We start from the raw sequence: 58,666 nt of genomic DNA, 5'->3' as shown, positions 1-58,666 counted from the left end.
GGGAAGAGGCGTGGGGGGGGGGCGCCTGAGCTGATCCCTGGAAGAGGTGGGGGGGGGCCAGAGCCGTCGGGGAAGAGGTGGGGGGGCCGCCTGACCTGATCCCGGGAAGAGGTGGGGGGGGGGACCGCCCGGAGCCGTCGGGAAGAGGTGGGGGGGGAAGAGGCGTCGGGGCCCCCGGAGCCATCGGGAAGAGGTGTGTGTGGGGGCCGCCTGAAATGATCCCGGGAAGGGGGGGGGCGCCAGGCGCCATCAGGAAAGAGGCGTCGGGGCCCCCGGAGCCGTCGGGAGGAGGGGTGTGGGGGGGAAGAGGTGTGGGGGGAGACCACCCAGAGCCGTCGGGAAGAGGTGTTGAGGGGGGGACCCCCCCGGAGCCGGGAAGAGGTGTGTGTGTGGGCCGCCTGAAATGATCCCGGGAAGGGGGGGGGCGCCAGGCGCCATCAGGAAAGAGGCGTCGGGGCCCCCGGAGCCGTCGGGAAGAGGTGGGGGGGGCGCCCAGAGCCGTGGGGAAGAGGCGGGGGGGGGAGAGGAATGGGGGGAGACCACCCAGAGCCATCGGGAAGGGGGGGGAGGTGTTGAGGGGGGAAGAGGTGGGGGGGCCCCCGGAGCCGTCGGGAAGAGGTGGGGGGGGACCGCCCGGAGCCCTCGGGAAGAGGTGGGGGGGGACCGCCCGGAGCCCTCGGGAAGAGGTGGGGGGGGCGCCCGGAGCCGTGGGGAAGAGGGGGGGGGAGAGGAATGGGGGGAGACCACCCAGAGCCATCGGGAAGGGGGGGGAGGTGTTGAGGGGGGAAGAGGTGGGGGGGGAGACCACCCGGAGCCCTCGGGAAGAGGTGGGGGGGCGCCCGGAGCCGTCGGGAAGAGGTGGGGGGGGACCGCCCGGAGCCGTGGGGAAGAGGCGGGGGGGGGGGAGGAATGGGGGGAGACCACCCAGAGCCATCGGGAAGGGGGGGGAGGTGTTGAGGGGGGAAGAGGTGGGGGGCTGCCTGAAATGATCCGGGGGGGGGGCGCCGCCGGTGTCGGCCCGCCGCTCTGCTGTTCGCTGCGCTCCCCCAGGAGGGAGGCTGAACCCGGCGGCTCCTCCACGCCTGGCCCGGTGCTGCGGAGGGTGAAGGCCACGAGGCCGGGCAGCCTTGCGCTGCGTCCTTGGGCGCTGCCGGCCGGCGGAGCCTGGGTAGCTGGCGCTGGGCTCTGCTTGCTTGTCACACGGCAGCCTCCCTCGCACGAGCCTCTTTGCTTTTTCCTTCTCTTTCTGTCATAGTTTTTTTTTTTTTCCCCCCGAAGATTTATTTATTTATTGGAAAGGCAGAGTTACACAGAGAGAGGAGAGGCAGAGAGAGAGGTCTCCCATCCGCTGGTTCACTCCCCAGTTGGCCACAATGGCCAGAGCTGCGCCGAACCGAAGCCAGGAGCCAGGAGTTTCCTCCAGGTCTCCCACGTGGGTCCGGGGTCCCAAGCACTGTGGCCATCCTCCACTGCTCTCCCAGGCCGCAGCAGAGAGCTGGATCGGAAGAGGAGCAGCCGGGACTCGAACCTGTGGCCATATGGGATGGCGGCACTGCAGGCCAGGGCTTTACCCGCCGCGCCGCAGCTCCGGCCTCCGTCACAGGTTTACCTTGACACATCTCTGATCCATGCGGTGGGCAGAGTCCTTGAACAGCGTGTGTGGTCCAGGCAGTCCCACAGGAAACGCTGGGGGCTCTGGGTTCCAGCTCGCAGCCTGCAGTGTTTGACGTTTGCCATTTCGGTGTTGTGAATTCTTTGGAAATTGGGAGAAACATTTTCAGTAAGCCCTCATGTCCCCACGCTTTTGCCAAACACAGCACCCGCTTTGAGAGCTCCGGAGCGCGGCTTGCACTCCGCCTTCCTCAGGGACCTGGGATCCTCAGTGCCCTTCCCGGCGGGTCCACCCCTTCCGTGGGGGACTGTGCGAATGCGAGGAGAGGGCGGGACTCCGTGCCCGGCACGCGGAGGTGGACGGGGCGCGCAGACGCCCACGCTTGCTCCGCTCGGGCGTGCAGAGGCTCTGCCGCGGTGCCCCACGCCGGCGCCTCCCTGGCGCTGTGTGTTCGCTGCCGCAGTTGTGCCCCTAATTTCTCCTGCCAACTCGAACCCAAAACCACACATCCCTGACCCCAAGCTGTGGCTGCCACGGAGGCTCGGAGCATTGTCTCCACGCGAGTAACGCAGATTGTTAACCCGCGTCCACAGGACGGGCAGACGTTGCCCGAGACCCAGATCAGTTTACCGAAGTGAGTGCCGTGCAGGGCGGCGAGTGAGTGTTGCTCATGAATCATGTGGAGACGACTCACATAGGCGTTGTGTAGCAGAAACAATGGAAATAATAGTGTTTCCTGAAATAATTCTTTAAAAGTTTCATTTTAGGCCAGCGCGGCTCGCTAGGCTAATCCTCTGCCTGCGGCGCCGGCACACCGGGTTCTAGTCCCGGTCGGGGCGCTGGATTCTGTCCCGGTTGCCCCTCTTCCAGGCCAGCTCTCTGCTATGGCCAGGGAGTGCAGTGGAGGATGGCCCAGGTCCTTGGGCCCTGCACCCCATGGGAGACCAGGAGAAGTACCTGGCTCCTGGCTTCGGATCAGCGCAGCGCCGGCCATAGCAGCCATTTGGGGAGTGAACCAACGGAGGGAAGACCTCTCTCTCACTGTCTAACTCTGCCTGTTTAAAATAAAATAAAAAGTTTATTTATTTTTTTGACAGGCAGAGTGGACAGTGAGAGAGAGAAAGGTCTTCCTTTGCCGTTGGTTCACCCTCCAATGGCCGCTGCGGCCGGCGCACTGCGCTGATCCGATGGCAGGAGCCAGGTGCTTCTCCTGGTCTCCCATGGGGTGCAGGGCCCAAGGACCTGGGCCATCCTCCACTGCACTCCCGGGCCACAGCAGAGAGCTGGCCTGGAAGAGGGGCAACCGAGACAGAATCCGGCGCCCCAACTGGGACTAGAACCCGGTGTGCCGGCGCCGCAAGGCGGAGGGTTAGCCTAGTGAGCCGCGGCGCCGGCCAAAAGTTTTATTTTAACGTATTCAATGCTTCCTCCAGGAATTCCAAGGTGCTTGTAAAGTAGCAGGCATTCTGGAAGCCGGGGGCTGGCAGTTTTAAATAAATAATTCCCACTCTGTTCCTTTTTTTCGCCCCGTGAAGTGGCTGGCACCGTGGGGCAGTGATGTAGCTGCTCAGAGGTGAACGGTGTCCGTCTTCCCGTCTCGCCCTGCCTGGGAGGCTCTTAGATGGCGCAGGAGACGCTGACGGCACAGCATAAACATCAGAGAAATTTGCCACACTCAATATGGAGGGCAGGTTGTACAGGGAGCTGGCCCTGGGCCCTGGCCTGCCCTGACGGTCCCTCCTCTCCTCTTTCCGATTGGTGGAGACAGTCCCCTGTCTTTGTTGTCTGGGCTTCTATTGGCCACTTATCCAATCACTCCTGACGTCATCTCTGCTCTTTAGAACAAGTAAACAAACAAGTCTTGCTCCAGAGGAGGGCGGGGAGTGCCGGGAGCTATTCTCAGGCCTGGGCCAGGAGGGTTTCAGAGTGGACTCTCCCTAGATGGGCAGTGTCCTCCCGGGGCCTCGGAAGCTGTGGTGGCTCCCGGCTTCCCCTGCCCAGTGCCGCCCTGCGTCTGCACGGCCTCAGGAATCAGCCAGCCAGGGCGGGGGAGAGACTGAAAGCCACTCACAAGGCACGAGGTCACTTCTGGAGCCGGTGGGGCGGCCGGGCTTTGCTTGTTTGTGCAGATGCTGCCCATACGGGGTGCGCCTGGTGCGGCCGGGGGACCTCTCTCAGCTTTACGATGTTCCCTCCCCGGTAAAGGGTCTCCGTTTCTTCTGAGTGGTGGGAAGATGTCATTTGTTTCACATCTGCATTCTGAGAACTAGTGTGGCTACAGTTAACGTGATTTTTCTTTACGATTTAATTATTTTGACAGGCAGAGTGACACCCGGCGGGTCACTCCCCAGATGGCTGCATGGCGAGGGCTGATCCAGGCTGAAGCCGGGAGCCTGGACTCCCTCTGGGTTCCCTTGTGGATGCAGGGGCCCAAGCCCTTGGGCTAAGTCAGACGTGCGCTCGGCTGTGGGATGCCAGTGTCACGGCTGCAGCTTACCCCGCTGCGCCCAACACCGTGACTTCTGCGGCCGCCAGCTGAAAAGCCTGCCCTGTGTTCTGGTGGTTTCCTTAGCTGTGAGCTTCCCGGGACGCAGGGTGCTGAAGCCAAGGCTGTCTTGGGTCCGGTTTTCCTCGTCCTAGAGCACACACACCCTCCGCACTGCGCTTTGTGGGGGCACAGCGCTCCCTAAGGGACTGGAAGGTGTCTGCGTGTGAATCCAGCTCCCACGGCCCCACGGCACAGTCCCGTTCCGCACGAGGGGCACAGGCTCTCGCAGCCGGTCTGTTCTTTCCGTCACGTGTTGGGTGAGCACAGCCCGTCACGCCTCCCGTGTTCCAGGGGTTCCACCTCTGTCCCAGCTTGTGCTTGCCCTTCGCCCGCCCACTCCGGGCCCAGGACTGCTCCAGTGCCCTGCGGCCTCTGAGGCCCGGGTGCCCAGCACGCCAGGCCCCTCCTGTCCACGCCGTGCCTGGTGGAAAGTGCTCCCGTGCCTCGCCTGCTCAGTGTCCCGGGACAGCAGCTGTCCTGCCAGTGCAGAACATTGTTCCCTCAAGGTCCTGGCTAACTCCAGTCCTTGCTTTAATTTATAAGACAAATATGTATGCATATATGTAAAGTGGGGGCTGGCGTGGTAGGTTAAGTCTCCACCTGCGGCGCCGGCATATGGATGCCCATTAGTGTCCCGGCTGCTCCTCCTCTGACCCAGCTCGCTGCTGTGGCCTGGGAAAGCAGCAGGAGATGGCCCAAGTCCTTGGGCCCCTGCACCTGCCTGAGAGACCTCGAAGAGGCTCCTGGCTCCTGGCTTCAGATCAGCTCAGCTCTGGCCTTTGCGGTTGTTTGGGGGAGTGAACCAGCAAGTGGAAGATATCCCTCTCCCTCTCTCTGTAACTCTATCAAACAAATAAAATCTTAAGACATGCATATAGTTTATAGGACATATAGATCCTTTAATTGCATAATCAAGTTTGCACACAGGCTAGCACAGCTATTCTAAACATGGAAGTTTAGCCAGATTGTGTTGTGCCTTTCGTAAACTCCAAGCTCCTTTGGCCGGGAGCACAGCGTATTTTGTTAGATTTTGTATACCCGGCTCCTAGCAGAGTGTAGAAGGGGCAGACTTCTTTCTGTGATAAACTGAAGTGCAGGTGTGGCAAGGAATCCACGGATGCCCACAGAACGCAGCCCACGGCCGACTAAGTAAGTGCCAAGGTCCTTCAAAAAGCTTCTGGGAAAATGGAGTGAAAAAAATCCATGTAGCAGGGGCAAGAACTTCCGACCTCACGCATTGCTTCTTCAGAAAACCCGTTTTCCATGAGCTCTTTCTGGAGCCCCCGGTCTTTGGGGAGTTTGCCCTGTTTTCTGGAGCCCTGGTCTTTGTGGAGTTTGCCCTGTTTTCTGGAGCCCCCGGTCTTTGGGGAGTTTGCCCTTGTTTTCTGGAGCCCTGGTCTTTGGGGAGTTTGCCCTTGTTTTCTGGAGCCCTGGTCTTTGGGGAGTTTGCCCTTGTTTTCTGGAGCCCCTGGTCTTTGGGGAGTTTGCCCTTGTGTCTGCTGGGTGAGACACTGGAGCTTGCAGGCTCGCGCTGAAAATCCGCGCGTGTTCTCAGCGTGTGGGCTCGTCCTGTTTCCCACTTAGCCAACTTGTGGTCGGTAAACATTCCCGGGTCGTGTGGGTGTGAGCACCGCACGTGACAGCGACGTGCACCTGAGGCTGCTACCGGGGAAGGCAACGCCGTGGCAGGTGCCACTGCTGGGGCTATAGCCCAGGGGGTTTGCCACTACCGGGTACAGCCCAGGGGCCCCGTGCACGGAGGGTGCTACAGCTCCAGGGCCGTGCCACTGCCGGGTACAGCCCGGGGGTTTGCCAATGTCGGGGTACAGCCCAGGGGCCCCGTGCACGGAGGGTGCTACAGCTCCAGGGCCGTGCCACTGCCGGGTACAGCCCGGGGGTTTGCCAATGTCGGGGTACAGCCCAGGGGCCCCGTGCACGGAGGGTGCTACAGCTCCAGGGCCGTGCCACTGCGGGGTACAGCCCGGGGGTTTGCCACTGCGGGGTACAGCCTGGGGGTTTGCCACTGTCGGGGTACAGCCCGGGGTCCCCGTGCACGGCGAGTCCTACAGCTCCTGGGCCTTACCACGCCCTGGGCCACGCTCCTCCGGGGGACAGCGGGGGGCCGCTGCCTGGAAGGGGCCCTCGGGACGAGGAGCGGGGCGTGGGTCGTCGGCCGGCCGCGGGCTGGGAGGCCGGCGTACCTGCGGCGGAAGGCGGGGTGTGGCCCTCGGGCCGGGCGCACAGTGCTCGTTTGGTGACTTTCAGGTTTCCCAGAGCCACAGGCTCCGGAGGGTGTGCGGAGCAGGGAAGCCTCCGGTTCCCCGTGCTCCTGGGAGCGCCGGCGGCGGGCGGGAGGCCGGGGCGGGATGAGCGCCCGCCTCGCAGGAGCAGTCGGCGGTGCCCCTGGCGTGCGTGGAGCGCTGCGAGTGTGCACGGTCTTACGCCCAAGCAGCCGCACGCGGTCGTACGGCGGACGCATGGACACCGAAACCCTGGCCGCGCGGCGGGGGCCGAGGCGAGGCTTGCGAGCCACTCCAAAGACTCGCGCGCCAGCCGGTTGCCTAGGAGCCTCGTTAGCGCAGTAGGTAGCGCGTCAGTCTCATAATCTGAAGGTCGTGAGTTCGATCCTCACACGGGGCATCCGCATTGTTTTGTTCCCAGCATGCGCTGCTGTCTTGATGGTGGTTTCTAGTCCTTTCCTCGGGAGAGCGCAGACCCCACCCACCCCGGGTAGCCGCGCGGGGTGTCTCGCAGGGTCGCCGTTTTCCTGGTCTGCCCAGTCTGATTTATGGGGGGGGCGTGGCCGGCGCCCCGCTCCACCCCGTACCCCAGCCCGACGGGGCGTGGCCAGGCTCTGCGGCGCAGCTCAGCCCGGCGGGGGCGTGGCCGGCGCCCCGCTCCGCCCAGAAGGGGGCGTTCCCAGGCTCCGGGGGCGGGGTCGGCTCGGAGCGGGGCGGTGTCTGCGTGCCTCGCTCGCTGGGGCCTCCGCGCGTGCGCACAGGCGCGCGGCGTCCGGCCGGCACCGTCAGTCGGCGGCATGGCGGTGTGCGCTCGGCTCTGCGGCGTGGGCCCGTCGCGCGGCTGCCGGCGCCGCCAGCAGCGCCGGGGCCCGGCCGAGACGGCGGCGGCCGACAGCGAGCCGGACACGGACCCCGAGGAGGAGCGCATCGAGGCGTGCGCGGCGCCGCTGGCCGGGGTCGGGGGCGGCCCGTGCGCCGGCCCCTCGCCGCCGCCGCCCGCGCGCTGCTCGCTGCTGGAGCTGCCGCCCGAGCTGCTGGTGGAGATCTTCGCCTCGCTGCCCGGCACCGACCTGCCCAGCCTGGCCCAGGTCTGCACCAAGTTCCGCCGCATCCTGCACACCGACACCATCTGGAGGCGGCGCTGCCGGGAGGGTGAGTGCGCGGGCGCCCCGGGCCGGGGCTCTGTCGGGGCCGGCCGAGCCGGGCTGCGTGCTCGGGCCTCCGGCCGGCCCCGGGCGCGCGGGGCGGACGTCCCGCAGCGGCTCCCGCCGTCGCGCGCGCGCCCGCCCTGCGGCCCCGGAGGCAGCGCTGCCCCACTCCCGCGCGAGCCACGCGTGCGTCTCCACCCGGCGCTGTCGGCGTGCGAGGCTGCGGGGCTCGGAAGTTGGCGCGTCCCCGCGCGGCTCTGCAGGCTCCCCGGCCTCGCGTCCGCTGTTGGCGTGTGCCCCGCGCCGGGCCGGCCGGCCTGGCCTCGGGGGGCGGGGGGCGTGGGGAGTGCGGGCGGCCGGGTGCGGGCCCCGGGCCCTGGCAAGGCCTCACCCGCGCAGGCGTGGCTCCCGCGTGGGTCGCACTCCTTGAGAATTCCCTGGTGGTCTTTTTCTGTGGTTTTCCTGTTGGGGCGTTGTGTTGCAGATTTGTAGGAACTCTGAATGTCCGTGACACTGGTGTGGCAGGAAAAGTGGCTTTTTTTTTTTTTTTAAGCGTTCTAGGGTGGGGGCGGAGAGGTCCCACCGTGCTCCTCTCGGGAGCCCCGCCTTGCTCGCTCCCGGCACTTTGTCCCCGCTGACACCCACGCGCCGCTCGGCCCCCAGGCCTGGGCAGTGACGTCCCCGACCCTGTCTGGAGACTTGTGGCGTCCGGGACTCCACGCTGGGGACAGTGCACGGCAGAATTTGTGTGGACTCCGCGTCCTCAGCCAGGGGAGCTGAGCTGCGACTGCGGCTGGGGGAATTCTTAGAATTGCTAACGGAAGTAGAGGAGTGGGGACACGCGGGGCCCTGGTGGACACCGTCGCCAGGCAGCCAGGGAGCGGAACAGCACCGGTGAGGAGCAGGTGCAGCCCAGCATCCAAGCCCTGTGGGGCCTTCGGTCGAATTCGCTTAGTTCCTTCCTGCCAGCAGCCATCTCCGCCCGTGCCCAGGTCCCGTGTCACTGCCTCCCTTCCCTCTCCGGGAATCACCGCTGTCCTGGGTGCTGTGAGCGGTTCCAGGCCATGTGCGCGTGCGCCTGCCCGTCACCTGTGATGGTGTGTGCGCCTGTCCATCACCTGTGATGGTGCGTGCGCCTGTCTGTCACCTGTGATGGTGCACACACCTGCCCATCACCTGTGATGGTGTGTGCGCCTGTCGCCCGTGATGGTGCGCACACCTGTCCATCACCTGTGATGGTGCGTGCGCCTGTCCATCACCTGTGATGGTGCACACACCTGCCCATCACCTGTGATGGTGTGTGCGCCTGTCGCCTGTGATGGTGTGTGCGCCTGTCTGTCGCCCGTGATGGTGCGTGTGCCTGTCTGTCGCCCGTGATGGTGCGCACACCTGTCCATCGCCTGTGATGGTGCGTGTGCCTGTCCATCGCCTGTGATGGTGCAAACGTCTGTCCGTCGCCTGTGGTGGTGTGTATGCCTGTCGCCTGTGGTGGTGCGCACGCCTGTCTGTCGCCTGTGATGGTGCGCACGCCTGTCTGTCGCCCGTGATGGTGCGCACGCCTGTCCGTCGCCTGTGGTGGTGCGGATGCTGTCTGTCACTTGTGATGATGGTCCTTTAATTTGTGGAATGAGATCACACTGTAGGCGTCATTCTGCCTGTTTGTTTTTTTTTTTTTTAGCCTCTGTCAACTTGTGTTTGCCCATTTTATTACATTTAGTTTGGTCTTTTAAATTAGCTTATCTTATTTTTTTCATTGTATACAGTATGACATTCAACAACTTGATAATCTTTGGATGCGTATTTGTTTGGAAACTCCGCTGTGGGGCCAGCACGGTGGCGCCTGCCTGCGATGCGGGCGTCCCACGTGTGTGCCGGGACTCCTGCCTTCCCCACTTCCAGTTCAGCTCCCTGTCGAAGCGCCGGGGGAAGCCGGGGAGACGGCCCAAGCGCTTGGGCCCCTGCACCCACGTGGGAGACCCGGATGGCCCCTGCTCCCTGGGCCGTTTGGGGGTGGAACCAGCAGCCGAAGATCCCCCCCCCCCCCCCGTCTACCCCCTCTTTCTGTCTTCCTGCTTTCAGGTGAATACGTGTATCTTACAAAATCGTAGCAGGAGAGGAAAGTCGCACTGTGTCTGGAAGTGGTGTTGCTGGGGCGACGGCTGTGAGGGCTGGCTGGCTCCCGGGGGAGAGTTGCCTGTTTGCACACCTGGCCGCAGGACGTGCGTGGGCGACAGGGCGGACCCTAGGCGGGCAGGTGCGTGGTCACCAAGTAGCCGCCACGGCGACCCAGCACGCTCACTTTCCCAGTTGGTCCTGGGTCCGCTAAGTTCTGGCGGATGACCCTCTCTGACAGTTGGCCCAGTGTGGGTGCAGCACTGGTGTCGTCCTTTTTAACCTGCTAACTGGCGAGCACGCGCATTTGACACGTGCTTGTTGGTCTTTAGGTTCCTCTCACTGCTTATCTGTAACCTTTGTGCTCTCTTTCTGTTTTTCCCTTGTGTGTTTTATTTATACAGTCGGCCGGTATTTCAACATATTGTAAATACTTTCTCAGGGTCTGTATTCAATTTTAATTTATAGTGAATTTTGCAACACTTTCAACTGTAATGAAAGTTACTGAATGAAACATTTGTGCTTAGGTAATCATTTGTCATCCCCAGGGCACGAACAGGTCCACAGCTGGGTCCCCAGTGAGCCTGTGTGCGTTCGTCCTGGCAGCTTTTTTTTTTTTTTTTTTAAGATCTGTTTATTGGGGCCAGCGCTGTGGCACAGCGGGTAAAGTCGCCACCTGCAGTGCAGGCATCCGCTATGGGCACTGAGGCACTGATTCGAGAGCCAGCTGCTCTGCAAGTGGGAGAGGGCCCACGTGCTTGGGGACCAGGAGAAGTTCCTGGCTCCTGGCTTCAGATCGATGCAGCTCCGGCCACTGTGGCCATCTGGGGAGTGAACCAGCAGGTGGAGGACCCCTTCCCCTCCCCCCACGTCACGTCTCCTCCTTGTGTAGCTTCCAAAAAATATTTATTTTGAAAGGCAGAGTTATGGAGAGGTGGGGGAGAGGGGGCCTTCCATCCACTGCTTCACTCCCCAAATGGCCAGTGACTGGGGCTGGGCTATTCCAAAGCCAGGAGCCGGGAGCTTCTTCCAGGTCTCCCACGCGGGTGCAGGGGCCCAAGGACGTGGGCCATCTCCCACTGCTTTCCCAAGCCACAGCAGGGAGCTGGATTGGAAGAGGAGCAGCCGGGACTTGAACCAGCACCTGTATGGGATGCCGGCACTGCAGGTGGCGGCTTTACCTGCTACGCCACAGCGCCAGCCCCCCGGCAGCCTTCACCCCACTTCCTCAGGTCAGGGGAGGGACGGCTGGCAACCAAGCATGGCGCTGACAGGCGGCTCAAACCTGCAGCGGCTGTGGTAGGAGACGTGTCGCAGTGCTGTGCACAGGCAGGTCTGCGCTTGCTTCTTTTCTGAACTTGACATTTGTTTATGGAGGATGCTAGTAAGGCCGAAGTGAAGCTGACTTAGGTGAAAACCAGCACTGGTCCCCCCAGCCTTGGCCGGCAGGAGGCTGGGCTTGGGCTGGCCGGTCCAGTGTCCTGGTAGCAGTGGGGGGGGTGGCTCCGTTGTTAGTGTGTTGGGACAAGTCAGAATGATTGGTGGGGCCGGCACTGTGACGGAGCAGGTAAAGCCACAGCCTGTAGCGCCAGCATCCCATGTGGGCGCCGGTTTGTACCTCCACTTCTGATCCAGCTCCCTGCTAGTGGCCTGGGAAAGCAGCAGCAGATGACCCACGTGCTTGGGCCCCTGCAGCCACATGGGAGACCCACCTGAAGCTCCAGGCTCCTGGCTTTGGTCTGGCCCAGCCCTGGTGCTGTGGCCATCTGGGGAGTGAACCAGCGAGTGGAAGGTCTCTCCTTCTCCCTCTCTTTGCCTCTGCCTCTCCTCTGTAACTCTTTCAAATAAATAAATCTTAAAAAAAAAAAAAAGAGTGATGTGTGTGTTTACTCCTCAGTGTTTAATGTTTGCTCTCTGTCTCTAATCACTGGATTTTCCAGAAGAGAAAAGCCAGCCACAGACACGGGAGTAGGGTGCTGGCGTGTGCCCAGCAGGCTAGGCCTGGAGTGCTGCATCCCGTGTGTCCGTGTGAACGTGCTGGCTCCAGCCCCGCTACTCCGCTTCCTGTCCAGCTCCCTGCTAATGCGCCCAGGAGGCAGCAGGTGATGGCCAGGTGCTGGAGTCCCCCCCGCCCCCGGGGGAGACCTACATGGGTTCCTGGCTCCCGGCTTCAGCCTGCCGAGCCCTGCCTGTGGCAGCCGTTTGGGGGGTGGAGCGGTGGGTGGAGGGTCTCTCTCTCTTTCTGTGGGAGTGGGGCACAGCGCTGATGCTTGGTTCTGATGCTTCTGGTGATGCTGGGGCCTGGTTGGCGTCAGGGGTGCACACTGTCCAAGTTCATGTGTGGCGGGGTGGGGCGCACTCTAGACCCCGACAGGACGCTGTTTTCCTGTCTGGGGAGAGGCCCTCGGCTTTGCTGGCCCCTGCAGCGTGGAGCGCGCATGGCTCGGCTCACCGTGGGGTGCGGTGTTCTCGGGGCAGGCGAGAGCAAGCCCCTGACTGGCAGGTCTGTGCTTCTGCCGCCGGGGAGCAGGCAGACGCCGCGTCGTCGGGCGCGTGGGGTGAGGGAGGGCACTGTTTTGATGCGTCACTCCCTTGGCCGCCGGCCTCCCGCATTGCTGGTGTGGGGCTGTAAGTCCTGCGTCTCTGTGCCGGGCCGGGGGGGGGGTGTTTTGCCTCTGAGCCGTGAGGCGTCTTGTCGCCTGGTCACCGCCTCCCTGCTGAGTCGGGAGCTCCGGGAGGGGTGCCCGCCAGTTCTGACTGTTTGTTTGTGAGATGCTGCGTGCGTCTGCCCCAGGCCCGTGCTAATTATAACTTGCAGGGTGCAGATAGGCGGACGGCAGGAGGCAGACCGTGGCCAGGGTGACTCAGCTTTCTACCTGCCCGCGACAGCGCGTGAACTCCTGTGTACCCTCAGCGGCCCTGACCTCGCTGGGGTGGCATCTGTACAATGTGTGCGTCAGGACTTGAAGTGCTCTTCCTGGAACGCCTGGTCCTTACAATGAACGTGGGGAATTGGAAACCCCGTGTTTAATGTGGGCCTTACGTGTCCGAGCAGTTGCTGTCTCTGGTCTCCGATGTGCCAGGGGAGAAAGGACACTTGTGGAGCCTGTGGGTGGGTGACAGGCTGCCCGGAGCAGGACGGCGCAGCGCCTGCCGGCACCCGGCTGCCCACAGACTGGGGGCTGCGGGGAAGCCCCTGTCGTCCGTGCTGGGCTCCTGCAGGTGGCTCTTGGGCACGGCCGCGCTGAGCGCCTGGTCCTCCTGGAGAAGCAGCAGGAGACTGAAGGAAAATCCTTTGGAGACTTTGTTTTTTAACTTTAAAAAAGCCAGCCCGAAAGCAGTCCTGCTCCCAGAGGGTGACGAGTGAGGGTCTCCTTTACCGTATGCAGGGGGCCGGCCCCTGGTGTTGTGCCGGGGCAGGCCGATGGCTGGTTGGAAGCCTGGCCGGTCCCAGTGTGAGTGTGTGAGCAGTGGTTACGTCCAGTGTCTGAGGACCTGGGTTTGGCACACGGACCCTGGACGGGCCCTGGGCCTCCTCGTAGAGGGGTGTGGCGCCCTCCAGGTGGTGAAGATAGCATTAGCGAGGGCCCCACCCCGGGCCTGCCTGCCAGCAGCTGAGTAGGTGTCTGAGGGCGCAGAGGCCTGGGTGAGGCGGTGCTGCAGTCAGCACAGGTGGGGGCGCCCCAGGGGTCACGTTCCTGCTGCAGGGGAAGCTCCGGCGGCCCGGCTCTCTGCGGGCACCGCGCTGCCCGAGGGCAGCTCACACCAGCCGTTCCTGGCTGCACAGGGTTTCCCAGCTCTTCTCCAAGGCGGAGAAGCCGCAGGCATTTCCTGCAGCCGCTGAGAGGCGCTGCTCAGGGCCCGAGGGGGCCAGGGCTGGGGCTGACCCTGTTCCAGCGTGCGCTCAGTGGGATAAGCACATCCCATCCACACTGCGCGCAGCTCTCCCCGCCAGCCGTCTGCAGGGTGTCCTCATCTCCCCTCTCATCCTGCCCGGCACTCCCCTCTCCTTTTTATTTTATTTTATTTTACTAAGATTTATTTATTTGAAAGGCAGAGTTACAGAGAGAGAGGCAGAGGCAGAGAGAGAGAGGCGCAGAGGTCTTCTGTCTGCTGGTTCACTCCCTAAATGACTGCAGTGGCTGGAGCTGGGCCAGTCAAGCCAGGAGCCAGGAGCTCCATGTGGGTCTCCCACGTGGGTGCAGGGCCCAAGGACTTGGGCCGTCCTCCACTGCTCTCCCAGGCACATTAGCAGGGAGCTGGATCAAAAGTAGAGCAGCTGGGACGCGAACCAGTGCCCATATGAGATGCCGGCACTGCGGGCGGCGGCTTCACCTGCTGCACCAGAGCGCCGGCCCCTCCCTGCTTTTCAAGGCTGCACAGTATCGCACTGTGGACGTCCGCATCTGCTTCTGCGTTTGTCTGCACTTCTGGCCGCTGTGAGCGGGGGAAGCCTCAGCAGTGCTTGCGAGCTGTGTTCAGTTATCCTGGGTGTGCACTCAGAACTGTGGGGTCACATGGGGTCACGTGGGAGTTGTTTGTTTTAAAGATTTATTTATTTATTTGAAAAGCAGAGCTGCAGAGAGTGAGAGGCAGAGACAGAGAGAGAGAGATCTTCGTGTGCTGGTTTACCCCCCAAATGGTTGCAGTGGAAGCCGGAGCTTCTTGGGGGTCTCCCACAGGGGTGCAGGGGCCCAGGCGCGTGGGCCGCCCTCTGCTGCTCTCCCAGGCCACAGCAGGGAGCTGGGTCAGAAGTGGAGCAGCCGGGACGTTATGGCACCCACATGGGGTGCAGGCACTGCAGGTGGCGGCTTAGCCCGCTGTGCCCCAGGAATTGGAGTTCGTTTTTTGAGGCGCCCCCTGCTGTTCTCAGCTCGCCCCTTTTGTCCCCTTGCCAGTGTTTGTTGCTCAGTTGCACCTGTGGAGTAGACACTTTCGGAAAGAATTTTGTGAGGGGTGCAAGGTGAAGAGGAATGGGGCAGGCTTTGGGGGGCAGCGAGGTCCCCGCTTGGCATGCCCACATCCCCTGTTGAAGTCTGGTTCCACTTCCAGTTCCTCCACTTCAGATCCGGCTTCCTGCGAGAGTGCACCCTTAGAGGGTGACGATCCAGGGAGCTGCGTCCCTGTCCCCCCCGGGCGCCTGGCTTCGGCCAGACCCAGACCTGCTTGTTGTGGGCATTCGGGGAGTGGCCAGGGACTGAGTGTCCCTCTCTGGCTGTGTCTCTGCCTTTCACATAAAAAGGAAAGTTAAAAAAAATTAGCAAGGAAACTTGAATAGGCAGCTTGCAGTGTTAATCTGTGACGTAAAAAGCCGCAGAGGGACCGGTGTGGATTGGGGGCTAAGCCATTGCTGGTGATGCCGGCGTCCCATGTCCGAGTGCCAGTCCAGCTCCGTTAGTGTGCACCGGGAAGCAGCGGCAGCGGCAGCGGCGGGTGGGGTCGCGCTGCCTTTGAGATGAACCCGTAAATCTTAGGGGAAAAGGAGCAGAGATGCGTGCTGGCTCTAGATCATCTGGGTGAGGAAGGACGCGTGGAAGGGAGGAGGTGGCTCGGTTTTCCTGGAAGGGGGGAGGCCAGTTTTCCCTGATGACTATGGGAAGGTTCACACGGCAGCAGGAGGATGTGGAATTGTTCTTAGCCACTGCTTAAAAAAAGGATTTGTGGTGTAACCAATTAAGCTGCTGCCCGCAGCGCTGGCGTCCCACGGGGCGCTGGTCTGAGTCCCTCTGCTCCCTCTCATGCTCCTGGGAAAGCAGTGGGGGCTGGCTCAAGGGCTTGGGCCCTGCACCCACGTGGGTGGCCTGGAAGAAGCTCCTGGCTCCTGGCGTCTGCCTGGCCCAGTCCCAGCCGTTGTGGCCATTTGGGGAGTGACTCTGCATGAAAGACCTCTCTCTGTGTCTCTCCCTCTCTCTCTCTCTCTGTAAATCTGACTTTTCAAATAAGTAATAAATAAATCTTAAAAAATTTTCCATCATGTGGAAAATACTGAACATTTTTTGGTGGAACAGTTGGGTCAGAATGGCTCTGGTGTGTTTTATTATGACTTGGGAAAACTAGGAAAAACTCGCTAAGGATTTCTTTATTTGTTAGCACGATAGGATGATTTTGCTTTTCTTTTAATCTTTTAGAAAAATGTTACTTACTTTCATCTACTTGAAAGGCAGAGAGAGAGAGAGAGAGAGAGAGAGAGAGAGGCGTCTTCCACCTGCTGGTTTACTCTGTACAGGCCTGCAGTAGCCAGGGCTGGGTCGGGTGGAGACCATCTGGGTCCCACGTGGGTGGCAGGAACCCGGTGCTTGGGCTGCCATCTGTGCCGGGATGGCGAGCAGGAAGCTGGGTGTGCAGGCGAGTCGTCAGGACTGAGCCAGGCGCTCCGGTTGGCATGTGCCGTCCCGGGGGCAGCTTAGCCCCGAGCACCGCAGCCCCCCCTCTAGGTCTTAATGGCATTTTGTGGGTGGTGCATCAGGCTGTGTAGCCGATCACCTGTGTCACACCGGCAGCGCCAGCTGACGGTGCCGCATGTGGAGACTGAGGGGCCTCGGGCTGAGGAGTCATTCAGAATCCCCACAGTTAACAAAAGGAGTAACCGTCTCTCAGGCGAGAGTTTGCCTGGAAGGAAAAATGTCACTTTTTTTTTTTTTTTTTTTGATAGGCAGAGTGGACAGTGAGAGAGAGAGACAGAGAGAAAGGTCTTCCTTTTCCGTTGGCTCAACCCCCAGTGACCGCTGTGGCCGGCGCACTGCACTGATCCGAAGGCAGGAGCCAGGTGCTTCTCCTGGTCTCCCATGGGGTGCAGGGCCCAAGCACTTGGGCCATCCTCCACTGCACTCCCTGGCCACAGCAGAGAGCTGGCCTGGAAGAGGGGCAACGGGAACAGAATCCGGCGCCCCGACTGGGACTAGAACCCGGTGTACCGGCGCCACAGGCGGAGGATTAGCCTAGTGAGCTGCGGCACCGGCACAGTTTTTTTGTTTTAATGATTTTTTTTTTTTTTTTTTTTTTTTTTTTTTTTTTTTTACACTTGAAGGGGAGAGTTAGAGAGGGAGAGATCTTCCATCCACTGGTTCATTCCCCAAATGATCGCAACGGCCAGGGCTGGGCTCAGGCCAAAGCCAGGAGCCAGGAGCAGCTTCCAGGTCTCCTACGTGGGTGTAGGGCCCAAGCACTGTGCCGTCCTCTGCTGCTTTCTCTGGCACATTAGCAGGGAGCTGGATCGGAAGTGGAGCAGCCCATGCGGGAGGCTGGCGCTGCAGGTGGCGGCTTTACCCGCTTCGCCGCGGTGCCAGCCCCAAACTGTTGCAGTTCTCAACTTGGCCAAGTGGAGAGAAGCTGCCCGAGGCTTCAGGCCAGGCTGGCTTTGACTTCAGGCGTGGTAGATAAGAAGGGCGGAGCAAGCGGGTGTTGCTAGGGCTGAGGTCTTATCTAGCCCTAGGCACCAGCCTGGGAGCGGCTCGCCTGCGTATAGGAAGGGCTGTGGGCTGCCAGGAGGCGGCACTGCCGGCGCCCACGCCACACGCAAGGCCAGCGAAGCACCTGGGCCTTTGCCGTAATGTTGACGTGGTCATTTGCACAGAGAAGCGGGGACAGCCTTGGAGAGCCACTGAACAGGGGAGGGCCGTGGGAGGGCGGTCCCTGTGCAGCCCCTCGGCTCAGCCGGAGCAGGGCAGCGCAGGGGGCGTCCAGCGTTGCCCTGTGTCCCGCGCGGTTCCCAGGTGCCCTGCAGGGAGGAAGGCCTGAGACCCTTCAGTGGGGCCACCTCCACTTGCAGCCAGTGTTTTGGTACAGTGCTGTCAGACTGTCGCCTGGGAGATGGTGATCTGTGCCCAGAGCGTGGCACAGAAGGTTTGGAACTCACTTGTGTGGAAGGCAGCGCTGGCACGGACCTCGGTGGCCGTGGCCTCTCGTGGCCTCGCATCAGCTCAGAGCTGCTCTAGCCGCCACAGTCAGCCCTGCCCCTGGGCCTGGTGGCCAGGCTCCGCCCAGTCTCCCCCTCTTCCCCTCCCAGCGCAAGCCCCGCCCTGGCCTGGCTCCCTGCTTTGAGCCCCTGCAGGGGCAGCTGCATTCTCCCCAGAACAGCACTGCCTGCTTTCTCGCCTTGTCTCTAGACTTACTCTTTTTAAAGCAGCGATTGTTCGTTAAAAAGATGACAATAAAAGTGAAAAGCAGTGTGCCAGTCCTTGGTGACCGAAGGCTCCGGCTTGGGGCGGTTTCCAGGTGGCCGTTCGGAGATCGGTGCGTCCCTTACAGTGCTGGGAAGTGAGCTCTCCGGGCTGGGTCACCGTGTGCGTCTCGTGGCACGTACACGGCTTGGCCTGTGGCTGTTGCCACACTTGTGGGTTGTGTGTTTAGTCTGCAGAGGTGAAGTCGACTTGATACTGGTGGTCAGGTTTCGTCTCTGAGCCAGCTGTAGCGTGTCACATCTGATTGTTGGCACTCTGTCACCGAGGGCTGCGCCCTGGAGTGGCGAATCCCTCGGCCTAACGGCTGAGCAGTTAGCGTCCCCAGCCTCTGGGTCAGCACTAGGTCCTCGCCACCGGGGAGTTGCCGCTTTGCCCCGAGGACCTCCAGGACTGGGTGGGATCAGCGGAGTCTCAGTGGGCGCAGAAGCCCCCACCCCGTGCCTGCCGGGGTGTCCGGAGCGGCCCGAGCTGCAGCCGGACGCCTCGTTGTGACGAGCTCCTGGCTTGGACCCCGTGGCCTCCGCGGCCCGAGCTCTGGGCTTGGTCTGGCCCACGGTGTGCTCTGTTCTGCAGCCTGTTCTCCTCGGCTGACTGTGGTCATCGCCTGGAAGAGCGGGCGGTGTGTACCGGGCCGTGCAGGGGTTGGGCCTGGGAGCGGGTGGCGCGGCTCCAGCGGGGTGGCCCTGCCGCCCTCCTCCTGCCCTTCGTACTGCGCGTCTCCTGCTCCTGCGTTGTGGGGGTGGAGTCTACAGGCGGACGGCACCGGCGCTCCAGGGGCCTGTCACGCACACCGAGAGTTTCGCTGTAGTTGCAAGTGTGCTCCCCTCGGCGCTGTGATCGGCCCGCAGCCACGACATTCCCCTCCGAGACCCGGCTGCGTTTCCATTCCTGCCGTTCTGACCCCTGGAGAGCTCTCCCCCAGCTGACCTCTGGAGGAAGCTCCCGGAGCGCTGCGCTGTGGTGTGACAGGTGCCACCAGGGGTTCCTCCAGTCCTTCCGGGGCTTCCCAGCTCACCGGGAGGGAGGCCCCAGGGAGCCATGAAGGGGCTGCGGCGCTCACTCTACCTGTGCCGTGTGCAGGGGCCCGGATGCCGGCTCACGGCGGGCCCGGATGCCGGCTCACGGCAGGCCTGGGACTTTGCCTGCTCTGTTCCGTGTCCTTAACCCTGGGCCCATTTGTAGAGAGGACAAGTCCCCACCCCGTGGGTCTAGGGATAAAATTGGAAATGAAGTTAGTAAGTAAGGCTTTCAAGCAGATTCCAAGTTCAGCTTTTCCACACGGACACGATGCACAGTTAATTTCTAAAATTTAACTTCCCATTTCTAGTTAGTCGATTTAACCTATCCCCAGTGTTTTCCTTTCCTTCCTGTGTTTGGTAAAGTTGAACTCTGGAAACTGATTATTATGGAGTGCCAGTTCTGCCCTGTTTGAACGTGCATTCAGGGGCCGGCGCTGTGGCGTAGCGGGTAAAGCTGCTGCCTGCGGTGCCAGCATCCCACATGGGCGCCGGTTCACGTCCCGGCTGCTCCACTGTTTCAGCTCCCTGCTCATGGCCTGGGAAAGCGGTGGAGGCTGCCCCAGGTCCTTGGGCCCCTGCACACACATGAGAGACCTGGAAGAAGCTCCTGGCTCCTGGCTTCTGCCTGGCCCAGCCCTGGCCATTGCAGCCATTTGGGGAGTGGACCAGTGATTGGGAGATCTTGGTCTCTGTCTTTCCCTCTCTGTCTGTCTGTCTCTCTGGGACTCTGCCTTTCCAATAAATACAGCAGTATTTTTTAAAAAGCGCATTCAGCTCTCGTCACTTGTGGTTTCTGGTGCTGTCAGTAGGCACCCCGGTGGGAGGGCCCTGTCCAGTGGCCACGGCTCCCTCGGGGAGCCCAGCACAGAGGCTTGGCCTGGAGCTGGGGAGGGAGCACCCCGACCCACCTGGGGCGGCTCTGCCGCTGCCTTGCTGCTGGTGTCCGGCTCAAGGGTTCGCTGCTGGAAGTTTCCGGGCCGGCGTGTGGCACAGCAGGTGCAGCCGCTGGCGGCGACACCAGCCTCCCAGGGACGCGCCTGTTCCCGTCCAGCTCCCTGCGGTCGCACCTGGAAAAGCAGCAGGGGACAGCTCAGGTACTCGGGCCCCCCCACTCATGTGGGAGACCCAGATGGAGCTCCAGGCTCCGGGCTTCAGTCTGGCCCAGCCCTGGCTAGCGCGGCCGTTTGGGGAGTGAACCAGCAGAGGGGAGATCTCGCTCTCAGTCTCTCGTTCTCCCTCTGTTTAACTCTGCCTTTCAGACGGAAAAGTAAACCTTACCAACGTTTCATGTTTAAAAATTGAAAACCATTGTCTAGGATGCCGGAACTCTGTTTAGGGAGCACCACTGAGTCTTCCGAGGTCCGCCCCTGGTGCTTAGTGAGGTGTGGGGCCCGGCGGGAGGGAAGTGAGAGCCGGGCTCGGGATGTTTGGAGAATCCGGGGCAGATGCCTCCAGAGTGGGGATTGTGCTTTGTGTGTTTGTGTTTCTCTTAGGAGTGCAAAGAGTGGCTGCGCATTGTTAGGTTTTACAAGTTGATGTCTGAGTTTTGGGGGTCCTTTGTGATTAAGAGAGAGGGGTCTGCAGTGTGCCGTGAGCTGAGCGAGCCGCAGGGGATGGCTGGTTGTGCTGTCTAGGTCTGTGCCGTCCACCATGGCAGCCCCAGCCATGGGGCTTGCAGTGTGGCCAGGCCAAACTGGGACGCGCACACATACCAGCTCTGGTAGGCAGCTCTGGCCCAGAGCACACAGGACTCGCCGGGGCAGCCACTGTGCTTGCAGTCTGGCTCTTCTAAGAACCAGACTATGGCTTCTGGCCGGCGCTGCTCGGGTGTGGAGCCGCTGGACAGCCGCCCGGAGCTTGCCAGGCTGAGAACGCCCCTTGCTCAGATGCCCTGCAGCGGGGCCCGCGGTCCGAGAGCCCTGGTCCGAGCTCCGGCAGAAAACACGCTCTGCTGCTGAGGCCGTTGGCTCCGCTGGGGCCTCTGGTTCAGCCGGGAGGCCGGGGAGCGCCGTGAGAAGCAGGGCCCCAGTGGCGGTATCCCCTCACCCAGAGTGCTTCTCCCGCGTGCCGGGCAGCTGCTGGCCTGCACGGGCTGCGTCGGCCCAGGGCTTTCCTTCCAGAGCTGAGACCTGTCCCGGCGCTCCTGGGGCTTGCGTGGCGGTGTGCAGGGGTGCTGGCTGTGGAGCCGAGGTCACTGGCGGGGGGAGCAGGTGGGCGTGTCAGCGGGTCCACGTGTCGGCTCGGTAGCAGGAGGCATGCTGGGGTCTCACGAGGCCTTTCTGGCCGTCTGGAACCCTGACACCGGCGCTGCTCTCATGTCCGTGGGAACAGGCGCCGTCTCCACCAGGCCGGTGAGTCTCTGCCGGGGCCTCTGACTGTGGTTTGTGTCTGGGGCTGCTGGAGCTCACTGGGTGGACAGACGAGGGTCACGCTGCCGAGGCGGGGTGATGGCCTTGTTGCTGGACGAGGGCCGTGGCCGTGCGCAAGTCCAGCGGTCTCCACGATGGGAGGCCACTGCGTGGCAGGGCCGGGCCTTGCTCCGCCCGCCACAGCCTACGTGTTGCTGCTGCTGGGTGCCTTCTTCCTTTAAAACCTTGGCGCCTGTTTCTCGTTGCAGAGTACGGCGTCTGTGAGAACTTGCGGAAGCTGGAGATCACCGGTGTGTCTTGTCGGGACGTCTATGCAAAGCGTGAGTTCCTCTCTCTGTTTCCATGCCCGGGCAGGGACCGTCAGCGGTGAGTCAGGCACATAGCGTGGGCAGCGGAGGGGTTAGGTACAGCACTGGCAGCAGCCGCGTCTTCTTCCTGGCCTGGGTGTGTCTTTAACCTCACCCTCCGCCCTTGGTGGCTAAGGCGCTTTTCACAGGCCCCGGGGCCCTCCAGGCCTTGGGAGTGTGTGGGAAGAAGCCCGACGGTGCTTCCAGACTGTGTCTCGGTCCGGGGCGTGCAGCCTGCAGGGGTGTGTGGACGGCCGTGGGGATCGGTGCCTTCCTGGCCCCTGCCTCACACCTCCCGCGCTCGTCTGTGAGCAGGCAGGGCCCCTCGGCCTCCCTCTTTCCTATTTTCTGATTTCCTCGCTTCCCCAAGTCACCAGGACTTTCAGCAAGCGCTCAGTCTCCGGGCCCCACACCGGCTTCCCAGTCGGTCTCGCCCCAGTGCCAGGAATGTCCCGCATCTGTCTCCTGGGGTGAAGCCGTCGGAGGCTTTGGGGGACCACGGGCCCCCAGGCTTCTGCCATGGCGTCGTGGCCCAGGTCTTGTCACTCGCTGGGCTGTCCCGTGTGCCATCCAGAGCAAGACAGAGGCAGGCTTCTGCCATGGCGTCGTGGCCCAGGTCTTGTCACTCGCTGGGCTGTCCCGTGTGCCATCCCAGAGCAAGACGGAGAGATTCCTCTTTGAGAGTTGTGGATGCCAGCGTCACAGCCTGGCAGGGATGTTGTCCCAGTGCCAGCCCAGGTGCCGTGTGTTTTGCACACACCTGTGGGAGCGCCTGTCTGGGCACGGGTGGGCAGGTCGGCTGCAGTGGGCGTGACAGGGAGGCCCTCAGGGGCACTGCCAATTCGATGCCTTGGTGATGTTCGCAGAATGTGAGAATAGTTAATACTCTGTCCAGTCTGCACCGGCCAAGACGAATTTCTCTTTTCAATTTCTTTTTTTTAAAAAAATTTACTTATTCATTTATTTGAAAGGGAGAGAAAAAGAGGGAGAGAGACTTCTTCCATCTGTTGGTTCATTCCCCAGTGGCCACAACAGCTGGTCTGGGTCAGGCCAAAGCCAGGGCCCAAGCACTTGGCCCAGCGCCCGCCGCGTGGGCAGGAACCTGGATCGGAAGTGGGTGGGCAGGGAGGGAACCGACGCAGCGTGGGATGCTCGCGTTGCAGGTGTGCCGCCACGCCGGCTCCTCGATTGTCATTGTCACTGTCATTCTTTCTTGTGGGGGATTTATTCATTTATCTCCAACGCTGAGTCAGGGAGGTCTTCCATCCCCTGGTTCTCTCCCCAGAGAGCCACAGTGGCCAGGCAAGGGCTGGGCTGGAGCCAGGACTTTGACTGGGTCTCCTGCAGGGTTGTGCACTTGGGCCATCACCCAGTGCTCTCCCAGGCACGTTAGCAGGGAGCTGCATCAGAAGTGGAGCAGCCGGGACACCCACGGTGCCCCTGTGGGACGCCAGCACCACAGGCGGTGGCTTCACCGCCGGCCCTGACGCCAGCTCCGTGTCCGTGTTCATGTTCTTGTGAGTGTGCTCCTGGGGCGCGGGAACAGGTGGCCAACCCGACTCGCGGTGACCAGGTCTGACTTGAGTCCACGGAGACAAGGGAGTGCCAGGCTTGTGCTGAGCGAGGGTCTCCCAGGGCCCCGTCCCCCGCCTCCCGAGTCCCACGGAGCCGGGCCTGGGGCCTGCTGCGAGTGTGCAGCCTGAGACGAGGTGGGCCCGGCCGGGACCCCGAGCTTGCTGCCGGCGTGTGTTTCTGGTGCGAGTCCCCCGATGAGAAGGAAGCGGTGCCGCGAACGTTCTCCCCACTGGGTTTGTCAGCTCGGGCCCGAGCTCCCCTCCCGGCGTGCCGCGTAGGTGAGGGAGAGGGTGCTGGGTGGTAGGAACACCCCCGACACGGTCGTGAAAAGTGCAACCATCCTGTGCTCTCCCCGCTGTGTCTGTTCAGGTATAAACCCGCGCGTGAAGTCGGGACGTTTTATGAAACTGCTCCCCGATTACGAGCACATGGAGTACAGAGACGTGTACACCTGCCGTACGTACTCCCCCGTGGCTTTCGCTTGCGCAGCGGGGGCTCGGCTGAGCGGCTGCTTGGGAGGGCCACCAGCTCACACCCTGCGCTGTCCCCCTCCTGGCTGCGGCGCTGCTCCTCGGTGTGGCTGTGACGGGGACCCCGGCTGAGCTGCGGCCCCAGGGGCTGGGTGCCGGGTCTGGGTGCCGATGGCAGGTCACATGTACTGCTGGCCAAGGAAGTTGCTGCAGAAATCTGCACTGTGGCCGGGGGGTGGGGAGTGGACACCTGTGGGGGGGACAGAGTAGGTGCCCTGGGGGGGGCAGAGTAGACACCCTGGAGGGGGGACAGAGTAGACACCCTGGAGGGGGGACAGAGTGGATGCCTGGGGGGGGTCAGAGAGGATGCCTGGGGGGGACACAGAGTGGATGGGGGGACAGAGTAGACACCTGGGGAGGGGGGACAGAGTAGGTGCCCCGGGGGGGTGGGGAGTAGACACCTGGGGGGGACAGAGTAGATGCAAGGGGGGGGAGAGTAGACACCCTGGAGGGGGGACAGAGTGGATGCCTGGGGGGGGGTCAGAGAGGATGCCCAGGAGGGGATTAGAGTAGATGCCCAGGAGGACACAGAGTGGATGAGGGGGGAGAGTAGACACCCTGGAGGGGGGACAGAGTGGATGCCCAGGAGGGGATTAGAGTAGATGCCCAGGAGGACACAGAGTGGATGGGGGGACAGAGTAGACACCTGGGGGGGACAGAGTAGATGCAAGGGGGGACAGAGTAGGTGCCCCGGGGGGGGTGGGGAGTAGACACCTGGGGGGGGACAGAGTGGATGGGGGGGACAGAGAGTGGATGGGGGAACAGAGTAGACACCGGGGGGGGGGACACAGAGTAGATGCAAGGGGGGACAGAGTAGACACCTGGGGAGGGGGGACAGAGTGGATGCCCAGGAGGGGATTAGAGTAGATGCCCAGGAGGACACAGAGTGGATGAGGGGGACAGAGTAGACACCGGGGGGGGGACACAGAGTAGATGCAAGGGGGGACAGAGTAGACACCTGGGGAGGGGGGACAGAGTAGACGCCCTCCAGCGTTCTGTTGGAGCCAGGTGGGAGTTGGTGACATCTGAGCCTCCTCCCCCATCCCACTTTGATGGCGGTGTGAGGTAAAGGTCGTGTGTGCAGATTCTAGAACCAAGTTCCTCCTAGCTGAGCTCTGCAAGTCCAAGCTGTAGCCTCAGGTGGTGCGGGATCCACTCTGTTAGCTCACAGGGCTGACTCCATTCCGTCGGCGTGCCCACACTTTGGTGCCGCCTGTTTGGGGCAGACTCTGCCAGTTTCCAACCAAACCCACTGAGGGCACAGAGAATACAAATAGTTTCTGAAGTTTTTCACAGTGTCCTGTCAGACTGGTCAGATGGCTGGTTCCATGGGGCCCTGGGAGGGGACGTGTCAGACCCTGGTCAGATGGCTGGTTCCATGGGGCCCTGGGAGGGGACGTGTCAGACCCTGGTCAGATGGCTGGTTCCACGGGGCCCTGGGAGGAGACGTGTCAGACCCTGGTCAGATGGCTGCTTCCACGGGGCCCTGGGAGGGAGGGGACGTGTCAGACCCTGGTCAGATGGCTGGTTCCATGGGGCCCTGAGGGGTCGTGTCAGACCCTGGTCAGATGGCTGGTTCCATGGGGCCCTGAGGGGTCGTGTCAGACCCTGGTCAGATGGCTGGTTCCACGGGGCCCTGGGAGGGGACGTGTCAGACCCTGGTCAGATGGCTGGTTCCATGGGGCCCTGAGGGGTCGTGTCAGACCCTGGTCAGATGGCTGGTTCCATGGGGCCCTGAGGGGTCGTGTCAGACCCTGGTCAGATGGCTGGTTCCACGGGGCCCTGGGAGGGAGGGGACGTGTCAGACCCTGGTCAGATGGCTGGTTCCACGGGGCCCTGGGAGGAGACGTGTCAGACCCTGGTCAGATGGCTGGTTCCATGGGGCCCTGAGGGGTCGTGTCAGACCCTGGTCAGATGGCTGGTTCCACGGGGCCCTGGGAGGAGACGTGTCAGACCCTGGTCAGATGGCTGGTTCCATGGGGCCCTGAGGGGTCGTGTCAGACCCTGGTCAGATGGCTGGTTCCACGGGGCCCTGGGAGGGAGGGGTCCTGTCAGACCCTGGTCAGATGGCTGCTTCCACGGGGCCCTGGGAGGAGACGTGTCAGACCCTGGTCAGATGGCTGGTTCCATGGGGCCCTGGGAGGAGACGTGTCAGACTGGTCAGATGGCTGGTTCCACGGGGCCCTGGGAGGGGACGTGTCAGACCCTGGTCAGATGGCTGGTTCCACGGGGCCCTGGGAGGGGACGTGTCAGACCCTGGTCAGATGGCTGGTTCCACGGGGCCCTGGGAGGGGACACTCCCAACGTGGGTACAGAGGTGCCTGGGTCTGTTGGCATGCTTTGGGGGCGGGGCTGTGCACCTGCTGGTGAGCCTGCCTTGTTTGAGAAACAGGTGCGCAGGTGAGCTGTTGAGTGGCAGGCCCCGTCCCGACCCTGTGTGAGCCGGGAGTGAGGCAGCGCTGGGGTGGGCTGAGGCTGTGAGGAAGGCTGGTGACTCTTAGGCAGGACGTGCTTTGCCAGCTTCCTAGAAGGTTGTGCCCGGGACTGCCAGGCCACGGCTGCCTGCGCAGGTGCTGAGCAGAGCATCCTGCTGCTGCCCGGTGGGAGGGAACCCTCGACTTGCGAGAACTGAGAGCAGTCGATCGTCCACTGCTGACTGGAGCTGCCTGGCGGACAGCACTCAGAGCCTCCTCCCCCCACTCTCGGGCTCTGGACAGCGGTCTCCATGGAGCTGGGATGGAGCTGCAGCCAGCCCCGGGGTCTTGGCAGCTGAGCCCGGCGGCCCGGCGTGTGTCGGGGACTGTTCCGCTTGTCCGTGGCGCGTGTAGGAGCGCTCTGCAGCTGACGTGGAAGGGATTTGGAAGCAGAGTTGGAGAGAGAAGGAGAGAGATCTTCCATCCGCTGGTTCATTCCCCAGATGGCTTTAATGGCTGGGGCTGGGCCGGGCTGAAGCCGGGAGTCCTTAGCTGGCTTGTGGGTCCCCCACGTGGGTGCAGGGGCCCAAGGACGTGGGCCACCTTCTGCTCTCCCAGCCACAGCAGGGAGCTGGGTCGGAAGTGGAGCAGCAGGACTTGAGGACGGGATGCCAGCATAGCGGGCGATGACGTCACCCACTGCGCCGCAGCGCCAGCCCCTCTCCTAGCTGTTCGTTGGCTCCGAGCCCTGTGAGGATGTCGGGGAAGCGCTGTCTTGCACAGGAGAAAGCCAGTTCCAGCCTGCTCAGTGGGCGGCCTGTGAGCGCCAGCGCTGGCTGGTGGGGAGGGCTCGGACTCGCTCTCTAACCCCAGCCAAGCCTCTTGGGAACGTGCGCTCTGCCCGTTGGCTTTTGAACGTTGGGGGACCTTGTGCGGTTGTTCCTGCCGTGCCCCCCACCTTGGGTATTCGGGGTCCTCTTTGAGCCCTGAAGCCTTGTTCCCTGGCCGTGAGCTGTGGCCGGGGGAGGGCGTGTGCAGCCGCGGTGCAGGAGAGCCCTGCGGAAGGCTGCGGGCTCGCTCTGGGGCAGCGTGCTCTGGCCTCAGCCCGGCCACGCCTGCACGTCTCGCTTGTTTCTCTGACCTGTGCGTGTCTGGTGCTCCTGCCGATTAGGTGTGGGAGGCACGTGGCGGGCAGGGGAAATGTCCTGCTGGCTCTAGCACCTTCTGCCATCCACACTCTGAGCCAGGAGGAGCCGGGAGATAATCCGGGGTGGTCGCTGCAGGGCCCTGGGGCTTGGGGGCGGAGCTCCAGACCGCTCTCAGCAAGTGCAAGGAACTGGCCACTGGGAGCCCTGCGGTCTCAGATGAAGGGGGGTTCCCTGTGTAGGTGGGGTCTGAGGGGAAGGCCCCGTGAAGGCTGCAGCCTGCCACACGGAGCCAGGGACACCGTGGGGTGGGAGTGGGGAGGAGAGCTTCAGCACTCACAGGTGCTCCTGTGGGGTGGTGCTGGCCGTGGGGGGGGGGCAGTGAGGCCCTTGGCTGAGGCACCAGCTGGTGTCCACTGCTGTCGTCATGGTGACCGGCGGCCATGCAGGTGCCTCAGCCTGGCCTTCCCTGGCCCGGAGGTGTTGCGGAAGCCCCAGGTCCAGCATCGGCCTCGTCGGCCCGCGGCGGTTCCCCTGCAGGGCTTTGTGCTTTGGTCCTGCCCGCGGGCGAGTGGAGGTGTCAGCTTGTGCAGCCTACAGTGGGCTTGTCAGCCTGCAGAGTGAGCATCGGACACCCTCCCCTGACACCTCAGCCGCGCAGAGACACCCCGGGCAATTTGGGGGCGTCCCCTGCTGGGCTGGGAGCGAGCCAGAGGGAGGCTGCCGAGGCCACGCCCCACGCCGCGGCCGCCTTTCCACCGTGTGCTTTTGTCTGAGGCTCAGAGTTTCATGGTTTGTTTTTTTCTTTATTTTTCCATTTTTTATTTAAGAGGCAGAGAGAGCGGGAGGGCACCCGTCTGCTGGTCACTACCCGGCGGCCTGCAGTAGCCAGGGCTGGGCCAGGCTGGAGTGGCAGCCAGGAGCTCCGTGCTCGTGGGTGCCTGCCAAGGTCTGCGTTAGCGGGAAGCCACGGTCGGGAGCTCGGCTGGGAGCTGAGCCCCGATGATTCCGTGGGGGACGTCAGTTCCTGGCTCTGGCTGTGGCCTGTGCCCAGCACAGGCTGTTCTGGGTAACCCGGTGGCTCAGAGCTGCCTCTGCCCTTCACTCCCGCCCTGTCTGGGTAAATAAATAATAAAACCCAGATCCAGGCTGGCATTGTCCAGGGCACAGCGCCCTCAGCCCTGAGTGGGGTGATTATCTCAGCGTTCTGAGCTGTCGCTGGCTCTCTGAATAAACGCAAGTCTCGCGTGGTGTCAACCCTCCCACTGGCCGTGTAGGGTGGGGGCACCTCCTGAGCAGAGGAGTCCTGGGGTATGCCCCCATCCAGTGCGGCTGGGGTCCCGTCATCTGCCCGCAGTGGGCCAGGGCGAAGGACATTGCAGAAGGCACACAGCACTTGTCTGTGGTAGAACCGCCCGCCCCTCTGCCCTGACGTACACCCTGGCCGCCTGGACCCGTCCCAGCCCCTGCAGTCATGGAGGCTGCAGACCAGATTTCCGCAGAAACCAGAGAGCCGCTGAGGCCGCAGTGCCTGGGCTGGGCTCCCAGGCGGGGTCCGGGGACCCTGCCCAGCCCTCTCCCCATGAAGCAACTCCCTCCCGCCCCGCAGAGCCCCGGGGGCTCTCCCAGCATTTTCCAGCTCTGCTGTAGTCCTTGGAGAGGGGTCTGGGGCTGGCTGTCGCCCTCTTTTGGGAACGCGTTGGAAGGGCAGGCTGGCCGGCTCCACAGTCTGCTCGGCCGAACCCCCAGGCCTCCGCACACCTGCGCCTGTGGACCTTGGCACTGCTTGTTTTCTTTCCGTTAAAACGTCAGCGGTCCCAAGAGCTGGCACCTGCCCGGCTTTTACAGCGGTGTTTAGCAGGAGCTGGTGCTTCCCATTCGGTTGTTCACTGCTCGTCTCCTGCTAGTCGCGCATTTGATTTTGGGTGTGGCTGAGCAGCGGCAAGTTTGCAGTGTGTGTGCGGCAGCCTGTCCTGGCAGTGAGGCAGGACAGCAGAGTGTGGGAGCTGAGCAAGGCAGGCAGGGGCCCTGGCAGCCCCTCTGGGCCACCGCGGCCGGGAGGCAGGCTGGGCAAGGCAGGCAGGGGCCCATGGCACACCCAGGGCCTTGGCACACCCGGCTGGGAGCTGTAAAGGGCAGCCGGAACCCAAACACAGCGGAAGTGGAGTTGTTTTCTCCTTCTTTGTGGTGATTTAACCTTGTAGAGTATCAAGGGAGCACTTAGTTTATTATTATTATTTTTAATTTAGTTGAAAGAGAGAGATGTCATCTGTTTGTGCTGATTCACGCCCCAAACGCCTGCAACGGCCAAGGCTGGGCCAGGCTGAAGCCAGGAGCTTGGAATGCAGTCCAGGTCTCCCATGCGGTGCAGGGACCTGAGGACTTGGGCCATCTCCCACTGCTTTCCCAGGCCATAGCAGAGAGCTGGATCGGAAATGGAGCAGCCAGGTCTTGAACTGGTGCCCATATGGGATGCTGGCGCTGCAGGTGGTGGCTTTACCCACTATGTCACAGTGCCGGCCCCGGGTACGTTTTTTTTTTTTTTTTTTAAGATTTATTTGAAAGGCAAAGAGAGAAGGAGAGAGAGAGCGAGCGAGCATGTGCGTCCGTCCACTGGTTCGCTTCCCAGATTCTGCAGTGGCCAAGGCTGGGTCAGGCCGAAGCCGGGAGTCTGGAACTGCATCCGGTCTCCCACATGGGTCCAAGTGCTGGGACCATCCTCTGTGGCTTTCTTAGGTGCAGTAGCAGGGAGCGAGATTGGACGTGGAGCAGCTGGGACTTGCAGTGGTGCTTCTGTGGGACGCTGGTGGCACAGGCGGCGGCTTCCCTGCTGCACCGCGGTGCCGGCCCCGGGTGCAGTGTTCGGTAGCTCACACTGGTTCTTGCTGTGGCTGCACTTCAACAGCCAGCTGGGGTCTTCTCCCCGTCCCACTGACTGCTGAGGGTGCGCCTGACGTGGGGCCTGGGCTGGCAGGTTTTCTTCCCATAGCCAGGATGGAGAGTTACTGTGCAAGGAAGACGTTTAAAAAAAAAAAAGATTGATTGATTTATTTGAAAGAAAACGGAGTCTTCCACCAGCTGGTTCACTCCCCAGGTGGCTGCAGTGGCCAGCACGAGGCCAAGCCAAAGCCAGGAGCCAGGAGCTTCTTCTGGGGCTCCCACGGGGTGCAGGGGCACAAACACTGGGGCCGTCTTCCACTGCTTTCCCAGGCCATAGCAGAGAGCTGGATCGGAAGTGGAGCAGCCGGGACTTGAATCGGCACTGAAATGGGTTGGTGGCGTCAGATGGCGGCTTTACCCTCTATGCAACACCGGCCCCAAAGACAGCTCTCAACACAAGACAGATCTTTTTGCAGCAGTTTTTGTTTTTAAGGACTTTGAAAAGAACAGTTTTAGGTTCACAGTCAGACGTAAGGTCCAAAGGTTCCCCACGCTCTGGCCACCTGCCCCTCCCTCTGTAGGGTCGGTGAGCGCACACCGGCAGACGCATGTGTCTTCCATCAGGGTTCACGCCCGCTGTGGGGCGTCCCGTGGGTTTGTGTCCACTCTGCTGTCACACGAGGTAGTTTCACTGCTCTGGGCATCCTCTGCCCCCTCCTTCCGGCCCGCGGAAACCCCTGACCTCTCCACTCTGATCCTGGAACGATGTAGAGGTGGGCTGGCAGCGTGCGGGCTCTCTCACTGACTGCTGAGTTTAAGGCTGCTCCGTGTCTCCCGTGGCCCGACAGCGCGTTTGTTTTGCTGCCGAGTGACGTCCCCTGGCCCCGTGCTCGGCTGCACTGCAGGGTGTCACCCCGAGACTGCCGAGTTGTGTGAGAGCTGTGTCTGGAAGTGGGCTTGTGAGACGCCCGTGGCGGCTGCTGGAGAAGCAGGCTTCTCCCGTCTGCAGCGCTCGCTTCTCGCACTAACTGCTCCGCCTCCGAGTCCCGGGTGCTTTTGGTTTCCATGGAAGTTGGAGGGGAAGGAAACGGGCTTTTCCTCTGCTGAGTTGCTGGTAACTTAGGAAGCCGCCGGATGGGGTTCAGGTTGCTGTCCCGTCCTCACCCGCGGCACGGGCGGGTGTGAGGCTGAAGTGGGCTTTCTCTAACCTTTCCATTCTGCAGCCGTAAGTGCTGACAAGCGGCGGTGACTCCTTGTGCAGCTGCCGTCGCCCTGAGATGCCAGTGAACTGGCGCAGGGCTCTCCCAGGGTTGGGGCGGAGGCCAAGCTCTGCCCCCCAGGGAAGCCGTGTCCGGTTGGCCAGATGAGGCGTTGGTAACACGGAGTGGCAGGGCCTGAGGGTTCTGAATGGCCACGTGACCCCAGCTGGAGTTCAGGGTTTCTTCCTTTGGAGTGGAGGTGCTTGCTTTTTCAAACCAGACTTCTGACGGGGAGACTTGGGCCTTTGCTGGCGTCCGGCGTCGTCCCTGCCTCGGGGTGGCGTGCACACCACCTCTCTGACCTGCCTTGGTGATGTTTTGGCCAGCACCGTGTCCTCTGGAGCCGCTGCTCCTGGAGCCCGGTGGCGTGGCCGACTTCGGTGCAGGGCTGCAGTGATGGGGGGCACTTCCCATCAGGCCTGGGGCCCTTCACGAAGGGATGGAGTTGTCAAGGGTGTGTCACACGTCCTTTTAGCCGGTCAAGGGGCTTTGATTGATTTTGGAAAGATCTAGATAACGCTTGCAGTTAAGCTGGGCGATGAGGAGGGGAGGAGGGGCCCTGGGGAACAGTGTTACTTTTTCTAGTATTTTATTACGGCATTTATCATGCAAACGTAACAAGGTGGAAGGTTACGCAGCGTGGGCTGGCGTTGTGGCACAGCGGGGCTACACTGGCATCCCGTGGCAGAGCACTGGTTCGCGTCCCGGCGGCTCCCCTTCCCATCCGGCTCCCTGCTCACGTGCCTGGGAAAGCTGCGGAGGACGGCCCAAGAGCTCGGGCTGCTGCTGTCACGGCAGCTACGTAGATCTTAGTCTACATGAAAGAGGGGACGAAGGAGACGGGGATTCCTGTGGGGGGTACGGGAGGGTGTGGAAGCGAGCCTGGCTAGCAGCTGCCTTCCCACAGCGCGTTCTTCAGTCACCTCGAGAGGTGGGCGCCGGCGTCGTCCCCGGGGAAGCTCCCCTGCCCTGCCTGTCTGGTCCCACCACACTGCTGATACGGTCCTGGGAGGGGTTTGGCTTCCACACCCGGAAGCCCTCCACCCAGCAGCCCCCAGAGGGAGGAGGGGGGGACAGGGTGGGCGGGGCGGGCGGAGGATGGGCGAATGCAGAGTGGGCTCTGGGTCCTTCGCCGAGACGCCGCCCTCTGGCAGGGCCCCACGGCTGGCCCCTGTGCCTCTGCTCACTCAGCCACACAGAGATCCCCGTTTTCGTGGCCGTGGCCGCACGCGTAGGCTGTTGTTTGCCCACTGGGGATTGGACGAGCAGGGGAAGAGCCCTCGCTGTCACTGTCCTGCGCTGTTGCTCTGCCTTTCCATCAAGTGAATAAATCTTAGAAGAAGGATTATGCGGGCAGCCCTGTTTCCTCCACCTGGATTTCACAACCAAACCTGGTCCTCTGGCCTCCCTGCCCTCATCGGCCTGGGAGGAAGTGGCAGACGCTGGTGCTTCGCTCTTGGCGTGGGAGTGCGCGCTTCACCCCAGAGTCCCGCTCAGTCTCTGGTTCCTGACTCTGCTAACCGCTGTTATTTAACAAGCACACACCCGGCAGAGCCGGTGCCTTGTAGGCAGCTGCAGGGTGGTCTCACGGGGCACCCCGGGGTGGTGCCTGTTCTGCCTCCCACCTCTGCACGCCCCAGGGGCTGGGAAGGTTCCTGTTGCCCGAAGCCCAGACCCAGGGGGTGACCCCAGCTGCCTGCCTGGGCCTGAGCCCCCTCCCTCAGCCTGGTGTGATCAGTGCACAGACCCCAGACCCTGCACCTGCAGTCCGTGCCCCACGGGCGCTGGTTCTGTTCTTAAGGTAGCTTGTTTGCTCGTTGGCTTGCTCCCCACACCAGACGACGTGTGCAGAGGTTCCAGGCGTGAGAGGCGTTTGCTGGGGGCAGGGGCGGGCTCTGCGCTGGCGTTGCTGGCTGTGTCCGAAGCCTGGGCCTCCCCCGCCCCTTCCTCCCGCGTGCAGCCAGGTCTGAAATGAAGCCTTGCTCTCTCTCTCTCCCTTAGTGCTGCACCGGTACAGACACATTTTGGGATTGTGGCAGCCAGATATCGGGCCCTATGGAGGACTGCTGAATGTGGTGGTGAGTCTGAGAGCCTGGCGGCGGGCTGCTGGGGACGCGGGCAAGGCTGCCGCCCACCGGGGGGCCTGCGGGCCTCTTCCACCAGGGACGTTAGAGGGACTCAGAAGGGGCTCCTTGTCAGACTCAGCTGCCGGACACAGGCACCCGGGGAGCACGGAGTATGTCCGCGGGACCCTCAGCCCCAACACCGCTGGCCCTCAGCCCCTCCCTAGAGGACCGTGTGGCACAGGCCACTGGTGCCCAGCTGTGACTGCTGCCCCCACTGTGTGTGCAGGCTCTGAACGAGGCGCCGTCCAGCCGCTGGGGCACAGATGGCCCGGTAGCGCTGTAGGGCCGAGGCCGGGCGTAGCCGTGTAGTGGCTGCCCACGACAGCGGGCCCCGCAGCGGACTTGGGAGGTGACTCTGCTGGGCCCCGTGTGATGCGTGCGTTCTTGTAGGAAGCGGGGGAGGAGGTTTTGCAGGCTTCATGGCAACGCTGCAGTTAAGCCAGGGTTCCGGGGTCTCCACACGCACAGAGCCTCTCCCACAAAGCCCTCGGGTACCGTTCCGCGTGCTGCTGCCGTCACGGCTGTCACACAGCAGGGGCGCTTTCTCCCACAGCCTGCAGGGCAGGAGCGTGGCGTCCTGGGCTCGGGCTGCTGCAGAGATTCCCACCTCCCCCAGCCCTGCGTGAGGCTGACGTGGTCTCCCAGGCAGCTTCTTGGCTCTGGCCTCCGGGTAGCGAGGCCGGCATGCTGGCTCCAGCAAGGCCCAGAGGGTGCGCGCCGCGCCTCAGGGTCGCCGAGGGCACCGCCCTCTGGGACACTGGCTTGTCCCCACAGCGCGGTTCTTCATGGTGTCAGCCAAGCCCCCGCTGCCACATCCTGCCTAGGGGCTGGGCTCTGTAACCGAAGCGTGGTCCTTGGCTGGTGCTGTCGGTGAGGCAAAGGGAAGGTGTAATCTTACCGCAGACAAGGAGGTGGCAGGCCAGTCTGCAGTGCCGGGCTGCTCAGGGGGACGACGGGGCTTCCCGGGGCCAAAGGGAGGAAGAGGGAGCCGGGGGCGGGGCAGAGGCCAGCGCCGGCCGCGTGCCCGCCCCTCGCCACAGCTGATCAGGCGCTGGCTGCAGTCCTGGGGGCTACTTCAGTCCTGCGGTCCTGACCCCAGGCCTCTCGTCACGCTGACCAGGGAGGGCCAGCCGCCTTTCCGAGGCTAGTTTCTGAAATTTTCTTTTGTTCCCCCTCCCTTTTTTTTAAAAAAGATTTCTTTGAAAGGCAGAGTTAGAGAGAGAGCGAGCGAGCGAGGGAGAGGGGGTCTTCTATCCACTGGTTCACCCCCAAATGGCCATAGCAGCTGGGGCTGGGCCAGGCTGAAGCCAGGAGCTCCTTCCGGCTCTCCCACACGGGTGCAGGGGCCCAGGGGCTTGGGCCATCTTCCACTGCTGTCTCAGGCCAGCAGGGAGCTGGCTCGGAAGTGGAGCGGCCGACCCCTGGAGTTTCCAAGCAAGCATTGTCCGTGAGTTGGATCGGTGCCCCAGTTAGCAGCTCGGCGGTGAGGTCGTGTTCTTCAGAGCGTGGGGAGGAAAGAACACTGTGTGGCCTGCTTCCCGTCCCCAGCTCCGGGTGTGCAGTGTCGCTGGGTGTTAGCTCTTGGAAGCCTCCTGCTGCTCGCTTTTCTCTCCCCACACAGTTAGCGTCCAGCCAGTGCCCAGGGGCCAAAGCTGGGACTCCAGTGGGCTCGGCGCTCCACGCGTCTTTCTCCAGGATGGGGCAGCTCTGTCCTGGCTGCACTGAGCCGCACCCCTGGCCTGCGCCTCTGCACTTGTGGCCTCCTGGGCCGCCCTCTGCCCAGCTCGGTGGTCAGTGGCCCTGGGAGAGTGGAGCTGACACGGCTCCCCTCGGCCCCCTCTGGCTGCCCCTCTTCGGCACTTCGGGTCTGGGTCTCCGGCCGTCCCAGCTGCTTCCTGGTGTCTGCAGATAGCGTGTTAACACGTGGGGGTTTGGCCCTTGAGGTGGGGCTCGGTCGGAGCGTGGGTCTGGTACAGCTCCGTGGTGAGAGCAGGCAGAACTCTTGTGGTTCTGTTTTTTTTTTTAAGATTTATTTTTTGAGTGACACACACACACACACACACACACACGGGAGAGAGAGGAGGAGGGACGGGGTGGGCGAGGTCTTCCATCTGCTGCCCGATGGCTGCAGCTGCTGGGCTGGGCCAGGCTGAAGCCAGGACCGGGACCTCCATCCAGGTCTCCCACAGGGGACAGGAGCTCAAGCGCTTGAGCCGTCCTCCACTGTGTCCCTGGTGCTAGCAGGGCCTGGGTCGGGGGAGGGGCAGCTGGGACTTGAACTGGTCTCCCCAGGCGATGCCCGTGTCCCAGGTGGCAGCGGAGCGCACTGCGCCACGTCTGCCCTCTGTAGGTCTGATTTTTACACGCTTTTTGGTCACCTGCCTGTCTTCCTGTGAGAAGTGAGTACGCGGTTGGTTTGACTTTCTTGGCATCCTGTAGGCAGTCTGGGCGAGTGAGCTTCTCGCTGGTTCTGTGCCCGGCAGGTGCCCCTGCGGGACCTCCTCCTGCTGCTGGAGTCCAGAGCAGAAGCCTGGGCCTGGGCGTGTGGCTGGCGCTGCCGGCTGGGCCTTCCAGGGCTGCCCCTGCCGTGTGTGAGAGCAGTGAGCATCCGGGCAGCAGGGGAGCTGGAGCTCAGTGTTCTTTGTTTTTTTTTTTTTTTAATATTTGTTTATTTATTTGAAAAGTGGAGTTACAGAGAGGCAGGGAGATGGGGGACGGGGGTCTTCCGTCTGCTGGTTCACTCCCCATATGGCTGCAGCAGCCAGAGCTGGGAAGGTCTGAAGCCAGGAGCTTTTTCTGGGTCTCCCACGATCCTTGGGCCGTCTTCTGCTGCCTTCCAAGGCCATTAGCAGAGAGCTGGTTCGGAAGTGGAGCAGCCAGGACTCGAACCAGGATCCGTGTAGGATGCCAGCACTGCAGGGCGCAGCTTTAGCTGCTAAGCCACAGTGCTGGGCCCCAAACTGGTGGTTAGACTTTGCTCCCTTGTTGTGGGCTCCGCCAGCGGAGTAGAAGCTGGCCCCAGGGACAGCTGTGTTTGTAATCAATGATGGTGGGTGTGTGTGCCCCCAAGGTGCCTCTGGCCTGGCCCGGCAGCCTGTGTTGGTTCTGCAGGGCCTGGTGTCACTGTGTGCTCTGTCCAGCAGGCGGGGTGCTGGGTAGTGATAAATACTTAATCTCCGCAGTTTGCTGTTTGTTAAGAAAGGCCGCCGGCGCTCGCTGGCTGTGAGTCCTGTGGGTCCGCCTGCTCCCGGGGCTGAGCCAGGCTGCCAGCGTGGGCAGGTTCCTTTTCTTTCCCAGTTGGGGGTGGGGGGATAATCGTGTCTCTTACCACAGCGAATAGGAGAGTGAGAAGGAAGAGAAGCCCGCTTCTGAAAGCAGGGGTGATTAGGGAAAGTGGAGTCCGTGGAGCTACCACCTGGCCCCTCTTCTCAGACCGAAATGGTGAGAGCACAGCCGTGGCCCCCGCCCTCCCAGGAGGCAGAGTGACCGCTGGGCCCTCCGGGCTGTGTGTGCCAGGCCTTCCACCCCACCCCACTCGGGGCAGCCCTGGAGGCAGAGTGACCGCTGGGCCCTCCGGGCTGTGTGTGCGAGGCCTTCCGCCCCCCACCTCGGGGCAGCCCTGGGGGCGGGGTGACCGCTGGGCCCTCCGGGCTGTGTGTGCGAGGCCTTCCGCCCCCCACCTCGGGGCAGCCCTGGGGGCGGGGTGACCGCTGGGCCCTCCGGGCTGTGTGTGCGAGGCCTTCCACCCCACCCCACTTGGGGCAGCCCTGGAGGCAGAGTGACCGCTGGGCCCTCCGGGCTGTGTGTGCGAGGCCTTCCACCCCCCCTCGGGGCAGCCCTGGAGGCAGAGTGACCACTGGGCCCTCTGGGCTGTGTATACGAGGCCTTCCGCCCCCCCCCTCGGGGCAGCCCTGGGGGCGGGGTGACCGCTGGGCCCTCCGGGCTGTGTGTGCCAGGCCTTCCGCCCCCCACCTCGGGGCAGCCCTGGGGGCGGGGTGACCGCTGGGCCTTCCGGGCTGTGAGTGTGAAGCCTCCCCCCCCCCCCCGGGGCAGCCCTGGGGGCGGGGTGACCGCTGGGCCCTCTGGGCTGTGTGTGCGAGGCCTTCCGCCCCCCCCCCCCCCCGGGCAGCCCTGGGGGCGGGGTGACTGCTGGGCCCTCCAGGCTGTGTGTGTGAGGCCTCCCCCCCCCCTTCGGGGCGGCCCTGGGGGTGGGGTGACCGCTGGGCCCTCAGGGCTGTGTGTGCGAGGCCTTCCAGGGCCCCCCTCCCCTCAGGGCAGCCCCGGGGGTGGGGTGACTGCTGGCTGTGCCCCGCCCTGCCTCCTCGCCCTGCACCACAAGTGCCCAAGGACAGAGAGCGGTAGAGTGGGCACCTGTGCGGGCCGTCCAGAGGCAGCCCCCTCCCCCGTGTCTTCTAGAGCAGACCCCGGCTGTTGGCATTTGCCCTGTTCCCACTCCACGTGGCACCACCGTGTCGGTGTCACGCCCACACGGCAGGCGTCGTCCCTTCCTTGCTGCGGTCCCCGGCCCGAGCACGGCCCCCGCCCTGGGCCCGGTGGAGGCATTTGCGGCCCACCGCAGCTGGGCCGATGCGTGGCTGGGCTCACTTTCTGGACTCTTCTCCTCGCCACCCCCTGACACCCCCACCCCCACTGCCTTTGGAGCGGGAGGCGGCCTGCGGGTGCTCGCGCAGATTCGGGGCTAGTTGGGGGTGACGGCCCTTGGCAGGAGGGTCTTGTATCTCCCTGCCCCTGGCTGGCGGTGCCACGAGGAAGGTGGTGCGGGTGGGTGGGCACGCTGGGGCCACGGGTGCAGGCGTGCGTGGACGCGTCCTCTCCCCGGCTACAGGTGGACGGCTTGTTCATCATCGGCTGGATGTACCTGCCGCCCCACGACCCGCATGTGGACGACCCCATGAGGTTCAAGCCTTTGTTCAGGATCCACCTGATGGAGAGGAAGGCTGCCACCGTGGAGTGCATGTACGGCCACCGCGGGCCCCACAACGGCCACATCCAGGTGGGCGAGGGCTGCCGGCAGGCGTCTGCAGTGTGCGGGTGAGGGCCGGGGCCATCCAGGTGGGCGAGGGCTGGCCGGCAGGTGTCTGCAGTGTGCGGGTGAGGGCCGGGGCCATCCAGGTGGGCGAGGGCTGGCCGGCAGGCGTCTGCAGTGTGCGGGTGAGGGCCCGGGGCCATCCAGGTGGGCGAGGGCTGGCCGGCAGGTGTCTGCAGTGTGCGGGTGAGGGCCGGGGCCATCCAGGTGGGCGAGGGCTGGCCGGCGTGCGGGTGAGGGCCGGGGCCATCCAGGTGGGCGAGGGCTGGCCGGCAGGCGTCTGCAGTGTGCGGGTGAGGGCCCGGGGCCATCTAGGTGGGCGAGGGCTGGCCGGCAGGTGTCTGCAGTGTGCGGGTGAGGGCCCCACAACGGCCACATCCAGGTGGGCGAGGGCTGCCGGCAGGTGTCTGCAGTGTGCGGGTGAGGGCCGGGGCCATCCAGGTGGGCGAGGGCTGGCCGGCGTGCGGGTGAGGGCCGGGGCCATCCAGGTGGGCGAGGGCTGGCCGGCAGGCGTCTGCAGTGTGCGGGTGAGGGCCGGGGCCATCCAGGTGGGCGAGGGCTGGCCGGCAGGTGTCTGCAGTGTGCGGGTGAGGGCCCGGGGCCATCCAGGTGGGCGAGGGCTGGCCGGCAGGCGTCTGCAGTGTGCGGGTGAGGGCCGGGGCCATCCAGGTGGGCGAGGGCTGGCCGGCGTGCGGGTGAGGGCCGGGGCCATCCAGGTGGGCGAGGGCTGGCCGGCAGGTGTCTGCAGTGTGCGGGTGAGGGCCCGGGGCCATCTAGGTGGGCGAGGGCTGGCCGGCAGGTGTCTGCAGTGTGCGGGTGAGGGCCCCACAACGGCCACATCCAGGTGGGCGAGGGCTGCCGGCAGGTGTCTGCAGTGTGCGGGTGAGGGCTGGGGCCATCCAGGTGGGCGAGGGCTGGCCGGCGTGCGGGTGAGGGCCGGGGCCATCCAGGTGGGCGAGGGCTGGCCGGCAGGCGTCTGCAGTGTGCGGGTGAGGGCCCGGGGCCATCTAGGTGGGCGAGGGCTGGCCGGCAGGTGTCTGCAGTGTGTGGGTGAGGGCCCCACAACGGCCACATCCAGGTGGGCGAGGGCTGGCCGGCAGGTGTCTGCAGTGTGCGGGTGAGGGCCCGGGGCCATCCAGGTGGGCGAGGGCTGGCCGGCAGGCGTCTGCAGTGTGCGGGTGAGGGCCCGGGGCCATCCAGGTGGGCGAGGGCTGGCTGGCAGGTGTCTGCAGTGTGCGGGTGAGGGCTGGCCGGCAGGTGTCTGCAGTGTGCGGGTGAGGGCCCGGGGCCATCCAGGTGGGCGAGGGCTGGCCGGCAGGTGTCTGTAGTGTGTGGGTGAGGGCCCGGGGCCATCCAGGTGGGCGAGGGCTGGCTGGCAGGTGTCTGCAGTGTGCGGGTGAGGGCCCGGGGCCATCCAGGTGGGCGAGGGCTGGCCGGCAGGCGTCTGCAGTGTGCGGGTGAGGGCCCGGGGCCATCCTGCGAGGGCTCCCGGCACTCTGAGCAGGCCGGGGCCTACACAGGTTGGCGGGAACGGGAGCTGGGTGGTATTTGTGCTGTCTCGTGGCGCTGGCGGTGTTGGGACCCTGTCTCGACTGTGCGTCCACTTGGAGCCCTGGGGTCTTCGCAGCTGTGCTTCTCTGCCATCTTGTCCATTGCGGGGAGAATGGGTGGGGGTAAATGCTGTCTTCCTGATGTCCGTCTGAGGAGGGCCCCTGCGCGCCGTGGTCAGCAGGCACCTGCCACACCCCTTTCTGCCATCCAGTCCTGCTGGGGACAGCTGAGCCCTGTGCTCGGCCGGCCCTGTGTTGGGACATCTTGGGCCTCTTATTTTTATTTGTTTATTTGAAAGGCAGAGTGACAGAGATCTTCCATCTGCTGGTTCACTCTCCAAAAGGCTGTGGTAGGCAGGGCCGGGCCAGGCTGGGCCAGACTGAAGCCGGCAGCCAGGAGTTCCACGCAGGTCTCCCTGGGCAGGAGGGGTCCGGAACATCCTCCACCTTTGTCCAGGCGCAGTGGCAGGAGCTGCATCTTCTGGGACCAGATCTGTGACGCTGGTGTTGCAGGCAGCAGCTCCGCCTCGTCAGCCACGACGCCGGCCCCGTCTCGGCACCTCAGACGGGTCTGGGGGAAGCAGGAGAGGGCAAGGGGACCTGGGCTGGCTCAGGGGGCCTGGACTCACTCTGTGCCTCCTCTCTCCTCCGTCGTGGACACTGAAGATTGTGAAGAAGGACGAGTTCTCCACTAAGTGCAACCAGACGGACCACCACAGGATGCCCGGCGGGAGGCAGGAGGTGAGCCCGGTGCCTGGCGGGGGGCAGGAGGTGAGCCCGGGTGCCCGGCAGGAGGCAGGAGGTGAGCCCGGTGCCTGGCGGGGGGGCAGGAGGTGAGCCCGGGCGCCTGGCAGGAGGCAGGAGGTGAGCCCGGTGCCTGGCGGGGGGCAGGAGGTGAGCCCGGGCGCCTGGCAGGAGGCAGGAGGTGAGCCTGGTGCCCGGCGGGGGCAGGAGGTGAGCCCGGCGGGGGGGCAGGAGGTGAGCCTGCTGCCCGGCGGGAGGCAGGAGGTAAGCCCGGTGCCCGGCAGGGGGCAGGAGGTGAGCCCGGTGCCCGGCGGGGGGCAGGAGGTGAGCCCGGGCGCCTGGCAGGAGGCAGGAGGTGAGCCCGGTGCTTGGCAGGAGGCAGGAAGTGAGCCTGGCGGGGGGGCGGGAGGTGAGCCTGGCGCCTGGCAGAGGGCAGGAGGTGAGCCCATCGTGGGGCAGGAGGTGAGCCTGGTGCCCGGCGGGGGGCAGGAGGTGAGCCCAGGCGCCTGGCAGGAGGCAGGAGGTGAGTCTGGTGCGCGGCGGGAGGCAGGAGGTGAGCCCGGCGGGGGGGCAGGAGGTGAGCCTGGCGCCTGGCGGAGGGCAGGAGGTGAGCCCGGGCGCCTGGCAGGAGGCAGGAGGAGAGTGGCGCCCGGCGGGGGCAATAGGTGAGCCCGGCGGGGGGCAGGAGGTGAGCCCAGCATCTGGGACAGGTTCTAGACGCGGCCACAGTTCCCTGCTTCCTGGCACTGTCCTGCAGGCTGGAGTACCTCCAGAGAGACTGAATGCCTGTTTGACTTTTATTAAAGATTTATTTGAAAGGCAGTTACAGAGAGGGGGAGAGGCAGAGAGAGAGAGAGAGCGCGTTCATTTGCTGGTTCACTCCCTAAATGGTCACAATGGCCACAGCTGGGACAGACTGAAGCCAGGAGCTTCTTCCAGGTCCCCCACGTGGGTGCAGGGGCCCAGACATTTGGGCCGTCCTCTGCTGATTGCCCAGGTGCATTAGCAAGGAGCTGGATCAGAAGTGGCGGAGCTGGGAATTGAACCTGTGCCCGTAAGGGATGCCGGTGCTGTAGGCAGTGACTCAGCGCTGGTCCCACCTATTTGATTTTTTGCATTGTATGTGATTTTGTTTTTTTTTAAGTTTTATTTGTTTATTTTTGAAAAGCAGAATGATAGAGATCTGCCATCTGCTGTCTCCATAGATAATTGTTGAACAGCTGGGGTTGGGCCAGGCCAAGCCAGAGGCCAGAAAATCAGGCTGGTTCTCCCGTGTGGGTGGCAGAGGGACCCAGATGCTTGACCGTCACCTGCTGCCTCCCCGGCTGTGCGTCAGCAGGAAGCTGGGTTGAAATGGCGCCAGGACTCGTTAGGCGTTCCACCTCGCGGCACAAGCAACCAGTTGGCATCTTAACTGCTCGGCCAAATGCCCGTGCGTTTCGTTTTTGAGAGGCTGGTCAGGGAGCTCTTCCATTTGCTGATTCACTCCCCAAATGCCTGTAACAGCCAGGCTTGGGCCAGGCTAACCTGGGAGTCTCGAGTGTCCCACGTGTGTGACAGGGACCCAAGTAGTTGAGCCATCACCTGCCACCTCCCGGCAGCTGTGGTTGGACGTGGAGCCAGGAATCCAACCCCGTGACGTGCTGGGTGCCTGGCAGCTGAACCGTGTCACCAGACACCTGCCCCCCCCCCCCAATTTTTTCCCTAAATTTTATGTATTTGAAAAGCAGAGTGACAGAGAGGGAGAGACACAGAGAGAAATCTCTCATCCCCTGGTTAACTCCTAAAATGCCAGTAGCCACAGCTAGGCCAGGCCACAGCCAGGAACTCAGAACTGCCCACGGGTGGCAGGAACCCTGATGCTTAGGCCCCCGTGTGCTGCAGGAAGATGGATGGAACACCGGGGGCTCCATCCCAGACACCGCTGTGAGAGGCAGGTGTCCCAGGCGGCGGCGTAACCCGCCGTGCCACAGTACCCTGAACCTCCCACTCTTCATTGTGTGTGGAGACGGAGCCCCCATCCGCCGCTTCGCTCCCCAAAGACCACGGTGAGTGGAGCGGGGCCGGGTCCCCCGCATGTGTGGCAGGTGCCGCACCCAGCCCCTCAGCATGGCCTGCAGGTTTCCAAGTCAGCGTTCTGTGCCGCCAGACGCCCGCGCTCCTCTCTTGGTTTCTCTTTCAGCCTCCATCTGTACGTGGCCGTGTGCATGCCTTGCACAGGACTCGGGACCCCTGCCCAGGCCAGGACTGTATGGGGTGGGGTCTTGGAGGGGCCGAGGGATCTGCTGTGGACTCTTGACAGCTGTCCTTGTCAGCTGCTGCGTGGCTGCCTCTCCAGTGGAATGTGCCACTGGCCCCTTGTCCACCACGTGGCTTCTAGTGTCTCAGGCAGTGTGGGCAGCTTCAGGGACAGAGTGCTCCTGTGGGTGGGCCTGTTACCAGCTCAGCGTGACCCCACAGCCGCTTCCGTCCCCGGGGAGCCGTGATGGGCGTCCGGCTGACCCAGACACATCCTGCTGGTGTGGGGAACTGAGGGAGGTCAGGGCTGCCGCCTGCTCTGACGGTGGACGCTTGCTCGGGATTCTAGACCAGCGCGGCGCTTCCCAGGGTACTTAGGACGACTGCACGGGACAGGCTGTGGGCAGACGGCCACCACAGGCACCGGGGGGGCCCCTGGGACACAGAGTTCCCTCCTCTGGCTCCTCTGGGTGTTGCGATGGATGCCCCTGCGCCGGCCCTCTGAGCTGTGAGGGCCTGGGGACCCTGGGCTTCCTGCAGCTGAGGAGGGGCCAGCGGCTCCCCAGTGGGGGGCGCTCGGCAGTAAGCAGCGCTGATGGTGAGGCTTGCGGGCTCCGGCTTCTGGCGTGGTCTGCCGCGACGCAGGACACGGTTCCCGTCTCCCCCGGCCCGAGTCCTTCAGACCCCCCCTCCCGACTCCCGGCGTCACTCCCGCGTGGGCCCCGCCGGGCTGCTTCCTCACGGGTGACGGCTGGGCTGGGCCTTCGTGGCCCTTCCCCGGATGGAGGTGCCTGCGGAGGTGGGGAGGGCCGGAGGGAGTTTGGGCGCGCTGGGCCTTCCCTGAGAGCCGCCGGCACCCTCACCTCGCCCGGCCCAGCTCCCGGGGCTGTGGTGTGCCAGGCGTGCGGCGTGCGAGCCCTGGGGAGGCTGGTGCCCCGTGCGCCAGGCTGCGGTGACTCCAGAGGGTGCTGTGCTGAGTCACCAGGCGTCTGGGCGTTCCTAACGAGCGCGACCTTCTCCTGGAGTGAGTCAGATCCCAGTGCGCCCGGGTCATCTTCCTGATTATTCACCATGGTAACAGGAATACGTTACATACACTCACTTCCGTCTTCATCTGTTGCTTATGCATTGGACTTTTAAAAAATATTTACCTTAAGTCAGAATTACAGAGAGGGGGAGGGAGGTACCCTCCTTCCACTGTTTCACTTCCCAAATGGCAATGGCTGGGGCTGGGCCAGGCCAAAGCCAGGAGCCAGGAGCTTCTTCCAGGTCTCCCACCTGGGTACAGAGACCCAAGCACCTGTTCTGTCCTCCACTGCTTTCCCAGGCACATTAGCAGGGAGCTGGATTGCAAGTGGAGCAGCTGGGGCTCAAACCAGTGCCCGTATGGGATGCTGGCATGGGGTCAGTGGCTTAACCCACTGTGCCGCAGCACTGGCCCTGCATTCAGTGTTTTTAAAAATACTTTATTTATTTGAAAGGCAGAGTTAGAGAGAGAGAGGGAGACACAGAGGGAGATCTTCCATCCACTGGTTCACTCCCCAAGTGGCTGACGCCAGGAGCCCAGAACTCCATCTGGGCCTCTCACACGGGTGCCGGGGCCCAAGCACCTTGGCCGACTTCTGCTGCTGTCCCAGGTGCATCAGCAGGGAGCTGGATGGCAGGAACAGCTGGGAGTTGGACCGGCGCCCAGTGGGATGCCAGCGCCACGGGTGATGGCTTAACCAGGCTGCGCCAGTGCTGGCTGCGTTTGACTTGAAAGCGCCTTCGCTCCATGAGTGCAGCACTTTAGTGGAAGGTTTTCGTTCTGGTGGAGTCTGATTCTAGGGGTGCATCTCCCGTCGCTGCTTTCCTTCCCAGTGGCTGCGGCAGCAGGTCCGGGCCAGGCTGAAGCCGGGATCCGGGAGCCGCACTGTGTGGCTGGCAGGGCCCTTCCCAGGTGCGTTAGCGGGGCGCTGGGTCGGAGGCGGAGCCGCTGCGACTCAGACCTGCACCCTGACATGGAGTGAGGTATCCCGAGCAGCAGCTTGACCGCCGCACCACGGTACCGGCCCCTCCAATTTTCAGTGAAAGTTGGCTTTGCTTTACGTCCCGTTCTTGCTCCGTGGGGAGTGTCTCCTCCACGTGGTGTGAGGTGGGCCCCACCGCTCGTTCTGTCTGCATCGGCTGATGGAGCACCTTCCCCAGGGCCCGGGGAGGGCACCTTTGTTGGGAGCCACTCAGCCGGATCCGCGCGGCTCTGCCTCTGGACTCTGGTGCCAGGCTGGTGCCGTCCTGCCGTCGCCAGGGCCGGATCCGCGCGGGTCTGCCTCCGGACTCTGGTGCCAGGCTGGTGCTGTCCTGCTGTCGCCAGGGCCGGATCCGCGCGGGTCTGCCTCTGGACTCTGGTGCCAGGCTGGTGCCGTCCTGCCGTCGCCAGGGCGTACTAGGAGCTCGCCGGCGTCTAGCTTGGCTCTTTGTTTTCTTTCTTCTCTCTTTTCTTCTTCTTCCCTTCCTCCTCCTTTTCTCCCTCTCCTTTCCTTTCCCCTCCTTCTCTTCCTCCTCCTTTTTCGATATATTTGAACGACAGAGCTACTACAGAAGGCAAGAGAGAGAGGTCTTCCATCTGCTGGTTCATTCCCCAAGATGGCCTGCACAGCTGGGCCAGGCTGGGGCCAGGAGCCAGTGGCTTCCTCCAGGTCTCCCACGTGGTGCAGGGCCCAAGCACTTGGGCCGTCTTCTCTGCTTTCCCAGGTGTGTTAGCAGGGAGCTGGATTGGAAGTGGAGCAGCTAGGAGTCCAGCCGGCGCCCGTATGGGAGCCGGTACTGCAGGCGGCGGCTCAGCCCACGGCGCCGTGGCCTCGGTGCTGTGTTTTCGGGATTTCTGCGTGTCTGATTTCTACGCATTTGCGTGTGGATCTCAGAATCTGCCTGCTGTGCCTGCCCAGGGCCTGGGGGTGTTTGGCCAGCATGATGGGCCTGGAGATCGTGTGGACAGAGTGTGGCGTCCCGGCTGTGGACAGGCTCCCTGGGCCTCCTTAGCCCGGTCAGCAGTGGTCTGGTTCTCGGGACAGAGGTCTTAGCCGATGTTGTTAACGTTTCTCCCCAGGGCCTCTGTGTTTAGAGGATGTTGCAATTTTGTGCTACCAGTGTACATAGAAATTCAGTTTTTTTTTTATTGGTCGTGTAGTGCTAATAGTCTGTGATTTCTGGTTTTTGTGGGAGTTCGGGGACAGTAACATATTAAAGCAATTAATAGGTTTAGTTTTTTTTTTTTTTTTACTAAATGGCTCTTAACCTCTGTAAAGCTAATTCTAGATCATCATTAGAAACGGTATATTCATATATTCAATTAGGAAATGAGAGTTTGAATAAATCCTGTTAATTGTATAGAATCAAATTATTAAGCACTAAACATCCTTAGCATTATGCAAACTGCATATGAATTATCGAGCTTTGGGGAACGGGTGTTTATGAAAGCCCCCTTTTGTAAATATACTTACTTTATATTCAGCCGAACTACGAAGACAGCTTCAGAGTGGACTCGTCTCCACAGTCTGCCTGGCTGGCTGTCCCGCGCCTCGCTGGCGGCACAGAGCGGGGGCTGTGTGGGTGGGCTCCTCCCCACGGCAGTGAGGCCCCTGTGGGTTGCACGGGGAGGCCCTGGACGCAGGCTGTGGCCCAGCCTGGCCTGAAGGAGCTGCCGTGGTTCCTGCTGTGCCCCGAGGCGCCTGGGCCGTGTGCCCGGGCAGGTGAGGACCCGGGCGCTTCACTGCTCGCCACTGAGCGTGGGCTGGGCTGGAGCCCACGACACGCAGCAGCCCCCGTGTCTTCCCCGGCTGTCCCCGCTGCATCCATGGGGACGGCCCTTGGGTGCAGATGCGCCACGCGTGGAATAGCGCCAGGGCCACCACCTCCCGCCGTTGTGTCGTGGTCACCTTCACGCCCTGCGTTCTCGTGGCAGGAATTTCGGACGTGGCTGCGGGAGGAATGGGGCCGCACGCTGGAGGACATCTTCCACGAACACATGCAAGAACTTATCCTGATGAAGTTCATCTACACCAGCCAGTACGAGTGAGTGCTCTGGGCACAGTCCCGTCCCGGGGGCTCTGGGGCACAGCCCCATCCTGGGGGCTCTGGGGTACAGCCTGTCCCGGGGGCTGTGGGGGTACAGCCCCACCCCTGAGTGCTCTGGGATACAGCCCCGTCCCGGGGGCTCTGGGGCACAGCCTGTCCCGGGGGTTCTGGGGCACAGCCCCATCCTGGGGGCTCTGGGGCACAGCCCTGTCCCATAGGGCTCTGGGCACAACCCCGTCCCGGGGGCTCTGGGGCACAACCCCGTCCTGGGGGCTCTGGGGCACAGCCCTGCCCCAGGGGCTGTGGGGGTACAGCCCCACCCCTGAGTGCTCTGGGATACAGCCCCGTCCTGGGGGCTCTGGGGTACAGCCCCGTCCCGTAGGGCTCTAGGGTACAGCCCCGTCCCGTAGGGCTCTGGGCACAACCCCGTCCTGTAGGGCTCTGGGCATAGCCCTGTCCCGGGGGTTCTGGGGCACAGCCAGTCTCTGGGGTACAGCCCCACCCCTGAGTGCTCTGAGGGTATAGCCCCATCCCGGGGGCTCTGGGGCACAGCCCCGTCCCGTAGGGCTCTGAGGCACAGTCCTGTCCCGGGGGTTCTGGGGTATAGCCTTGTCCCAGGGGCTCTGGGGACACAGCCCTGCCCCAGGGGCTGTGGGGGTACAGCCCCACCCCTGAGTGCTCTGGGGTACAGCCCCGTCCCGGGGGTTCTGGGGTATAGATCTGTCCCGGGGGCTCTGGGGTACAGCCCCGTCCCGTAGGGCTCTGGGGTACAGCCCTGTCCCGTAGGGCTCTGGGGTACAGCCCTGTCCCGGGGGTTCTGGGGTACAGCCCTGTCCCGTAGGGCTCTGGGGACACAGCCCTGGTCCTGGTCCCCACCTGGGGGTCTGTGTTGTCTGCTTGGCACAGACACTCCTGTGACTTGCGTGTCAAAACCACGTCAGCTCTGCCAGGCCAGGTTCTTGTCCCGCTCCCGCTCAGCCCGCTGCAGGGTGCCCCAGGTGACACGGGCTCCCTTCTCCAGGCAGGTGGAGCAGGAGCCGCGTTTCCCTCCCACTCGGGTGCTGGGGGCCCTGCCCTGCTGAGTCCCTGGGGCTGTGGACAGCGGTGCCGGCTCTGCTGTGCCGCAGGCCGTGGGGGTGGCCGTGGCTCCCAGGCCTCAGCCAGGATGGGTTGCGAGTTGTGCCTCCTCCGCCCACAGCAACTGCCTGACCTACCGCCGCATCTACCTCCCGCCCAGCCGCCCGGACGACCTCATCCAGCCCGGCCTCTTCAAAGGCACCTACGGCAGCCACGGCCTGGAGGTCGTGATGCTCAGCTTCCATGGCCGCGTGGCCAGGGGCACCAAGATCACGGTGAGGGGCGCCCGGGCCCGCGCTGTGCGTTTCCCGTGAGATGGCTGTGGGTGCACCGTGCCGGGCAGGCAGATGCTGCACCTGGACCCAGCCCCACTGAGCCGGGTCTGTGTGCGTCCAGTCGGCTGTGCCACACTGGTGCTCAGCCCCGGCCGCCCCGGGAACCCTGGTGCAGACCCCACCCCCGGAGTCCGGATTTCACTGGGCGTGTCCTGGGAACAGGCCCCCCGAGCTGTCTGCATGAGGCCGAGACGTAGCCACACCTGGGCCTGTGTGTCAGCAGGCGGCCCCTGGCGCCGGCTGCCAGCGGCTCAGCAGAGCCCGGCCAGGGGTGCGCTGCCCCGCGAGCCTCGTCCCCGCTCCTCCTGGGCCTGCCCGGCTGCCACGCAGCGGGGCTCACGGCTGGCTCAGGGGCCGCCGCTCACACCGTGCCTGCTGGCTTGGCTGGGTGTCTGGTGGGTGGCACTGACCAGCCCTGAAGAAGCAGGGTCCCTGTCGGTCCCTGTGCGGTGGGGGAAGCTCCTGTGGAGCTTGGTGGAACAGGGCCAGAAGCAGGCACCTGCGGCTCTGACGACCCCGCCCCGGGTTTTGTCTGCAGTCTCTGAGCTGCAGGGGGCAGGACCCTCCAGGCCAGAGGGCCCGTTCCCGGCCGAGCACACGTGTGTCGGTGTCTGTCTGTGGACTCCACAAAGCACCTGTTGCCGTTCCTGTCTGTGGAGACCTCGTCCGCCCCCCGCCCAGCTTTCCCAGGGTTGCGGCTCAGGCGGTGGGGCGCTGGGCTGGGAGCCCGGAGCGGGTCTGCATGTCCCTGTCTGCCCCTCACCCCGACTGCAGGGTGACCCCAACATCCCCGCTGGGCAGCAGACGGTCGAGGTTGACCTGCGGCACCGCATCCAGCTGCCCGACGTGGAGAACCTGCGCAACTTCAACGAGCTCTCGCGCCTGGTCCTCGAGGCCCGCGAGCAGGTGCGGCAGGAGCAGCAGGAGGGCAGGCACGAGGCCGAGGGGCCGGAACACGGGCCGGACCCGGTGCCCGCGGAGGACGGGGGGAAGCCTGGGGACGCAGCGGCCACGGCGGCGGAGCAGCCCGGCCAGTCGGGGCAGGGGCAGCCCTTCGTGCTGCCCGTAGGCGTGAGCTCGAGGAGTGAGGACTACCCCCGCACGTGCAGGATGTGGTAAGGACTGCCGGCCGCGGTGCGCAGGGCGGGCCGGGGGGCTCCGACACGTTAGCTGCAGCCCCAGGCACCCGAGCGGGCCACGCTGCCTCCTGGGCCTCGCGGCCGCTCTCGCGGGAAAGCTCCCGGCCTCCTGCCGTCGGGTGCTGTTAGGGCGTCAGCTTCCCGGACGGGAGGCCTCTGAGGTGACCATCCTGAGACCTCACTGTCACGGCTTTGGAAAGTGTGGCAAGTGCTCAGTGCCTCCTCTCCCTCTCGCCCGGCCGAGTTGGCCGCCTGCCTGGTTGCACCCCAGGGGAGCGGTGTGCGTCTCGGTGACCACAGGCGGCCCTTCACTGCCCCTGGAGTCTTCCCCTCCGCCTCCCCACTCTTCTGTTAGTTTCCGCTGCCCCTGCTGTGCTGGGCCGCCCCCTGGCAGCCCTCGAACAGCGTGTGGAGTGGACTGTTGGCCGCTGTCCTCCCCGAGGGGCGTGGGTCCCTGGTCCCTAACCGGTGCAGGTCTTGCCTGGGCGCCGGCTGGTGCTTTGCTGCACTTTGGCCACGGCTGCTGACAGCACATGCCAGGCCCTCGCCACCATCCAGGCCACACGGCCCCCGTCCTGGCCTCGCCCTCCAGGGCGATTTAAATGTAAACTGGCCCAAGGAGAAGTCCAGGTCCTCGGTCTCCCTGGCCCACACGGCTGGCGGCTGCTGTCCTGGACAGTGCAGAGCTGGGACGCTGCCCATCACCGAGAACCCAGTCCACAGTCTCCCAGGTCACAGGGTCACGGTCAGGTCGACCCTGCTCGCCAGGCTGTAGTCTCCCAGCTCCAGACCACCTCGCACCCAGAGCCGTGGAGAGTTCACCTGGTGCCTTCTCGGGAGAGCCTGGGCCCTTGTTGGTGTCCCTGCTGCCAAGTCTGTCCTGGTGCCTGGTGATCGTGGTGTGAGGGCGTGGCTGCCAAGTCTGTCCTGGTGCCTGGTGACCGTGGTGTGAGGGCGTGGCTGCTGATCCTGTCCTGGTGCCTGGTGACCGTGGTGTGAGGGCGTGGCGCGCTCGCTGGGGCCCCTCCCCCCCCTCACGCCTCCGCTCCTGTCTGTTCAGTTTTTACGGGACAGGCCTCATCGCCGGCCATGGCTTCACCAGCCCCGAGCGCACCCCCGGAGCCTTCATCCTATTTGACGAGGACCGCTTTGGGTTCGTCTGGCTGGAGCTGAAGTCCTTCAGCCTGTACAGCCGGGTGCAGGCCACCTTCCGCAACGCCGACGCGCCGTCCCCGCAGGCCTTCGACGAGATGCTCGAGAACATCCAGTCGCTCGCGTCCTGACCGGCGTCGGCCCGGGACCCGGCCCGTGGGCAGCAGCAGCACTTCCAAGTCTGGCCCTTTGGCCGGAACTCGTGGCTTGTCGGGGTCCCAGCCCGCCGCCCCCAACACTTTCTGTATAGCGTGTAGCCTGTCCCCGTGCGTCCTCGGTAGCCATGCAGGAAGCAGCTGAGCATGACTTAGGAAAACCACAAGAACTCGGGGCCGCAGGGGCTTGCAGAGAACTGAACTGCAGAGGGCAGCATGCGCGTGGCTGCCTGTGCCTTCCGGGGGGAACACGCCCCCCAGGGAGGGCTGTGCTTTTCCCGGGAGCAGATAGAGCAGTTGCAGCCGGCGGTACCTGTCCCCCGACGCGGCCGTGCCCCAGTGCCCGCGGCCCGCGTGGTCAGGGAGAGGAGACGGACTCTGTCTGGGCAGCAGTGCGCCCCTGGACGTGGCCAGGAAGTGGGGCAGGGCCGGGCCGGCTTCCCGTTTCCCTCCTGGCTTGCTTGGATTCTGGACGAAAGTTCTCCGCTGCTGTTCTTGGTTCCTCTGGGAAGTGGCGGGGAGTTCGCCACTCGGGTCACTGCAGATACAGCCCGTGTGCCTGCCTGCTCTGGGCTCACTTGGAGTCGTCCCCAGCGGCCAGCTCTGGGCGGGACCTTGCTGTCCAGGCCCTCTCCTCCCCCTTCCCACACACGCGTGGCTGCCCGCCCCTTGTGCAATGCAGGTCCACAGAGACTGCCCACGAGCTGCGCTCTCAAGGTGCTGAGTGTCCAGAGTGGGTGGGCTTGGAGCCCCTTGCAGGTGCGGGGACACGTGGGGGTGCTTTACAGCCCAGGCCCCGCTGGGGAACCCGAGCACCGACGCTTCGCCCGCGCTGCGCCATGCTGTGTCACCTGCATTCGGTGACGTCCGTCGGTGTCAGATACGGAGGCCCGTCCCGCTCCATCCTGGGGGCCTCTGCGGGGCCTGCGTGCCCGTCCTGTGGCCTGCTCCGTCCCCGGGGGCCTCTGTGGAGCCCGCGTGCCCGTCCTGCTCCGTCCCGGGGGCCTCAGCAGAGCCCGCGTGCCCGTCCTGTGGCCTGCTCCGTCCCCGGGGGCCTCTGTGGAGCCCGCGTGCCCATCCCGCTCCGTCCCTGGGGGCCTCTGCGGAGCCCACATGCCCATCCTGTGGCCTGCTCCGTCCCCAGGGGCCTCTGCAGAGCCTGTGTGCCTATCCTGCTCCGTCCCTGGGGCCCTCTGTGGAGCCCGCGTGCCCGTCCCGCTCCGTCCCCGGGGGCCTCTGCAGAGCCCGCGTGCCCGTCCCGCTCCGTCCCCGGGGGCCTCTGCAGAGCCCGCGTGCCCGTCCCGCTCCGTCCCCGGGGGCCTCTGCAGAGCCTGTGTGCCTGTCCTGCTCCGTCCCCGGGGGCCTCTGCAGAGCCCGCGTGCCCGTCCCGCTCTGTCCCCGGGGGCCTCTGCAGAGCCCGCGTGCCCGTCCTGCGGCCTGTGCTCACATCTTGCCTGTGTTGCTCAGGCTCACGGGCTGGGCGGCTCTGAGTGCTGTCAGGTGCTGGGCTGCGTCCTGCTGGCCGGGGACCCCAGGTGGTGGCGTCCGAGGGGGCGCTGACCTGAGAGATCCGGGGACGTTTTTCCTGACTGGCCTTGAAGACCAGACACAGGCTTCAGGACGCCTGGCGTCCGAGGGTGATCCCTGAGCGGTGCAGGCCCTCCCAGCATCTGCTGGGGCTCAGGCAGAGGGGCCACAGCCGGCACCCCGGCCCCCCACAGCTGTGCCGGAGACCCTGGCTCCCCTCCGAGGTCTTGGCAGCACGCGCCGCGGCATTCAGGTTTGGGTCCTGGTTTCTGGCACCTTCAGGGTGGAGCCCAAAGCTCTGTCGTCGCCCCCCCCCCCCAGCTGTTGACCTTTCTTGTGCCAAATGAGGCAGTCCCGAGCGGTGGGAGCCGGCCACGACGCCTCAGGGACCCCCGGCTGTGGGCCGTGGCTCTCCGAGGTTTGCCATTGCTTGAAACAGCCAAGAAGGCAGTTTCTACAGAGGCCCGCTCTAAGGGACCCGCCCCGTCTCCAGGGGGCCTCGCCTCCGCTTTGTAGAGCACACTGGTCGAGGAGAATACTTCTGATTAAAACAAAATCCCACACCTCGTGGACCGGCTTCTCGTGTTTGGGCACACAGATGCCTCCTGGGAGCAGCTGGACCGGTCTCGGGCCGCTCTCGCAGGGCGTGGGCAGCAGCCGGGAAGGTGGGGCTGGGCCCTCCCGGCTGTGACGAGAAGTCACTCAGTCCGGAGGGACAGCCACAGATTCCTAACTGGCAGCTGCCCCTAGGCTGGGACCGTCCCTCACCCGGGAGGGACCGGCCCTGGCCTCGGCGTCTGCTGCTGAGGGAGGGAGGCGGGGGCTCGTGGGGGGGGGTTCAGACGCCTCCGTCATCCGGACTGCAGCCACCCAGCTGGCCTTGCCTGCGTCACCGTGGCTGCTGGCCGCTCGGGGCGCTCACGGCCCTGTGCCAGCACCAGGTGCCTGCGTCCTGGAGTCTGCCTGGCAGAAGGGGGCGCTCCGGGGGGCCTCGGGCCAGATGTCCTGCCCTCGCTGCCATCGCCCGCCCTGGGCAAGGCCCGTTCACACGTGGGGTCTGCACGCTGGGCCTCTGTCCCGTTCACACGTGGGGTCTGTGGGGTCTGCACACTGGGCCTCTGTCCCGTTCACACGTGGGGTCTGCATGCTGGGCCTCTGTCCCGTTCACACGTGGGGTCTGTGGGGTCTGCACGCTGGGCCTCTGTCCCATTCACACGTGGGGTCTGCACACTGGGCCTCTGTCCCATTCACACGTGGGGTCTGTGGGGTCTGCACGCTGGGCCTCTGTCCCGTTCACACGTGGGGTCTGCACACTGGGCCTCTGTCCCATTCACACGTGGGGTCTGTGGGGTCTGCACGCTGGGCCTCTGTCCCGTTCACACATGGGGTCTGCACGCTGGGCCTCTGTCCCGTTCACACGTGGGGTCTGCACGCTGGGCCTCTGTCTGTCCTGGCCGCGGAGTGGACGGCTTCCCTGTCCGTGAGTCGCAGCTGCGCCTCCGGGGGGCGTGGCTTGTGGGTGCCCAGGTTCTCGCCACTGCGAGGTCGGTTTTTAGTGCTCGCAGGTGGTAGGGGGAGGGTGAGAGCTGGCTCACTCCCTTGGGCTTCATGAACTCGCGGTCCCTCGGTGTCCCCTGGTTGCCGCTGCCCTCTTCCCCGGGACCTCGGCGGCTCCTGGGGAGACAGGCGACGTGGCAGACAAAGCCTGAGAACGCTGAGGCCCTGTCCGTCCTGTCCCCTCTTCCCCTTCTCACTTTCACGTTTAATGCTTTTTTTTTTTTTTTTTTTTGAAGAGAGATGAGAGAGGTCTTCCATCCCCTGGTTCACTCCCCAAATGGCCACAGTGACCACAGCTGGACCAGGCCAGAGCCAGGAGCGCCCTCTGGGTCTCACGTGGGTGCAGGGGCCCGAGCACTTGGGCTGTCTCCGGGTGCTTTCCCAGGGCACAGCAGGGAGCTGGGTCGGAAGTGGGGCAGCTGGGACTGCTATCCATGTGGGAGGCTGGCGCTGCGGGCGGTGGCGTTAGCTGCTGTGCCACGGCGCTGGCCCCATCGTGTTTGATTCTCTTAAAGGACGCTCACCTGGCCTGAGAGCCACTCCCAGGCCAGGATCAGGTCCTGGCTTCGCACAGGCAGGTGGGGGCCAGGAATGAAACCTTGTGTCTTTGGAATCCCTTTGAGCAGGAGACAACCTGTGCCCTGGGTTGGGTGCTTTGGGACTGAGACCGCACCAGGTTTCTGCAGGCCTGTGTCACTGTGGCTCAGAGGCCCGCGCAGCGTGCTTGGGGGCTTGCGGGGGGAGGGGCAGCCGGAGGATCAGACCGTGTCCTTGAAAGCCTGACGTACCTCTGGGCGCCTGAGGTCACACCGTCGACTTGGAGAAGAAAAACTTTACACTGTTTGGTCTTGAGCTCCAAGGCCTTGACTGGGGAGGTGACACTTGGAGGGGAAGAGTCGCTGGTCCCCGTGGTCCGAGCTGGGGTTTGCCTGACCCCAGAAGCAGATGCTGGAGGGCTCGCGCCCTGGGGTGTGCAAGGTGATTTCTCCTTTTAGGTTGAAGCTAACCTGCCCCTGAAGCCGCCTTGTGGCTGTGGGGATGTGTGCGGGTGTGGCAGGAGCCCCGGCTGCATGGCCCACACCCCTGTCCAAGGGCGGGGTCCATGTGGGCCCTTGGCACCTGGACCACATTTGGTCCTTGCAGTCCTCCCTCTGACCCTGGCATCCTGTGCACCCCCAGGGGCGTGGGCAGCCAGAGAATTTGCTTAGCTTAATCCAGAGTGAGTTTGCGTCTCCCGAGGCCAGGGCAAGGGCAAGCAGACGAGCCTGTGCACTGAGAACTCCGTGGGCCAGGGAAAGCTGTTGAGCCCCAGAGCCAGGCCCGCTGGTCACGGCGGTGAGCCCCAAGGCGGCTTAGTGGAAATGCAGCCAAGCTGTGTCGCCGATAGGGAGATCGGCAGGGACGTGGGGACAGGCAGTGCTGGATGAGGGCGGAGTCAGCCCTGGCAGTCCCAAACCGGTGTGCACGCGACTTCACTACATTGGAAAGGTTGGATAAAGCAAGCGGTGGGTATTTGTGTAAGACGTAAAGCCGAAGCCATGCCGAGTTTATCCTCGCACGTGTACATCCCGTGAGTGCAGAAGGCTGTCGGCCACGAGGTGCCGCTGCTGGAGCCCGGGCCCGCAGCCCCTGTCCCTGCGTCTCAAGTCGTGCTCAGGAGACAGCAGGACGCGGATGCCGCTGGTTACAGCCCTGCGTCTTCCCTGGGATTCAGGATCGCTCGTGTGGGACTCGGAGCCCCAGCCTGGCGCCGTCCCCTGCTGCTCTCCCGTGTGGGCTGGGACCCGTGGCCTCTGGCAGCTGGCACTTGCTTCTGCCACAAGCACCTGCTGGGGCCGGGCTTCGCGGGGGGGGGGGCTGTGGCCCTGCCCTGTGGAGGCCTTGGAAGCAGGACGGCACCTGCCACAGCAGTGCAGCGTAGTAGACTGGAGGCGGCAGCCTCTGTACGCCTCTCTGTGATATTTGACTTTTTTTTTTTTCCCAAAGATTTATTTGAAAGACAGAGTTACACAGAGAGGAGAGACAGAGAGAGAGAGAGGTCTTCCATCTGCTGGTTCATGTCCCTATTGGCCACAACTGATCCAAAGCCAGGAGCCAGGAGCTTCTTTCTGGTCTCCCACATGGGTGCAGGGACCCAAGGACTTGGGCCATCTTCTACTGCTTTCCCAGGCCACAGCAGAGAGCTGTACAGGAAGAGGAGCAGTCGGGACTTGAACCAGCACCCATATGGGATGCCGGCACCGCAGACAGCAGCTTTTTTTTTTTTTTTTTTTTGACAGGCAGAGTGGACAGTGAGAGAGAGAGACAGAGAGAAAGGTCTTCCTTTTGCCATTGGTTCACCCTCCAATGGCCGCCGCGGCCGGTGCGCTGCGGCCTGCGCACCATGCTGATCCGATGGCAGGAGCCAGGTACTTATCCTGGTCTCCCAGCTGGCCTGGAAGAGGGGCAACCGGGACAGAATCCGGTGCCCCGACCGGGACTAGAACCCAGTGTGCCGGCGCCACTAGGCGGAGGATTAGCCTAGTGAGCTGCGGCGCCGGCCTAGGCAGCAGCTTTACCTGCTACGCCACAGCACCGGCCCCAACATTTGGCTTTAAGACAAGATCAGCAGGTGCCCGAGTCGTTAGGACGCCGGGGTCTCCCAGCTTGCTCCTCGACGCCGGCCGCACAGCTGGGGGCTGCACCTGCGCCTGCTCTGCCCGACGCTGGCGCCCTCCCGGGGTCTCTGAGCTGGGCTGCTTTTCTGCTCTCTGCTGTCTTCTGGTGCTGGGGCCGAGGAATAGCGTGGGCAGCGAGAGGACACGTGGGCTGAGCCACCCTGCGAGGCCCCTCCCACAGGGCAGAGCTGCTGGGCCACACGGCGCCACCCGGCGCCCACTTCTCCTCTGGGTAGGTGCCTGGCATGGCGGCGGCCTGGCCGCAGGACCACGGCCCATCCTCTGCCTCGCAGAGCAGAGCTGGCGGGGGCTCCAGCGTCTGGCGTCTTCCCTTTGTCCCGGCTCTTCAGGGCAAGTCTCTTTAGAAGTGTGACCTCTTGTGGACACTCAGGGCCACTGCATCAGGCGTGACCCCAGCCAGCTGCAGGAAGTTTTCAAACCGAGGAGTTGCTGTCCTTGGCCACAGCCCTTGTCCCCGCCCCCCTCTTCCCAAGGGGGGGCACCTGCCTCCAGGTCGTTCTACACCATCAGCCGGGTCTGAAGGCCTGCCCTGTGCTGCTTGCCCAGTGCACCGCGTCACCCCGCGCGCCCTGCGCTACCCCTGCCCGACACTGGGGTCCTGGCAGCCGTTCAGGAAGGAGAGTCCAGGGCCAGCCGGACGTGGCCGGCGTGTCACACGCGGTTCACAGGTGTGGTCAGATCAGTCCCCCGGACTGGAGGGGAGCCGCGGCTCGGACAGGCGGGTGATGTGCCCAGGGCACAGAGCCAGGACGTGTCAGAGCAGGGGTCCGGGGCTCCAGGCCCACTGTCGCCACCCCCTGATCTACAAGGGACTCGCTTGGCGGTTTCTTTCGTCCTTTCCAGCAAAGGAAAGCTGCACTCGGAAGCCCGGCTCAGAACGCCACGGCCACGGCCGCTTGAGGCAGGGCTGGTGCAGCTGGGCTCGGCCAGCCGGCGTTGCTGCGTGGAGCCAGCTGCGGCCTGTGATCCAGTTCCCTGTGGAAACCCAGAAGGCACAGGGCGGCCAAGCCGGAGGCCTGGGGTCTCCCAGCACCTCGTGGTGGGCATGGGACAGAACCTGGCCCCTGGGGGCCCATCATCCGAGCCCGGAGCTTTCCATGGTGCTGAGCGGGGCTGAGGCAGCCGAGTCAGTGCCTAGCTCTCCAGTCTCTTCCTTGGGAGGAGCACTGTCTCCGGCATCCTCCGCCGGGGCTGGTGCGCACTGGCTGGAGCCGGCACCCACACCCTCCAGGAGCCAGTCTTGGCCCAGGGGCGGGGCTTCTGCCGTGTCCGCCTTCCCTGGCACAGTCCTGCGTTCCCGAGCAAAGCTGGGGGCCAGGTGACTGGGAAGAGGCGACGGCCTGAGTCCGCGTGTGCCACGTGGGCGGGCTGGATGGCTTACCACGGACGGTGGGCGGGAAGCTCCGTGTGTTGCGGGAAAATGCCGCCCCCGCTCTGACCTGCTGGCCTGCGATCCGGGGGACGGTGTGAGCATTTGTGGGTTTCCAAGGATTCTCAAGGATTCTTTTTTTTTTTTTTTTAAGATTTATTTATTGAAAGGCAGAGTTAGAGAGAGATCTATGCTGGCCCCCTCCCCAAGTGACAGCACGGCCAGGGCTGGGCCCAGGGCTGGGCCGTGCTGAAGCCGGGAGCTCCTCCGGGTCTCCCGCATGGGGGCAGGGAGGGGCCCAAGCACTGCAGCCAAGCTCGGCTGCTTTCCAGGCACATCAGCAGGGAGCCGGATCGGAAGTGGAGCAGCCGGGACTCGAACTGGCGCCCACGTGGGATGCCGGCTATGTCGCATCGGCCCTAGGGCTCCGAGGATTCTGATGCCACCATTTGTGGTTGCACAAGGAAGCTTCTCCGTTTCCGGCGCCACCTGAGAAGAAGGTTCCGGAGAACACTCTTGAAGGACTTGCACGGTCTTG

The 58,666-nt window shown here is 63.8% G+C and overlaps 1 protein-coding gene and 1 non-coding gene across 5 annotated transcripts; both read left to right on the top strand.

The window, feature by feature from the left end:
- The first annotated feature begins 6,727 nt into the window (after positions 1 to 6,727).
- TRNAM-CAU (transfer RNA methionine (anticodon CAU)) lies at positions 6,728 to 6,800 on the top strand. The gene has a single exon. It is a non-coding gene; the product is annotated as a tRNA-Met (tRNA).
- A 280-nt stretch (positions 6,801 to 7,080) lies between these two features.
- On the top strand, positions 7,081 to 53,087 carry FBXO31 (F-box protein 31). Of its 4 annotated transcripts, XM_070061883.2 has the most exons (10): positions 7,081 to 7,552; positions 21,477 to 21,548; positions 23,520 to 23,606; positions 33,380 to 33,456; positions 38,351 to 38,518; positions 40,768 to 40,842; positions 47,027 to 47,136; positions 48,338 to 48,491; positions 49,326 to 49,666; positions 50,751 to 53,087. In XM_070061883.2, the coding sequence occupies exons 1-10, from the start codon at positions 7,198 to 7,200 to the stop codon at positions 50,971 to 50,973; spliced, it is 1,662 nt and encodes a 553-aa protein (XP_069917984.2). In that variant the 5' UTR covers positions 7,081 to 7,197; the 3' UTR covers positions 50,974 to 53,087. The 4 variants fall into 4 exon arrangements, with proteins under 4 accessions (XP_069917984.2, XP_069917985.2, XP_089175168.1 ...); XM_070061884.2 differs by lacking the exon at positions 23,520 to 23,606 and having other exon boundaries at positions 7,088 to 7,552; XM_089319042.1 differs by lacking the exons at positions 7,081 to 7,552; positions 21,477 to 21,548; positions 23,520 to 23,606; positions 33,380 to 33,456 and adding an exon at positions 36,817 to 36,945.
- Positions 53,088 to 58,666: the final 5,579 nt, after the last annotated feature.

This window comes from Oryctolagus cuniculus, chromosome 18 (genome assembly GCF_051225735.1).
Source record: "Oryctolagus cuniculus isolate XC-2025 breed Fujian yellow rabbit chromosome 18, ASM5122573v1, whole genome shotgun sequence".
Taxonomy (NCBI): Eukaryota; Metazoa; Chordata; class Mammalia; order Lagomorpha; family Leporidae; genus Oryctolagus; species Oryctolagus cuniculus.
The sequence above is the reverse complement of the archived record's forward strand: the minus strand, read 5'-3'. Positions and strand labels throughout refer to the sequence as shown.

Coding starts and splice junctions, on each gene's coding strand:
- FBXO31 (XM_070061883.2), top strand. CDS start 7,198: ATGGCGGTGTGCGCTCGGCTCTGCGGCGTGGGCCCGTCGCGCGGCTGC. Junction 21,549..23,519: donor TCGGGACGTCTATGCAAAGC/GTGAGTTCCTCT, acceptor GTGTCTGTTCAG/GTATAAACCCGCGCGTGAAG. Junction 33,457..38,350: donor GAGGACTGCTGAATGTGGTG/GTGAGTCTGAGA, acceptor CCCCGGCTACAG/GTGGACGGCTTGTTCATCAT.